This window comes from Anarhichas minor, unplaced genomic scaffold (assembly GCF_050575085.1).
Source record: "Anarhichas minor isolate MPS153535 unplaced genomic scaffold, ASM5057508v1 ptg000051l, whole genome shotgun sequence".
NCBI lineage: Eukaryota > Metazoa > Chordata > Actinopteri > Perciformes > Anarhichadidae > Anarhichas > Anarhichas minor.
In genome coordinates, this window is record NW_027466497.1 from 4840755 (window position 1) to 4912843 (window position 72089).

Consider the following 72089-nt stretch of genomic DNA (forward strand, 5'->3'; position numbering starts at 1 on the left):
TAGCATTAGCACACGTGGCGGAACACGTAACTAACTTCTGTTTTACGATCCGTAGAAGCACTAACCCGTTGGTGGATGATCAAACGTACCTTCATGCTGAACTTTGCCGACAAAAATCGTGGTTATGCGCCCAAGTTTTCTCAAAATATGGATAATAACGTCGCGGAATTTCCGTTCCAAAGCTGTAGTCATTGCTGCCAACTGCATACTGTTGACTTCCGACTTGTTTCCAGAATAAGAGCGGTCAAGGGGGCTTGGGCGAGTGGTCAGACTGCCTGCGACCGGAAATTTCCGCCGGGGTACACGCCTCACTTCTGGCAACTTTATTGTACGAAATCTTTTGTCGATCACCACCAAATTTGGCATGAGTCTTCCTAAGCCTGTGACGCGTCTAAGGAGGGGTTGTTTTTGGAAATCGACCGAGGATAGGCTGAGATCCAGCCACACACACACACATGAACTGAGAAAATCCTACAGATGACAGCCAAAACTGGCTCTGATGATGTTATGAATATGAATATGATTCCTATTATCTGTATTTGGATGTATTGAATCATATGAGTGATAAAGAAAGTGAAATATATAGTTATATAGTGTATAAAAGTACAATGTAAGCTGCAACAGCTGGTTCGAAAATGATGGCCTCGCCTGACTAAAACCTCTTATTCTTAACTTTATTCCACTTTATTCCACTTTAACCTTTTTTTAATAACTACTGATCAGTTATGCTATGACTTGGGAAAGAATCAGGGAGCTAGCTGCATTATTTCAATAACCTTTTATCACTGAAAGTGCATTTTTCCCAGGCGAGGCTGAATATTTTCACTTTCAGCTGTGTTATGTCTTATTTTCTATATTAACCAGCAACATATTCACAATATGACCAATGTAAACTATGTCACAGGTGTTGTGATCTGATTATATCAACAAAAATTATTAAAATCGACCTTGTAGTTACAGAGCTATGGTCAGTTTTGTAGGGCTATGCTTTTTCGCTCAGAGACCTCAAAAACGGCTCCGACATTAAGAGGTTAAAACACTTCCCGCTGGTTGCAACTCCAAGAACGACGTCTCTTCATTTCAGCCACAACTTAATGGTGGAATTCCGAAGGCTGCTGCACTGGCTTCAGTCGTTTATACAGGAGGTGATTTTCTTGCAGGAAAAACAGGTTGCTAATGTGACCATTATACGGCGTCTAATTGGACCATGAGGTAAAGTAGCACACCGGGTTTAAACAAGACCAAAACTCTTCAGTCATCCGAGCAATCTGTAATCGAGTCATCTGTAATGCTGATTACACTCTAGCAAACAAAGTCATTGGACGGAAGAAAAGTGCTTAAAATATCTATTACCGATAACGGGGCACAAAATGTAAAGTTGGATCTGAGGGTTATGTTTGAGAAACTTTATCCAGACCAGAGGCATTTATCTTCTGTATGTCAGACTTCAGAGTTCTCAACTTTTATTAATCTAACCTGTATTTTGTCAGCCTCAGCTATACATCTGATCTGTGGACTTCATGCTCATCATAGTTGTACATGCTAACAGTAGCAGGTTGATATCTACTGCCATGTAACATCAAAGCTCATATTTCCTTTAAAAGGTGGTGCAAGAAGAGACTAAAATAGCCACATTAGCATCCCTGTAAGCCTATTATGCTCAATTCATACCAGAAAACAAGATTTTTGTTTGTGTGGAAACTGCTTATTATATCATATAATAAGCTTATATCATCACCACTTTTGTTTCAAAGGTTGGAGCTAGAGGAAAGGCTGTGATTTGAATACACTGCATTCATCCCCCTTCTTTATTCTGTCATTATTTAATGTGCTTTTTCAGGCTTAGCTGTACTCGGGCTAAGCTGTGTTTTGAACTTAATGCTAATCATATTTACAATTTAACATGCTAAGATTTACATGCTCTAATTAATGTTTAGCATGTAACATTAATCGTCTTACTTTTAATTAAGGAGTGAGAAACAAGACTAATTTAGCAAACAAAGGCAGCCCTGTGAGGTTGCAATGATCATTACACACCAGCAAACTACATTTAATGGATGAAAAATGCTTGAATGAATACAAAAAGTGCAATGAACAATGTAGAGCTTTGTCTGAGGGTGGCTCTATAGGAAAGGCTATGATTCAAATCAACCGGGTTTTTCTTCTTTCTCTTGTGTTTCATTTGTTTTACGTGCTTTTTCAGGTTAAGCTGTAGGCAGCTGTGCTTTGAGCTAAATGCTAAACATTCTAATGTTAGCAGGTTAATATATGCAACTTTATTGAATATATTTATATATTAATATTAATGCTAACATTTTAGCCTATATTAAGCATATATAAGCATGTGACAGAGGAAGAGTAAAAGCCTATGCGCTTACAACCGCGTGAGGCTGTAATTACCCACTAGCAAAGAAAATGATTGGATGGATAAAAAACAACAACCTTCAATCATAACCACTATTACCACAAATATGAGGCAACAGTAGAGGATGCTCTGTTCTGTACGGTGTTCACCGTATGACACTTCAAGCTCGTCAGTTCAGGCAGCGCTGTGTTCACTGTGTCTTACGTGAATAGATATCGACAGCGATTCTGTTTGATGAAGAGATACTGAGACGATAACAGACCACCCAAAATGAGGTACATCACTTATGAAAAGACTCGAAGCTCAGTTGCATTACATGATACAGATCAGAGACATGGCATCCCCCTGCCACTGTAATTATGCACTGCAATGGTGCCAATGCATGTAAATCAGCCACATTATTACAACTGACAGTAGTCTCATCTCTTCATCACTTATTCAGTGCGAGGCAATTTTCCAAGACATCCCCAGATGGTTGTCAATTTAATGCAAAATGTAAAAGAGATTCAGTCCAGCCGAGCTCAAATTGATATCTCCAAGTCATAGTTTGGATAGTTATTTGAAAGCTTTGAAACAAAGTATGGGGTCTTGGTCTCATATCTATCTGACAAAAGTGACAAAGAAAAATACATGTTTCCCAGAGATATTTTTCATGAATGACGACAAAACATCCTAGCTGGCTTTTATGGAACCATTTATTCCACTTTAACATCACCCACACTTTTAAGGGTCACTTAGGTTTCCTTAAAAGTGGCCATTAGCACAGCTTTCAGAGACAGGGACCTCTTGTACGAGAAGCACCACTTGATACAAAGAGCTTTTGTCCTGTGATCTTTCTGTCTAAATGCAGAGCTGCAACACTAAAACAAACATATCACGCAGGCTTAAATTAGAATGTGTCCAGATAACATATCTCCCTTGTTTGAAATGAATAAACACCACAAGCAGCCTGTAATTATTAAATAGGACTTGCTCAGTGCAATGCTTGGTATCTATAAAAACATAGCACTAAGTCCTGCTGTGCCGTTCATTCGTGTCTTCCTCACAACTGTGATTTGTCTTGTTTCTCTCGCTCTTGTTTTTGTTACTTTCTGGTCGTTTTTGAGTCCATTTGTGTCACACTTTTGGTTAAAAGCCGATGATGAATTGGTTGGACTTGACCTGACTGAACTGCTGCTTCACAGAGTGTCAGCTGACTGACACCCACTGCTGTGAAATAAAAATGGACCACTGTAATGCAATTGCTTTCCTCAATAATGTTTGTTGTAACAAGATTACTTTTGTTATCACCCCTGTAAATTTCAAATGGTGAAAGGAATGATCCAAAGATACCGCATCCTCTTCTGTATTCATGAAGCATAGCACACATTAAACAGCAAGGCCATGTGAGAAATGGCAGCAAAATTGGCTTTCGAGGATCCCCGGGTGTCAATATTGACACATATATAATGTCGTTAAGTGAAATAGGACTTGGAATGTTTGGTCCCCTTGTTATTCACAGGACAGCAAGACGATTAATTCTCATTTTGCACCATAAAAGAGGTGAGATTTATCAGTTTTTGGGCAGTAGCATGATAGTGATACACTGTGAGTTACTGCTGCCAAAGACAAAACAAAACCAAAGTTTGTTCCCTTGCATTATATCCTTCCTATAACCATAAAAGTGTCGGCTAACTATGGACATAACCCTTTCTATTCTCTCTCCTTAAGATACAGTCGTCAATCAGTTGTGTGACTTTTCTACATAACAATAGTTTTCCAGAGGATTTTCAGCCAGGGCTTTGAGTGCATCATAGCAAAGAGACAGCACTTTAACATTTATTCAAAATGTGACATTTACAGAAGCCGGACCATGTCAGTGTCTTGATAACGGCTGATGACTTGGACGAGAATGCAAAAGGCTCACCTGCTAGTGTATGTGTATTTGTTTACTGCAGGAGAAAGCAAACTTATTTAGGACTTAGTAAGTATTAAATGGACTACAGTGAATTCCGCTCGTATCATAAGTATACATGTAATATTTTTGATGAGTTAATCACAATAATATCGGAATAAAACAATTACTATGAATGGATGCTTTTTAGACTAGCTAACAACTGGCTTATATCATATTGTATGTACTCTTTTCTTCTTATTTGTGTAATGTTGCATCTTCATATAGTCATTTTACTGATTCTATGGAGGAAAAACTGCTGTGTCAACACATTTTCACTCCCACCGTGTCAAATACGCTTGGTCAGTGGCTCTTAGCTTCCAACTCTGACGCTCTAGGTTCCCCTCTAGACTCAGTTTTGGGCGTGGCAGCAACGACGTGTTTCCACTCGTTACATGCAGAGTGTCTTTTCAAAATGAACTTCTGTTTTAATAGTTAGATTCAGGCAACAAAACCACTTAGTTAGGTTCAGAGAAAGAGCTTGGTTGATGAAAAATGACTAACAACTCATGCCACTACAGAGTTAAAAAAACGAATCAAATGACTAACGACTCACGTGACATAATGTCAACGTTTAATTTCAGTTTTACAAAGGACAAGAGCACAAGCCTACCGCCACTCCTATCAACCATGTGCGAACTTTCTCACTTTTTATGCTACGCCAGTAGTGACGGGTGCCTCGGTGCATCAATGCCAGACGCCGAGGGGCACTCACCAACCGGCAGTATTTGAAGATTTGAGAGTGAGACCGGGTTGTTTTTATAGATTTAAATCTTGTAAAGATTTTTTCCTTACCCTGATGACAATCATGAAAGGTCTTGTGTCCTTCAGCCGGAAGGTTTAAGTCTCACAATAAAGCTGTTTTTTATACTGACCTCTTCAGTCTGAGCTGTGATCAACAATAGAATTGTTGTTCATAGGAGTCATCCCACGTGATGGCCATACTAAAAAGGGTACAACAGAGTAAACAAGACAATCTTGTCCATGTACACCTGCACATGATATGCAGCTGGGGAGGACTGCTTTGTTTCCGTGGTGCTCCATGATGAAAGACTCTGCTGGAGACTGTGCTGAGAGCCGCAGAGGTTTATACTGATGCGATGACTGTAAAAGATGCCGTACCCTTTGCTTTGATTTATTAGCTACTGTTCGATGTAACTGTACCCACATTTGACAGATACATATTGGTCACAGCCCCCTATCGATTTTTCAACAGTTAAATGGATGACTTTGTTTAGTGGTGAAAAAGTGAGCAATTTCACCGGCACCAGCAAGCTGTTTAACAGTCCCAAATCTATATTTCATTAAAATGATGACACATCGCACCTCTAGCCCTCTCCTAAGTCTTGTTCTATTGATCTCAAGCAGTTTGGGCCTTGTAGTGAATAATAAATCGTCCCAGCACTCTTTTTAAACACTCACCTCCAATTATACACGTAATGAAGCACAGGAATTACACGGTGACATGAGGGAACCAACACGTCGTGAATCTTAATCATTCAAGATGTGTTAAAGAACAATCATGATGGCCATGCACAGCGGTTGGACAGTGAATACCATCTGGAATGTTCTCAGCTGATCTACTGTATGTTCTCTCACAGAAGAGGAGAATCCATCTCTCTTAGACGCTCATAGTTCCCATTTTTTTTTCTCTTTTTTAGAAGCACATAAAAATCAATAGTCTTTTCTCTATTTTTCTCTGCTCATACACACTCCTGCTCTCACGTGCCTTGAACGATCACAGGGAAAATCCCTGCTTCATCTGTCGCCACTCATGAAAAGATGACCTTTACTGCCCCTAAACACCACGAAGCGTCTGGGAAAGACAGACTTTTCCTGCATCTCTTTTGTTTCATTTTATTTTCGCGCAATTAAGGGGCCAGAACGGCTGAAACTAAGATGAGGGAATGTTTCTGTGATGGGAACCTGTTGTGTTTATGATGAATACTGGCCAATCTGTCTGCCTCTGAAGGGTAAACAAGTTTGACATTTGGTGTTGACCTTATCACTTCCATTAGGCGGCTTGTTTCTTTTTCTGACAGAGATGGATAAGGGTGTTTTTTTTCATTTCATCATATAGAATGATGCTGGTTAACAAGGCATCCTTGTTAGGTCAAAGCATATCCACATTTACATGTTTTACTGGGACTGTCATATTTCAGGCGACCTCATAATGAACAAGAGCCGCTCTAAACTACAGGTTTACTGAAACAATTTTTTCCAATTTGACATGTCAGTGTGTCATGATTGTAAGTAATCGTATGTGACATTTTCACATGAATGAATGCATCTATACTCCCTGTAGGCGGTTAACATGAAACATGGACCAATGTCCTGAAAGCGTTTATTATGGCTGGCTTTTTTCATTGGAAAATAGGTGAACAATAACAATATTGAAAAAGCCGGTTAGCCTGAGCAGCAGAGGCTACACAGTAAAATAAAAGAGTGCTGCTGCCTACACAAAGTCAAACAGTAAATCAAAGAGACTTCACAGTAAACCAAAACACACTGCTTGATTGACAAGTGACCTCTGGGAGGTGCAGTGCAGAAACGCCACAGCGAGATGCTAATCAGGTTTAGCACCTGGGGTCTGTGGTGTGCAGTGGCAGATAAAAGAATGGACGTTGACATTTGACCAAGACTGACCTAGACTTACTCTACACACCATATATGAAACAAAGTACAATAAAACCTTATTTAGATTGGAAATGTTCATACATCAATAAAACCACACTCAAGAAATTCAAGCATTTCTGCAGGTGCCCCAATTTCCAGTTCATGCTCAACACAACCAGTTTGTCATATCAGCATATGAAAGTTAAGGTGCATTATAAAAATGCACTCGGTAAAGGGCAGATTTCCACCAGGTGTGTCTGCAACAACCAACGCTGTAATGTTTGACTGCGTGAATAAGAGCCAAAATTATCCCCTTTCCCTCACACGTGTCACGCAACAGATACGCTCTCAATTTAATCTGCGTGCAGCTAAACTGCAGTTCACTGTGTAACGCTTCATGTCGACTGTTTAAGAGGCCGCTCGCATGCCACGTTTTTTGAGTTTGCGAGCAATGTTGTTGCGGCGCTTCCCAAGCGCCTATTTTTCAGGGCTGCGACGGCTGCACCTCGAGATAAAAGTAGTTCAACTTTTTGAATGCACTAAATGTCTTGAGGAGGAACAACCAATCACAACTGGCAGATACATTGAATCTCTTCCATAAATATATGTCTACAGTAAATGTATGGAGAAGTTAATCATTTTCAGTGCTACCCAGAGCTTTACGATATGTTCCACGGACTATTTTACCTGCTTCACCCTTTCCTTCCAAGTACGTCACAACCATTTATCTTTGTTTTGACTTTAGTCAGTTAGGTTTATTGCTGAATTACCACAATTTAGACGCATCATAAAAACGGCCCCTAATGCTTCCTCCAAACAGAAGGTTTCCTTCCTGCTGTGAGTTTAGTTCTGTTAGCTCTTAGCTCTGTTAGCCAAACACACCGTAGGACTCCCACAGGCCACCAACAGCTAATAGCTCTCCTCCTACCGACAAGAAAAGATGCCCACCGTTGTAGTCAGCGCTCAGTTCAGTTAGTCAAATGCTAAGCGATACTTTATTTAAAGACATTAAAGACAGTGAGCAAACATTTCCCTTTTAACACACTCACACCGTGCAACATTGGCATTTTTTTGAAAGTTTCTAGTCACCTGAGGAAATTTTTGTCAAATTGTCACTCTGCTTTTAGCTAGTTTTGTCTACTCCTGGGTTAAGAATGTGGCTCTTTGGCTGGTAAAGCTATGTTTACAAGCTAGCAGCTAACGCCACTGTTTAGCGCTGGACAGGTAGTGTACGGTGTTTGGGTTTATATTGCTAAAAAAGAGATGGCTGCTCAAGCAGGAAACAACATCAGTAACATGTGTGGATTAGTCGGGATGGAAAAGTGGGCATTTGCACATTATCACCCAGCATCCGGCCTTTTTTCTTGGTTTGATTGCTGGGTATGTGCGTATAGTAGCAACCGTATTGGCCAAGGTTAACGTTTCTGATTCTGTTGTACTTTTCCAGCTTCTTGAATCAAAAACATCTTTCTTTTGTCAATTCACAGACACTGGGCCCGATGAGAACACATTACAAGGCCTGTGCTTCCACCTGAACCCTGGCTTTGATTACGGAAAAGAGCAGGTGTGAATTAAACGAGTGCAACAGGATAGCTTCCTCTGAATAAATGCATTTTGATTATGGGAAAACATTGCCCTCCTTTGGCCCTCATTATGCAAATTAGGAATTGTATTTTAGGGGAAGGGAAGGGATGGAGGGCGAGGGTGATTTGTTTGCAAGAGGATTTTGTGCAGCCTGGCAGTCACATATTGTTGATTAACGGACTAATGGACAGGCAGCAGAGTGGGGTGAAGTAATTTCATACCAATCACTATTCATTACTTAATGAGAGATGATGACTTGGGGCACTCTTCGGCTCCAACGGCAGCAAAAGGCAAAGTTGATGAATCGTAATAAAAAAATCATATCATTATTTACCTCTTTAAATTCACCAGGGCCAAGGAACGTAATTAGGAGGCACATGGGAGAAAGATGGAACCGTTTTTTTCGCAGATAGACAATCATTTGTCATGACCTAATAAGAGTTTTGTTTACAGCTAGAGCCATCGGAAGAGCCATAGTCTTTACCTGTTGAACCAAAGCATAATCAAATCAAGTACAACGATCTGTAATATAGTTCACTTTTATAATGCAGCTCTAATGTGCGGCTTCCCATTGACTTTGGAGATGAATGAACCAGAAAGAGTCCTCTTGTTTAACAATTTTACTTAATTATATTTCACAGAAATGTTATTTTTAATGACATATTATTTCTGGAGTTTGTGCAGTGGGTAATGAAGTGCCTGTAATCTTAAAGCGATGACACATGGTTTAGCTCACATATTTATTTGAGCTATACTGAAACGGACAATTTTGTATTTTGGTTAATGGTTTGATAAATGTAGCGGAGCTAAATTTTAGGTCGTACAATAGTATATTCGTATAATGAAAACATGTTTGTCGTGCAGAGGATGTTGGCAAAGTTAAGTATACAGAACACTACAACATGTAAATCATAGGCTGTATTTATCTTATCTCTTAGCTCTACCCCACACTGCTGGAGGCCATCACTGTGTCTTATTTGATTTTTGATAAGTGATAATGAGGTGACTGATAATAACAATTTGTTTGAAAATACACACCAATAAACCTTTTTAATCGTGATGCCTTTGCCTTGTTTTAGGCCCATGTTTTAAGTTTTACATATTGCTACTATTGGGATGCAACAAGATTATTTTCATTATCAATTAATCCATGTGAAAGTAGGTTACAGCTAATGTAGGTCATTTTCAATATTTGTTTGTTTGTTGCTATAGTTCTTAAGATTACCAACCCCAGCTTAAGCTATAAAATGTCTTAATGTGCCATAACTCAGTTTGTGTTTTCTAAAAGTCTTCAGGCATGGAGTAGTTTAAAAACATTTCTGTTTTATGTCTCCATTTTCTTTTTATTCTTTTCTTTTTTTAAAGAAATGTGGGAGATTTTATGGGATTTGAAGCACCTTTCATGTCTTTCCTGCAGGTTTTTAAGAATTTCTTTGGAGAACTATGTGAAACTTCAGCAGCAACTGAGGTGCCCAGAGGAAGTGCAGAGGTGCATATGGTCCAATAATCTAATCCATATGGTTGAAGTTATCACTCATGTAAACATCCACTTGAATATGCTCTCTCATTCTCCTCACAGTGTTGATCTATCATTACTGAACAGGTGCTGTTTGAATAGTGAACTGTGTACATTTTTGAGCTTGCTGAATCGCTCTTCTCCCTTGATAGTTGGTGTGTGTGTGTGTGTGTGTGTGTGTATGTGTGTGTGTGTGTGTGTGTGTTGGTCCGAAAAAGAAAAAGAGGGAACAAAGTCATATTTCTGATCACTTCACCAATGTGCAATATTCCACAGTGGGAGGGAGACAGTACGCCCAGACCGGATTGATTTTGTTCACCGCAGTAGATCACATTGCAGCCTCAGTAAATCGTAATTATGCTGCCACAGTATTACTCTCCGAGGACTCCCAACTGTGTGGCCACCAGCTTTTATGTCCAAATGTAATAATGATCATCCCGCTTTCACAACTGTATACTTAAAAGTTAGCAAAATCAGTATCAGTAATGACATCAGAAATGATAGTGTAATAATTCAGTATATATGAGGTACAGTATTGATTAAGATACTTCATGTATACCTACAGTATAACGAAGACAATAGTATAAAGTGTAAAGCATTAACAATGGCAGCTATTCATCATTTTTCAGCTTCTGGGTTATAACCTGTGTTGTGCAGTCCACTGCACATGCAAATTAGCATTTCTCCCCCATGGCCCAAAGACTTTACATTAGAATGACATCAAGCATAATACAAATTACTTTTTTGAGCTCTGGAAAGACTTAACAAATCAAAACGAATCAAACCTTTGTGATTAAAAACATCTTCATAGAAATAGTAATAATTGGCCTTGTTTGCATTTGTCACCAGTTTTACAGGTGTGTCTTTTAGAATGGTGCTTGTTGGGCCACGGGGGATTTATTCATGGCAATACCACAAGTGGCCACTGCAATGAATTAGCAGTAATATCCATCCCTCTTAGTTAGAGTCTATTGTACGAAATCTGATTTGATAATAAAAGACAAATGGGCTTACTAATGAGTTATTAACCATGCAGCAACAACAGCATCCTCATACCCACAATGTAACACTCTTATCTTAAAGTAACAGGCCAATGAGGCTCTTCTTGACATTTACCATTTGAATTGTTACATGTTGGCTGAGAAGATTTCTGTAGTTGTCATCTTTTCGTGTGTACACAATGAAACACACACAGACTTTACTTGGTTGGGCCACCCAGTTATATTAGTGGCCGACTCAAGGAAATGTGGCGACCCATCTTAGCTTTTTTCTTTCTTTTTTTTCATCCGTCAGAGAGGAGGACGCCATTCGTGATTGATTAACTAGAGGACACTATCCCCTCCCTCTACCTCTCCCGAAGGGTCTAGTGATGAATCGCATATGCTCTGCAGAGAAAAAGATAGAGACGTTTTCTGGTAGTACGTTAGAAGACCCGTACGCGGTGGAGTGTTTCAAAATGGGTCAAATCGTTCGCTCTCCGAGGAGAATCTATAACCGTGGGAAACGCTGATAACCTTGTAAGTGACGGTCACAAAGTGACATTCCGCTGTCCATGCAAAATAAATGGGGTCAGAAGCCTGATGACGTAGTGACTACTCGCAGGGCTAGTTGGTGAACTGCTGTAGCTGGCGAGCCAAACGTCAACTCACTCAGTCCATTGCTTTTTTGTGGAGCAGTTAATGCTACGAAAAAGGAGGTTAAATAAAAGTGAATTGTGCAACACAGTAAACTACGATAGCGTCCTCCATTTAGGACTCTCCCGGTGCTCGTCCCCGAAGCATTGTCCAACATGCTATTTGGTCAACTGTGTGAAGTTGTTGAATTCCAATGGAATTAATTGATATCAACGCGTAAAGTTGCTGCTTAAATCTTTGTACTGCTTCTATTCTTCCAACCCACCGGTATGTAGCCAATAAGCAATCGGTTATTGTCATACACACAGGAATTTGCTCCCCATCATCTAGTTAAAAAAACAGTAGTTGATGGCATAAAAAACATCCAGAAAACAACACCTTTAAAATGTTTTGAACTGTTTAACTTTAAATGCTCTATATTGAGTTAGCAGCAACAGGTACCAGCCTGCAGGTACTCAGCCATCTTCACTGAAGTCCAGCTCTGCAGCAGTGCAACCTTCTGACATCCTCCCACTGTAAGATAATTAAAAATGCATCACCATTGATCTCCTCCCTGTTGCAAATCTTGCGTAACGTTGACTCTCTTGAACAAACCGTCCTCATTTATTTCTGTTATTCACTCTTTGTCCTACCTGGTCGCCATTAAAATGTAACGCTAACAGTTAGATACCACAGCATCAAAGCCGCTGGCACCGCTTCTACTCAAATGAGACGAGGCCTCCTTTCAATTAAAACCGACTCCTGACTGTTCTTTGTTGGGCATCCTGTGTTCGTGAATTCCCTTGTAACCCTTTCATCACCTGCTCCTCATTAATTCGCCTCACAGGCTTTTTACTGAATCTCTCCTTCTCTACAGCACTGTAGGTTAGAAATGCTAATGACACAGAGTGGTCACAACAGGCCGTTGTCCACATCCAATGCAAGAGCATATAATGTGGGCTCCGGCTCCCCCTCCACCAGCAATTCCAGCAGGTCACTTTGCTCTGCATGCACCTCCTTTCAAATTCATAAAGCGGACAATCTCTCCGTCTGAATCCTTGCTGGATGTCTCCACTGAGGGAGACGGAGGTTTCATGTTTAAAAATTAGCATTTTTCTGTCTTGATTCTTTTTGCAAGCATTTCTGCCAACACTGCAAACGGCTCTGTTCCGGATCAACATCATACGGCCACCGAAGAAGACATTTAAAAGTAATCCTTGGTCAAATCTTTTGTCTCGACTATCTTCACAGAGAATCCGCATCTGCTAGTGATTAAACGGCTCAGTAGCTTTAAAAATTAGCTCAGAATCACATTACTTTTCATTAATAGACTTCTCCCCTAGTCTGTATTGAGAAAACTGTATCTCTGTAAAATGAAAAGGATGAATAGCCAACTTCTCAATTCAATTCTGAAATTTAATCAAATTGCCAATTAACTGTATTAGCAGGAGAGGCTACAATTGATGGATCCTAGATGCTTCTCTTGTTCTTAATGAAACTGTAAGGCAATTGAAATGTTCTGAGGATGACCTTCGTCTACTAATCTGCCAATTAACTTTGAATGAGTCTTTGATGCTTAGTTATTTACCTGCAAGTGTACCGCTAAATATCCATAGATTATGGGAGGAGAGGTTCTGCAAAGATGAGCAAATTTGTGTACCGTGTCTTCTCTTATAAGAATTCCTGCAGAAACGAGCACCCCAGCACATCTACAGAAACCCAGGCAGCTATGACGCCCATCCTCCCCCATCTGTCTCTCCATCCATCTCAATCCACCCTTCCCCCACTTATCCCCATGCAAGCTCCTGTGTCAAAAGGAGCTGGACAAAAGCATTTAATGAAAATGAAGAAATGGTAAGTCGAGGCTGCACTGCAATGCTATTTCATGTATGGACACTCGCATGTAATCAGCCTCAATCACAAAGTCAAGACTGAAAAGAGAAGCTGTCTGTGATGGCCACACCAGCAGATGAAACATCTGATAATATCATGTCATCTCACACTCACATTTTCTTTTCAATTGACCTTTTCTCTCATTTTTGACATGCATCACTTTCTAGATGTAGAGGAGGGAACACTTTAGTCCGTGAAAATTGATGTTAATTTTGCAAATTTAGTTTAGATTTTCTAGTTGGTAGCAAACTGCTCGTGTTTATTCATAGTTAAATTGTTTTTCATTTTAGTTAATATTCTTTTTTTAAAGATTCTTTTCTCTTTAATAATTGTATTATCTAAAATCTCAGCCCTCGTCTCTGGCTTTTGCCATTTTATTCAAAAGAAAGTCTTGTGTTAACTATAGCTCCTTCTGAAATCCTTGTCAGCAACAAATCAAAACCTCAGCGAAAAAGAAACTATTATACAGCAGTGAGCAAGAACTGTATCCAGAGAAATAGCTGGACTCATCAATATGAGATCTGTCTTATCTCTAAAACCTTTTGTTACACTTTATGTATAAAATATATACAAAATAAAGTAGCCAGAGTTTTGTTCATGATGATTTTTGAAGTTTGATCTTTTCAATCACCTCCCTTGGAGCTCTCCTACAAGGTCCAATGTATGTAAATGTCTTGCTTATACTATTATGCAGTTATCAATTTATCAACTTAAATCCTCATTTTCAGTCTTCCAGCTTTATCTCTTCACCAGTGTCTGCAGCCGGAGGCTGGCCTTCAGGGCATGGGCGCTACAGCATCAACCCGTTCTCACTCCCGACTTGTCAAATACCAACACTGTGGACCTCTGCTCCATTAGCATCTGTATGAGAAGCATCCGTTTTCAAATTACTCCAACATAAATCCAACCCTGTCAGTATTAGACAGTCAAAGGCTGAGCAACTGACGTAGTGGAAAGAGAGGAGACAGAGACTCTTTTGAGAGAGGAGGTCTGAGATGGATGGTTAAAAAAACCTGGACTTTCACCCAGGAGACCTGTGTGAAACCAAGTCAGTGTTACTTACGTACGTATTTACACATGTACGTATGTACGCATGCGCATGTACGCATGTGCGTATTTACGCATGTAAGTTACACAACATGCGTTTTTATTTTATGCGACAAACCTATTTCATTTGTACAGAGTTCGTAGCTATACCTACAAAAATGAATGGGCTGTAATTTGTAGATATCCCACGGAATCAATTCTCATGTAATCCACGTAATCATCACCCAGGAATTATAAAGGCTGCAAAAGCCCAAAGCGGGCGGTGGGAGTGAAGGTGGATGGGTCGAACAAAAAAAAGGTCTTTCAGCCAGAAGACCTCTGTTCATGTTCTGTGTGAAACGAGTCGTCAACGTTGATTTATTTGCCAGGTAACTTACACACTAAAGTAATGCCACTTCCATAGTTTTTTCAACCCAACCTCTCGCCTCATACGTTAGTTGTGTAACAAGCACACTTATTTTATGTAACAAATATACTTATTTTAACCCAAACCCAGATATTTTCCTAAGCCTAACCAAGTACCTTTGTTGCCTAAATCTAACCAAGTAAACCTAAAAACTAAGTAAACCTACCTTGGAATTGTATTTTGAAAAGACACCTTATACATGTTCAATTCGGAGACTGACATGCCGTCCAAAATTGATGCCAGAGAGCGACATAGTTTGAAGCATAGGGACACTGACCAAGCACTGGTATCGCGAGTTGGGAGTGAGAATGCTGTGTCAAGTTAAGGAGTTTACACATTGTTTGCCTCCACACAAGAAAAAGGTTGAGACTACAGTGAGGAACACAAGTGAACAGGAATGAATCTGGAGGACAAATGTCGGGCGAGAAAAGAGTCTGATCCTCGGAAGAGTTGTGTAATGTTCAGAGGAGGATCACAGCGCCCCCCTGACATCTAAAGACGTGCGTGTGGTTGATTCCCGAGAGTCCTAGCATTGCTCCAGATCGGGAGGCAGATCCTGATGGGGGGGGGGGGGGGGGGGGGCTGGGATGTTGGATTTGGATGCATTTCAGAAAAGCACACCATATGCACTTGTCACAGAGTGGATAATCCCGAGATATGCAGGATCAAGGTTAATCTGTCGTTAAAAATGAAATGGATTCAGAACATATCAAGACACAATATCTCTCGCTCAGCATGTTTGGGATTTTGCCAATGCAGCACATTTTGTTGAAGGACGAAAGTCATGATGACTTACTTGAGAGTCCACTCGTAAAGCCGATATGGATATTTTCTCCGGCATAGTACATCCTCTTTCACCTTTCTGTCATCGTCTTTCTTTTGCATGAGAGAGTGGACCTTTGCAAGGATCATCTATCATTACATGGGATTACCATTTCTTTGCATGCAGGAATCTCTTGGGATTACAGGGAGATTAGTTCATATTTTTTTGTGCCAGATCTGCCTTTATCTTTTCCATCCGGCAGTTTTGGGTAAGATGCTGAATCTCCACCATCCTGAATACTTCTCGGACAATGCATTTCTACATCCTGTGATTTGTGAGCATCTTTTTTTTATCATTCCATTGATTTCAAAGAACTCCCAGCCTTTTTTACAAGACCAAATAAATGTCATATATATCGCATTCTTTCCATTTAAAAAAAAATAAATTGACCAAACAAGCTTTTAAATTCCCCCAAGACTCGAATGCTGTGGCTTGTTCTGTGTCCCTCAGGCTTTGAATAACATACAGTAGCCGTGCTGTGTAAGAAACACATCATTAACAATGCAGCGAGCTATAACGGGCAAATGGCAAGGTCATGTTCTCGTGACATTGTCATTGTGGAATCGACATATTACATCTAATAAGGAGGATGAAGGTGATGCATTAAAATCATGTCACCAAAATGTACGTGAAGCAAAAATAAAATAGAAACCAAATGAGATAATATATCATATGCTTCTTTAAGCAATATAAAACATTATTATGACTATTTGCATTTTCCCACAAAGTGAGAATAAAGACTGGCTGCAGGGGGGAAAAGCTAGTTTGGCTCTGTATGAAATGAAAAACCACATATCAACACCATTAAAGGATGAAGAACATATACTGGGCCACAATTATGAGAATGAGACCCAGGTTGAAAAAAAAAAGCAAACACAGAATTGCCCTTGTTTCTTGTGTTTGTTTCCTTTTGTTTGAATTGTTTTAATCCAAACCTGGAAACCACAGCAAGGCTTGGTGAGCTTTAGAGGTGTTGGTAGGCATACTTAAGCTCAAGTCGTTATGCTAAGCTAGGCTAATCATGTCCTCATCTTCTGCGAGTACCATCTCAGCCCCTTCTTTCCTACATGAGTACTTTAGTTTTGAACATATTATGAAGGTTTTTTGCACTATCCAGTCACACTAGAATGTCATGTGCCCTTTAGCATGGGTCATGAAAATATTGGATGACATTTACTGGCTAGCTAACTTTAGCTTAATAAGTGTCGAGTTTAAATAAGCCTCATGTGCAGAGCTCTTTGTAACATTAGTTTCTCCAATGGAGCTATAAAGAATGAACTCGCCTTTGTCTATTGTCATTGTTTAATTGATTAACCCTAATGTTAAATTATACAACCCGAATGTCCACTATTTGTCAACAATTGGGAAGTGAGTGTATGAGTTTTGACTTATGTGTCTGTGAGTGGGTCAAGTAAAATCACAGTGTGATCTGACAATACCTTAATCTTTGGGTAAACGTAAAGAAATGTCCCTGAAAATTTTAAAAACTGCAGGGAAGTCTACAGTAGTTGCAGTTTCAGCCGTGCCGGCAGGACAAGGAGCAAAAAAAGTGCGTCTTCGTAAATCAATGATCACAAAAAGAAAAACATCTCTGCTTGACGTTACAATCAGACAGGAGGTCTTAGTATTGGCGGTGACCAGACAACCCAGCGAGTCAACGAAAACGTGCATCGGGCACACAACTCTTCGGGTTAAATACCAACTATGTAGCTGGTCTCGTGTTTTTGTACTTCGGTGGGGCGACCTGTTTCCCCCTGATGTAGCTCTGTGCTCAATACGCGACAATGAAATTGACATCAATCTTCTCATCTTCTAGAAATAAGGCAAATAAGCATATTTCCCAAAATGCTGAAGCATTTCTTCGAAACTGCATTGTTCAACACAGCATCAACCATATCCTTTCCCTCTCTCTGCCTCTTAGCGTCTCTCTGTCTTGACAGCCTGTCATCCCCCACACAAAGATCTGGTTTCAGGATTCACTACAGTCACAGTACACACCAACAGAGCAATGATATGGATGTGGCTGGTGAAGTGTGTTCACCAGCAATGCTTCAAAATTGGTGGGTATTGTCTGAATCCCTTTTGGAAGTCGACTTGTTATTATCCAGCACCAGATACGGTTGGTCACCTTGAGGAAAGGTAAAAGCAAAAGTTCAGTTCATGGACTCTCACTGGCTTCTGAAGCCATGCGATGATTTTCTCATTTTTGTTCATCGGAAAGTTTTCCTTGATCTGTAACTATACTGGAGAGATGAGGAGGCATCTTGACACTTTACTGCCAGTGAGGATGCTACAGTAAATGTTAAATGCTTCTGGATCGATATCGTTACCTATAGCTCTTCACTGCACCGGGTGTCTCACACTGCTCTGCTCATTAGACATGTGTCTGACCTCTATAGGCTCCCTGGCAGCCAATAGAGACAGCTGGTAGCCTGCTTTCAGCACATCTACATCCACCTTCCTCTGCAGCTCACCAATCAGCTCTACAAGTGCAAAAAAAACAATCTACTTAAACACAATGCAATTAGACAATCTGTCACAATATATAGGGCATTGTGTGAATGTTTGTCACATATTGCTGACAAACTTATAGACAAAATGGCTTCATTACCAAACCTTTTGTTAGCAGCAGCCTGTGCCACATAACAGGTGAAAACAGAGAGTAGTAGCACCATCTGCTGGAGAGACTCCTCATATCAGATAGAGAAAGAAGAAATAATTATAATATCTATGTCCTAATATTGCAGTATATGTGAACTTACATATGGAGGATGCTCATTTACAAGGACTTTAGTCTGACTGATTCATGTTATAAATGATTGATAGAAGACATGACTTATCTGGCAATTAGAGCCCCTCATTAAATTATACTTCTCCATGAAGAAAGCACTGGTACATTTCCTGTTGGAGAATACATACAACGTTTGGAATAGACATGGACTTTTGTCTGAGAAGATCTCAAACTAATAGTAATAAGTGAATTTTTTATTTAAAGAAGATGGAAGTCCCCTCTAAAACAGGCTGGAGGAAAACGAGGTTTTCACTGCTGTAAGTAAGCGACAGGACATCTGGTTCAAAACAGGTGGAGGGATCTGTTGTGTTTTTTAAGTAAAAGAAGAAGAGTTTAATTCAAACTGAGTAGTCACTTCTCAGCCTGTATACACGTGTAAAATGTCTGAGGCTCTGAAAGAACTTCAATTCAAATCTGAGAGAATAACCCTCGTGATTTCAATAAAGTGATTAGAAAACATGCTCCACAAACTGGACATGTGGAGTTTGAACGATGTGGACATTAACCAGCCGGGGAAGGTATAACGTAAAGACGTCATCCAGATGCATTACGGGCATTAGAGGATCTGGTGGGTTATTTTTAGTTTGACCCATAGGGACTAAATGTCAGCAAATCTCGGCCTGTGCTGCACTGGTTTTGACCGTTCTCTCTAACCATTCTACCTGAGCGTCACCAGCGATGAATGCCCATTCCGTTGATCCGCAACTTTGATAGTCCAGACTAAAATGTAACTACGGAATGGCTTGCCATGGTAGTATGAACAGATCTTTATGATCCCCGAATAATGAATCCTAATGATTCTGGTGTGAGGTTCACCTTTGTGGATTTTGAGGGGAATGTTGCGACTATTGGATGGATTTGGTACAAAACATTCATGTTTCCCTCAGGAAGAATTGCGATGAGTCTGCTGATCATTTGACTGTCCATCTAATGCCATCGTCAGCTCAATTCATTTATCAAATACCTTGGTTTGTTAACAAATACTTGCAAAACATATGACATTCCCATTGTGGATCTTCTTTTCATTGTGTAGCAGTTGGAATAATGGTAATACATAATGGGCAACAACTAGGGCTAGCCAAAATGGTTGATTTCTAGGTAATATTCTCCATCTACAAACAACATCACACCCAGAGTTCTCTCCTTAGCATCATGACAGGTTCAATATTTCAGTCTTAAAACACTTTCTTTGAAATATAGTATGATATTCAAATGACACGACAGAATACAGTACAGAAAGTGAGTTGAGAAAGCCAAAAAAACAGTGAGAAAGGATTTACAGCCCTGCCACCCCCATTATGGTCCCTTTGTGTTATGGAGCAGTACCTTACATTAAAAATAAGTCTAGTCTTCACTGTCTGCTAGTCGTAATAATGAACTGCACTTGCTTTTGAAAGCATGAAGCCTACTTTGTGCCAGGGGGGTATTGTTCTCAGTCAAAAAAAAAACTCCTAACAAACTGCACAAACATGATTGTGCAGGAAGATCTGTGGCGCTTTGTTTACCTTTGTAGCATCCTTTACTCCTCCAGATGAAAAAAAACATCATCAAAACAGAAAGACTTTATTTCAGACAGCACTGAGAGTCCACTTCTGCTGTATTTGTGTCGCTTTATCTTCCTGATATTTAGGTGTGAAATCCTGCACATAAGCGTCATGGGAGATAATGAGACCATGTGAGATCTTATTACCTCCCAGCACCGACAGTTTCATGCAGCAATAATTACTCCCACTGGCGGCTTGCTTATTGACAATGCCTGCCCAAAGTATCACTCTGGGACTAATGGTTTCCCTCCTTCAAAAGGCAAACAATGGAATGAACACCACTTCAATCAACCCAGAGTGATGGATTTAATGACAAAATCATTTTCCCTCCACTTTATGGGCGAGGAGGAGCGACACATGCAGAATAAGATAGGTCTCGGAGGGGATGTGTTTGTGCGAAAGCCGAGCTGTAAACAAGAGCGCTGCTTTTATTTGCTGTGATTTCATTGCATTTGATGATAAGTGAATGTGACCAACCAATTGCTGTTAACTTGCAGCAAATGAAATGCATTACTATGTGTGAGCGCAGTTCCCTCATCCGTTTTTACTGACGGAGTGATGTCTTTAGGGTCGGGGTGGAAAAATGAGCTCTATTGATTTCAGGGAGGGAAGAGAAAGGGGGCAAAAAGGCAAGTGGAGGGACTCCAACTAGCCTCTGTTGGATGATGAGTTCAACATGCAGTGACAAATGGAGGGCGGAATGAGAAAGAACACCCTGAAATCAAATTGAGTATGGATTGTTGTGGCCTAGATTTATAGCTCTGGGGTATCCCAAACCTGGAAGTCATAAATTGATGCAGTTGAAATGGGGCATCAGTGCAATGGGGATTGCTGCTATGATTCGTTTACTGCGCGTGTTATCGACGGACAATACAAATGGTGAGTCATTGTTGTCCCACAACAGGGCTCGTTAATAGAATATACACAGACAGAAGTTAAAGGCCGTGACAAATCAGCCTCTGCGGACCCCGTGGCTCAGTGAGGCAGGAAACAACCACATACCTGCACGCAGCACAAAGCACCACTCAGGGACACCGACGCTGACAGGGTGACAGCCTGGGTGGGACCGGTACATCGGTCTGCAGGTAGCATTGTGGATCTATTGGTCTTTCAGGAAAAGTTACCAGTGTGTTGTGAGATGGAGCTGATAAAATGTGAGTAATTACATCGACTATCTGGTGCAAAATTGATTAATACGATACACTAAAAGATATTTGAACAGAACATAAAACTGTCATTTTATATTGTGCTTTTTTATTTTTGATGGACGGTGTTGGTATCCATCATTTTGTTCTGGCAATATGTTTCTAATATTCAACAAATCCCATACAATATTGCCTGTGTTTCCAAAACCTGATATATGTTCTTCCTCTGCGCCGTCATACACTCACTAGAGCACTAAATGTGTATTAATCCACGAATGTTCCCAACAGCGCACTATTTCACCCTGTTTGATTAACATTTACTAAAAACCACAGTGCTCAGCTGTTGGAACTTACTGAACCTTTTTTTTTTTTTTTTTTTTTTTTTTAATGAATATATATTTGTTTTTTAAGATTTACATCTTCATTAAGAATCAGTGAGCCGCAGACAGTCTGAGGAAGTTGGACAGTATTTATAGACAGACTAGTACATTGTTAGTCATGGCTTATTATAAGAGAGAAATTAAAATAAAATGTAACAGTTTTAACCAAACATCTTACATTTTTTCCATTCTTTAAAAAAAAGTAGGATGCAATAAAGGACATTTCTGTTTTTCCTTCACAGCGTGAGATCTATTTTTGTAGTTTCTGGCAACGTATCCCATTGATTATGATAACATCTTATCTCCTTGCTGCCACACTGGTAGACGAGGCTTACCAACTCAATCCAACAGGGCAGCATAGTCAAATCATCAGACAGATTGAAAACAAGTGCACATTTTTGGAAGTATCTTAAATGTTCATGGTTGTAAACGGCTTATGACAATAACCAAAAAACCCTGAAGCAATATAAAATAATACAGTATTATAGAATTGCATGGATTTTAACATCAATAGACCTTATGTCCATTGAAAAAATAAATCCTCTCCACAGTAGAGAAAATATCTCTGGCGGTTCCAAGGGGTGGCAGCTGTCCTCCTTTAAAAAAATGCCTTGCCAACCCAGTTGAACAATCCAATTTAAAATTCATAGCCTTTTATATAAAACGTTGTGGCTGATCGGAAATTTACAAGAGCAAAACTCTGATGTCCAAAATGTAAAAGAATGCAGCAAGAGATTGCTCCCCGCCCCTAGACTCCACAGGGAGAGAGGATTTGGGGTAAACCACCGATTTCACTTGCGCCACGCCGTGCTGCAGGTCCGCTTTATATAGCCTCTCCCTGTCCTAGCCCGACCTCAATGAATATATATTTTCATGCATTTTGTTTAGTAATCTTGACTCGTTTTTGATTGTGTGAGGGACGAATCGAACCTAGCTAAATACTTAACAGTGCTTACAGGTGTCTCTGTATTGCCTGCAGCTATCTCTGAAACTTCCACATTGTAGATCTGTTCAACATGCAAAAGGACCCAGTTTGAACAATCACTCGCTCCAAGCCCCAAATACAAAGCCATTCAGCAATGCAGTGATGGTTCATTCAAAGCTTACTACCTGAGAGGGTCAAATTGAACACATTAATCTCGATTTATTTTAGAAATAGCATGTTAGATAATGTAAAATAAAGCATCTAATTTAATGACCTGTTATGGTCACAATTTAGGCTGAATGTACAGCAAGAAAAGACATGTCTTTATTTCATTGAAAATATGTCTGTAAACTTGGAAATAAAACAATCTATTTATTACTGATGTCACCTTTTGGTATTTCTATATATAATGCTTCACAATAATGTAATGTTTCTTTGGTTAAAATGTTTTCATATGTGGACTTTCCCAAAGAAATATTGATATATGTGATATAATTGTAAATATATATAGATGATCCAGTCTCAATCAAGTTCCTTAGTCTCGAGATGAAATGCCACATTTTTTAAAAGTGCAATAAATATTTTATGTCTGAAAATGGAAACCACACATTTGTGGTGTGAGAGGGAAATGTCATAATTGATAGCAATACTGACCAATGTTAGAAAAGAGGAAATTAAAAGCAGGCAAAACCAACACAAAGAGTGAAGATAATTATGCAAAAGGTACATTTTTATTGTAACATCATATCTGTTTACAATAGTACTATACTATATATATATATATATATATATATATATATATATTTGTATTTATATTTTTACATAGAACACAAGCTACTAAGGAATACATACAGTACAGTCAGCAACATAGAAAAATATTAGTAGTATTGGCACAGATGTAGTATTTACTATACTGTACATTGTTGTACATTCAGCAAAAAAAAGTGCAGAATGAAATAAATACATGATCCTCACAGTGAAGTCAAACGTTTTTTAACATTCAGTTCAAATACATGAAAGATGTTCTAGCAATGAGCAGACAATGATCGCACGTATCCTTTCACTCGCCTCCTCCAGCCTTCACACACATACACACACACACACACTAAACAGGAACAGGACTCTCAGTAAAGGGTAATCAAATACAAAAAAGGTTCAAGTCAGCTAGTTTTGAAGGTTGACAGCACTTGCAAGGATCTATTGGATTTATGAATCACCTCTGAATTCACTCTCCGTAGCATGACAGCAGCATAAATGTACAGTTAACACTCTCAGACACATATTTTGTCACACGAAATAAAAACAAAAATACATTTTCTGAACAGAATGGAGTTCAGCTAAATGTCTATTCAATTCATTTTGATCTAATTCGGTGCCTTCGAGTGAAACCTTCTACACAGAGCCATCCATCTCGTGAAACAATTTCAAACCCGTATTTGCCCTTGAAGGGGCCAATCTCAATAACGCAAACACTTTTTTCCCTCCATCGATTCCAGCTGACCCCTTTGGGTAAACACGCATGGCCCTAAACGCAAACAAGCTAAAGCCTCATCCATATACAGTATGCGTTTGTCTTGTGGGGGAGGTTGAGAAATGATGCATGATGCATGGCAGCTCCCACAGATCGCTTACGCAGCTTTGCTTAGTGGCTTTTGGAGAACAATCTCTGCATCCTGAAGGAGCCAATTTGATTAGAGTCAATCATGGTGACATGCTGCTTACTGTGCAGCGCCACAGCAATGGCTCCGGAACGACAAAGATAATTCATCTTTTGTACTCTTTGAAGACGGTACAATGCTTGAATGGCCGAGACGGACAGCTCTGGTGTGTTTTTACAACAAGTGCAGGATGTGACCTTCAGATCTAAAGAATTAGGGCATGTATAAAACTAAATAAGCACATGAAACATAGCTGTTTTGACTTTTTAAAGCTAGTGGAGGTTGATTCAAGGTTGTCAATAAAGTGCACTTGCCATCAAACCAGTGCAAAGGTTAAATATAGCTCTCTGTATGTACATAACTACAAACGCAGCAGATGCGCTACCATCGCTGGATATGAGAGTCTGTGGCAGCACTATGATGACAGTTTTTCTAATGTCTAAATGTAAACAACATTTGATGGACAGCTCAGTGATTAGGGAAACAGTCCTCACCCAGTTTGCTGGAAAAACACAACTCTCGTGTCACGCTTGAATGTGACAGCAAATGTTGTGGAGAAAAATAATCATACATTTGCTTGATAGCTGATGAGATGATCAAGATATGGCATCGGATGTGTTTCGGGAACACGAGACGGTGTCTGCTACGACAGAGCCTCCCTGCTTTCATCATGCATCATATTGAAGTTGGTTTATAGAACATGACAGTGCGTGAGGGAGAATCTTGGCAGTGGGTCCGTATTACGCACAGGCATCCAGTTTTCAAGAAAACAAAAGCAATGACACCCTGATTTAAGCCATTTAAAAAAAATGAGTGCCTTATGAAATCTATCCTCGTGTAGACAATTTTAATCTTCAATTTTAAAAGGCTCATTAGGAAAGAGATGGTCATTAGACCGTAATATTGTACTGTATAGTCATGGATAATTAGTTTCACATTTTATGTACAGTAGATTTGCTGTTAATTATATCGGTAAGCCTGTCTCCCTGTCACATGATTTAAAAAACGAAATGGAAATCATCTTACTTAAATGTGTTAAAGTGGTATTTGCTTCAATACTGTCAGTTAGTTTATCAAGAAAATTGACCGTTTGCTAAACCCCACCCTTGAATAGCCATTGTAACTAAGCAATAAGACTGTAAAGCTTTGGATTTCAACACGTTAGATTGACGTACATGGTTAGTCGTTGGTGCTTTGTCTGTCAAAGCACTTTGTAAACTCTGTTTTTAAAGGTGCTATATAAATAAAGTTATTATTATTATGGCAGTATACAAAGAGAGAGAGTTAAATGTGATCCGCAAACATTAGCATGTCCAGCTAACTAGCTTTGTACCTCCAGTGGTAGGCTAACCAAGCATTATTCCAAAGTTGAGGAGCACATCGTCACCTAACTAGGTTGCATTACGTGGGTTACAGCTTACATTGCAAAAAGCTCTGCTTAGTATTTCTCTTTTTTGTGAAGCTGGTCCTGAATGCTATCAGAGTTTCGGCTAACGTTAGAAGCTCTTTATTGGAGAAAGAGAACACTAAGCCAATATGGTACATTTGCAAAACTCAGTTCTCATCCGACAAGCCTTTTTGTTTTTAACGTTAAGGTTAAAATACTGCTTGAAAATACAAACATGTATCGAATAATTTAGAACGAAATTACTGTCTGATCCTACATCTTTCTGTAATTTAGTGTAGTCAGCCTGAAAAAGTGTGTGTTCCACCAACTCATGTAGCTAACAATAGCTAGCTAGCTATAGCTGTTATAATCTACCAGCACAAGTTGTCATTTAAAACAACAGAACCAAGAGGAATAACTCTTGCTTTTGTCAACGAATTATTGTTCCAAAAATTACTATGAATTTTGAGTGGTAATCTTCCGTATTACTGGTCTGGTAAGCTTGACAGGCTTGGCAACAGTAACGTGCGGAGGGCGGGACTTGGCAAATGCTCATTTTCATGAACTTATTCAATCAACCCTTCAATCAATTAGTGCAAACAATCAATTAAGAAGTGAAGGCTAACACAGCAGCTAGAGCCACCTGGTATCAAAGATACTGTATTGCTCAGTTTTGCTGAAACCACTTAGCTAATCAGGATCAATGAGTTAGATCAAACTGATGCACGTGTGAAAAAACAGATATCCGCTATACTGAATTATTGGGGTTACATGGAGTAACACTTTTGCCTCCATTGTATACTTTCATTTGATAGATTTGATGATAACAACACACAAACAATCACATTTAGATGGACTACTTACACTGTAGATACATACATACAAAATAAATAATTATAAACAATATATTAATTTTTGTATAAAGGAACATATTTGTACAACAAAATACTTCATATACAATCAAGGGGATAAATGCTACCCATCTATTGCCTCGGCTCAAAGTACAGTTTAAGACTGTTCAGATCAAAGGTGTAACCCTTGAGGAAGAATTCAATCAACCAGCCATTCGGAAGCCTTGAAACCAACTATAAAGGGAAAGTAGTTAAATGCTTTGGACCACAATTAGTATCTGTTTTGGCTGACTCTGGTTATTAATAAGGCCATAAAACATCTACAATTAATCCTGTGATAAATGTCAGATGTTTTGTTTTGCATGGCTACATGTCAAACTCAGACTTCTGAGTTAGTATTTCAGTCACAATACACTGGTCTTTTTTACAACAGCTGCTAGCAAAGGGGATAAACAGGCCTTGCCACTTGGATACCGTTATATACATTTAAGATATTGTACAAAGTGAAGGTAGGACCTTATCCTCCAATCCAGCTCCATCAGCCACTGAAAGGTTCTTTCCTGTAAGCTTGCAGTACTAGCACCTTTACTTGAAGTAGTTGAGCCCTGCCACTAGGAAGAACTTCTCCAGGAAAAGCTCAGAGTCCAAGACAGCAATGTGGGCCGCGCGCCCAATCAAGGTGTTGGCTGTGTTGGGCAGAGCGTGGAACACATTCTGGCGGATCAGCCGGCACTCTTTAGCCTCCATAAGTGGCTGCAAAAGGTTGCTGATCATCTCAGTGTAAACGGGCCCTTCAGTGAAAAAATTAGGAAAGATACGGTTAGTCCTACTACTTAAAAACAATTTTGCATCCAAATCCCCCTGCTTCTAATCTTTAAACTAAGCTAAGCCAACCAGCTGCTGGCTGTAGTTTAGATAAACCTTGGAAAATATATATTTTTTGTTTTCAGAAGGCCATAAAGAAGTTTGGTGTACCCAACCGTCTTCATGGCTGTAGTGAAGAAGTGTTGTGCAGGTGTAGGAGCCATGATGCACTTTAAGACAACTGACAGCCAAATGATTTGGTAATATCAGCTAGACAGCAATATCGATCTGAAGCATGCTAATATTTGCTAACATTAGCCACCATAACCTACTGGTCATACCAGACAGAAAAGAGCTGGAGCAGCAATTCAATTTAATTCAATTCAATTAATTTGCATAGCCCAAAATCAGAAATTTGCTTCAGAGGTCTTTACAATGTGGACAGCAAACAACACCCTCTGTCTCAGGTCCCTCGCATCGGAACAGGAAAAACTCCCCTTTAACGGGGGAAAAAAGGGAGGAACCTTCGGGAGAACAAGAGAGTAGGGATCCCTCCCCAGGAAGAAGCAGTCAGAAGTGCAATAGATGATGGGAAAAAAATGAGGGTATTCAATTGTGCAAGGGTGCGTTTTATTAATTATGAATTTAACTTGTAATTTGAAAGAGGAAGGACATCTTAGTTCTTCTTTCAAAAATGACAGTGTCACTTTAAATAATACCAGTCAGTTTCACAGAGTGAACTTTACAGATACGATGGTAACATATTGGTACTCAATATTCTCATAGATTATACAAGAGAAAAATTAGATTGTTGTTCTGAAATATCAAAATATATTGTAAATATTGAAAGAGAAGAGAGTCCACTTGCATTAATACATGCACCTCTAACCTGTGGTCCTGTCTTTGAGAGCGGTTTTGCACATCTCTATTCTGGCAGAGTGGAAAGGAACATATCGGTCCTGTGGAGACGCCACCAACACCACGTTCTTGAAGAACTGGAGCCCTAAAGGGACACAAAACAAACGAGTAAATGAGACACCACAGTGTATGTCCATGTGGGTGTTCGAGAGAGAGAGAGAGAGAGGAAAAGAGTGAATTGGTTGTAAAACACAAAGTGCAATCACAAACTACAATGACAGGCTTGATACGATAAAACTGTGTATTTTCTCAAGTCTCCTGTCAGTGTGCTTTTAAGAGAGTGCGCTGGTGGGTTTCCAATGACAGGGTTTGGATCATTTTGTCAGCCTGCCACAGCTCTGGAGGGGTAAAATACTGTTTTCAGGCTTATCTTCTTCAAGCCTGTGTGACAAACGACTGCTTTGTTCTACTCAAACAGTGGGGAGGCCTCTCACAGGCCTCTCGCAGCTCGCTGGCAGGGGTTTGAGTGTTAGTGAGCTGACGCGTACAGAAATTTGACAAAAAGGACAAGATGACAACATTTTCATGAATATTTGAATAGACTGTCTTTCAAGTAATAGTTTGTAAAGTGAGGCAATCAATATGCTGTCTGTGTTTCAAATTCATCCGCTTTCAGACGGTACCTTGTTTCTGACTCAGGAGATAGAGGAATGTTTTCCGTGGATCAACGTGGTCTCTGAAGGTGAGCTGCAGCAAGGATCCTGATTTCTTCAGCTTCTGCATTAACCACAGACCTAAGCAGCACACACACACAAAGACAATCGGGACCCCTGCTTTTTCAACCCCCTGCACAGTAGCAGCACAGTATGGATGATATTCTTGGATAAAAGATGCTGCTGAGGAGCACAAAACATCGAAATGCATGGCTGTACAGCATTGTAAACACGGCACATCTGCAGTGTGCGTCTTTTTTCTTTCCCACTGCGGCGCAGTGGCCTCACCTGTGCTGACCAGTGTGCTGTTGTTGTACAGCGTTCCCAAGTGTGGGCCGGACAGCGAGAGGAAAGTGTGCAGTTTGGGCAAATAGCAGCGGAAGCGGGGCCTCGTCAGCACGGAGCGGATGATGATGTTCCCCAGAGAGTGGCCGATGAAGCTGTTGGTCGAAGACAAACAACTTTCAGGGAGATAAACTTGCAACTTGAGTGGGTGGCTGGAAAAACAGTGCCTCCAACACTGCTGACCTACGACACTGTGCGATATCTTATTATAGACTATTCTGTATGTAGGAACTAGTTCCAGCTGAGGATGTTTGGAGATTTCAGCTACAACATCGGTAATTACAGAAAATTCATTAACTTGTTTAAACATTCTCAAAGGCAATGACAACTTAATGATACTAACATAGAGGACGTGCCACACAAATGAACAGTCTTCCCAGCAGATCCACGGAGCTATATGTCTGTCACTTAGTTTAATTACTGTACTGTTAAAGCTTTACCCAAAATCCCTCATCGCCATGTGGGCTCCTTCTCATCTATCTTTTACCAAACTAAATATAGACGTAATGTAGAAAGAACCAGATGCTGTTGTGGCAGTCGGTTGCTTTTGTCTTTGATACTTCCTCTCTAGAGAATAAATACACAACAAAGAAAGTTAACAAACTTGGGGAGAATCTCTCTAAAAAAATTAATTGCCACATTGAGGGCAATTAGGCGGGAAGATGAATAGCTTAATTTGATGGGAACAAGGCGACACACTGCTGCATAAGGGACTACAGTCCATCATGGGAAAGTCAGGAACTTATTGGCACTGTATGATAAGAGCCTTTCATCCATTTGGTGCTATTTATCCATTTTGGACTCGTAAAGTCAATATATTATCCTGAAACTGTAATATACATGAGTAAAGCATTCCAAATAGCGATGTGCAGTCTCTGCTGCCATCTACTGTCCAAACAGAATGCTGCTGCTGATTGCCCCTGTTCTGACTCTGCCTCAAATGATCAATCAAAATCAATCAAAAGGTGAGTTGTCGGTAATGTGCATGTTGCACAGCATTAAAGTTGAGCGACTGACCTTATCCGGCCTATGGTGAGGTTGTACAGCTGGATATGCTGAATGATCTCATCCAGCAACCTGTCCGTCATGGTGTCGAAATCTGCAAACGTGTCGGTCTGCAGGGAAACGGCAGGGAAAAGCACGGTCGTCAGCGCTCTACAAAGTGCCTTAATGCACTTTCACAAAATGTGATTGTACATTCTAGCGATTGACTCCCATCTACAAATGTACCTGGTTCCTTTCAGACATGAGGAAGTCCAGTCTGGATCCTGGCAGTCCCAACTCAATAAAAGTCTTCACCAGCCGAAGGTCTGCGCTGTTTCCTGGAAGCAAAGAGGAAAAATTATACTCACTATTTCTGGCACATTAATCATTTAAGTGACACCTGGAATTAGTATTCACAGACTACATAGTGTGAAGTGATATTTTGTAGGACACACTCTCAGAGACTATATTACATTTACAATGCTAATAGGGCAGAAAACAGGATGTACAGTATGCGGGAGATGTGTCCGTTTAATAGCTATTACTTTCTTGCTGTGGAATTGAACAGCGGTGAACCATAACCTTCAGCTGTATGAGGACTTACCATCAAGCCCGTGGACACACACCACAAGGTGTATGCCGTCATCAAACTCCTCGTCATCCTCCTCGGGGGGGAAATAGGGCAGGTCTGATGCCAGGAGAGAGAGGTCGCTGTAAAGGCTGGCTTGAAAGCTCAACTCTTTGAGCAGCTCGTCTTTGGCTTTGTAGAAACTGGAGAAAAAGAAAATGACATTTGAAAAAAAAAAACAAGACATTGTATTTGGTATATTAGCAATAACTTGACAAAGACCTTTCCAGTAATGTGTATGCTATCTAAATCTAAGATTTTATTTTCTAGAGTAAGCTTCTATAAAACTAAAAGAGAATCACTCTGACAGTTCTCTGCCTTTTGTCTAAAATATCTTGGACAGCCTGCTTCGCATTTTTGTATAATATCAATTAACATTGCCCACTTCCGAGCAAATCAAGGATTTTAAGTCCCACAGATTTACAAGTAGCTCCTCTAAGTTGTATTACCCTTTCATCCTGCCAGGTTACAGATTTTAGCTGTGGAGGAGTCAAAACAAATCCGATTCCAGCTCCTGTACTTTCAGCTAATCATGATGGATTTGTCTGCACCCTTTGATGTGATTTAATGCATCAGGAGGCATTCCACCTCGTCTTGACTTCCTCGCTTCGTATTTGCACTCACTTCATTTTGTTATGCCTGGCTTTCCAAGCATGAGTAACTGCCAGCTACCGCACCAGATGTCAACAGCCGTCTCCACATAAAACCCATAAAACCTTGTCTTTTGGCCTTGTTTCCTGTAGTTGGTGTGGATTATGATCTCAATCCTACAAAGTTTTTCTTGGGAGATGGCCTGCATTTGCTGATACATTATTTACTGATACACACAAAAGTCAGAAAGGCATTATTTTCACCTGCCTGAACACAAATAACTAATGCAGCCTTCATGTCCAACTGAAATTACAGGGGCCAGCCCTTTTTGCGGTCATAAATCGGACTAAAAAGGGGCTTTTTCCAAATATTGGGGTTCATATTTTTGTATTATGGAAAGTCCAAACTGTCCAAAATGTTCCTTTAGCCTGCACATTTTAAGTGGACGGGCCAGTGGACGTGTTTGATTGAAAGCTGAGTGGACAAGGGCACTTAATGTAAATAAACTTGCACTAGTAAATATAGCTTATAAAGCTAATAACTCAATTGGTCCAATCCAACCAATTTTGACATGTGCAAGTAACTTGAAGATGTTGAAAGCGCTTGCAGAATTATTATTTGTTTGCTATCTAGTCTGTTAACATTAGCACTTTAACCCTCTCAGATGTTTGACTGGTAGCTTAGCAGCAAGCTCAGGTGTAACAAAAGACATGTGTCCGTGCTTGTAGATAAGCAGAGACATTAGCGAGGAAGCTGATGTGGTTTACAGTTCAGAGTGTGTGACTCTATTTGTTTTGTAGTAGGCTGCTGTCTGGTTGTTAGTCGGTGTCACAGAGATGTAGTTGTGCCTGTTCATGCACACACAAAAGGGAGACAATACATTTCTTCACTTTTTTCAAGGGACCACAGGAAATTAGATTTACATGGGAGTCGTGTGTGGTAAGCAGAAAATAACATGCTATGTAATTTGAATTGGGGTTTAACACACATTTACAGCACAATTTCTCCTAAACTAACACTAAGATTAGCTCCAACATAAACTCACTTTAGCATTCGTTCATTGGTCTCGTCGTCCATGTTCAAGGGATTGAGCGAAGACGAGGAGATGATACCAAAGGAGCCCAGGGGCTGATGGGTGATAGGTGAGGTAGTCTGGCGAGCGGACATTCCACTGATGGATGGAGAGTCTCTTAGCGCTGAAGAAAATGGCAGGCAGGTCGGGGCACAGGACACTGACATGTTCACCACCTCCACCATCTTCTTATTCACGAAGGCCAGCCCTGAATTGGGGATCTTAGAGGGCTTAGTTTGGCTGTCCAAAGGCTCTTTCTCACTGGCTGACATCCCACTGAGGTCAACGGGTGATGCAATATCGTTGGCAATCAGCCCTGTAAGATCACTCGGCCTCTGTGTGATGGTACTGCTGGGGAGGTCATTGGTGTGTTGAAGCCCTAGAGGTGATCGGGAGGGATCCAGACACTTCTGGCCCTCAACACTAAGCACTTCAGTCTGAAGGAAACTTTGGCAATGATCTACAGTGTTAATTATCTCCTGTGCCTCTGCACTTTTATGCTCACATGGTTTGTTCCCACAGCTGCAGGGCACTGCTTCTGTTTCAACGAGATGCACATCCTCCTCTGAAGCGCTTACTCCACTGATGTGTGTTTGATGGTTCATATTCTCCCCCTGGCTGCCAATAACATTGCTTTCCTTCACATGAGGGCTCTTTTCAGACTCTTGTAAAAGCAGCACTTCAGACACACCACTTAACGCTGACTTGGTTCTGTATGTCTTTGACAGGTTCTGTGGCGTGTTTGACTTTTCAGAGCTAATATTCTCTTTGAGGATATGGCCAAGATTTGACGTTGAAGTCAGATCTAACAAAGAGGATTCGGATTGCTCCAAATCCAGGTTGCTGTTCAAAGAAGAGCTGTTGATCTTCAATGAATCCTGGTTTTGCGCTAAACTCTTAGTATCTGTTTCCTGGTTGAGGAGCACATGGTCCTCCTCAGTGTCTTCAGGGCTGCTTATCTGTGGTGCCGAAACTGACTTAGTCAGTTTACTGAGCTTCCTCTGCTGCTGGTCCTCCTCGTAGGGCAGGGAGCTGATGGAAGTGAGTGAGGCCTGTATGCCTCCACTGCCGTTGCTCTCCATCTGCAGGCCTTCCAGAGAGCTGCGGTGGACCGGGTGGCGACACACTATTTGCTGTGGGATCTCCCGTTCGCTGGAAAAGTCTAGAGGAGGTCGGCCTCGCAGTGCGGCCTCCAGGGGCCAGGCCACCGAGCTGGGCTCGCTCTCAATACCTGAGTCCGAAATAACTGAGGACGAGCGCTTCATGATCTTGGAGCCGATCAGGCATCCGCGTTGAGTCACCTCTTTTCTGAGATCACCGGGAAAAGGAGGTATAACTGGATGCGCATAGGCAGAGATGAGAGGAAAATCCTCAATCTCATCATCCATGGAGTGATTTAATGGCATCGCAATATCAGACTCCTCTTCATTATTTTCACTCTCTGTTGCATTGCCGTCATTTGTGGCATCACAAAGTAGGATGGTATTTTCTGTTGCACGATGAGCAGGAGACTCATCACTGCTGTTATTAGAGTCAGTGAGGAGATTGTGGTTTGAGGAGAGAACCAGGACTGCTTCTTCTCTATATGGATCCACATCAGAAGGCATATCTGTGATGTATCCCAGGCCTGGATTACAGCTCTCTTTATCCTGGCCTTGTTTTTCTTCTGGTTCCTTCAAGTGCTCTGCCGCTGCTCGAGAGGGTTCATCAATGTCCTCGGTACGAATGAGGTTCTGGGTACTTCTGATATTGGTACTGGTCTTACTCTGCTCTGCCATGAGTGAGACATATGTGGGTAGGTCCATGCAATCATCACTGTCCAAGGGATCCTGGTGTACTGCTGGTGATCTGGCTCCCTGGTTGCTTTCAAAAATCCTATTGACATGAGAGGTGGTGGTATCTGAGTTGGTCTGGCCATCAGTGGTTGGCACATGTGATAGCCACTCTGGAAAAACAAGGGCATTGCAGTAAACCTTTTGTGATTTGGTGTATATAACTGAATATTTTCAGCCACTTTTTTATATTACCTGTTTGAGGAGACTCCACATATCTGTCCTCAAAGATGATGGGCAGGCTGTTCCAGTCTCCATCGATATCCAGGCACTCAACAGGTAAAGGAGGCATCTTGGTCAGGTAGTCTGAGCTCCGCACTTCTGTAGCTATCTGGCCATGTCTGTTGATTCTGAATCAGCAGAATAATATCATACACTTCTCTCCATTCATAGATTAAACCTCTTCTTTTCCTGAGAAGGCTAATACTTACAGTTCCTCTTGAAAAGTCAAAGATATCTCTTTGGAGTGTTCGGTGAAGAAGTATGCCTCTGAGAACCTCCTGACCTGGTGTTTGAAGAAACAGACAAAACTGTTTTCATCAGTCAGTCGAAATGAGTCAATCATTTCACTCATTGCGACTACAAAGAGAGAGAGACAGATTCATATCACTGCTTCCAGTCTGTGACACAAGCTTGATCCAAAAAGCTTTCTCCTTCTCCAGCTCCAATTAGAAATGCATCATCCTTGAAAGTCAGCCACTGTGACAAGCAAATCACCAGGAACACTATTTCTGGTGTATTTTCACCCCACAATAATTACAGAACAAGTGTTAATTGAAATCCAAACTCCACTGGTAGGTAGAGGCATGGAAGTATCCCCTTGGGGTAATCAAATACCAAAGACAACTGAGACCAAACAATGCCACATAAAAGGGCCTTGAGAGCTACTCCACTGTGAAGCACATTATTCATATTCAACAGCCCAGTGATTGGACAGAAATTGCACTGGAAATTACATTAACTTGCTCAGCTGGGTTTGAGCTACCGTCTAGAATGGCATTTTATTATTTTGTTAATTCCCTGTCCAGAGTTTGGTCAGTTTAACTCATAAATCTAACCATTTCCTGATCAAACATGGAGGTTTCTTCCTCATTACAGCTGATTACATTTTTATTTTTACATCATCTAAGTGTGGTAAGAGACGATTCTATTCAATAGCTTGTAAAACCTTTCAAGAAAATTGGTCACGACATGCCTTAAGGAGACGCTCACAGAGCTAACATGTCAATGGTTATGAAACCATTTTGATTGTTCTGTAAATATTTATTAATCATATTCAACAGCCCAGTGATTGGACAGAAATTGCACTGGAAATTACATTAACTTGCTCAGCTGGGTTTGAGCTACCGTCTAGAATGGCATTTTATTATTTTGTTAATTCCCTGTCCAGAGTTTGGTCAGTTTAACTCATAAATCTAACCATTTCCTGATCAAACATGGAGGTTTCTTCCTCATTACAGCTGATTACATTTTTATTTTTACATCATCTAAGTGTGGTAAGAGACGATTCTATTCAATAGCTTGTAAAACCTTTCAAGAAAATTGGTCACGACATGCCTTAAGGCAGTGGTTCCCAAAGTGGGGGTCGCGACCCCTAGGGGGGGCGCGGTGGTACTACAGGGGGGTCGCGGCTTCATCACCAACCCACACACACAGACACACACATACACCGGTAAAACAATATAAAATAACCGACGTGACATGCACTGTGTTCCAACCACGCCACCAGAGCGGCTCATGTCACAGACCGACTGTGGCAAAACCAGCGAGAGAGCGAGAGCGAGAGAGCGAGAGCGAGAGAGCGAGAGCGAGAGAGCGAGAGCGAGAGAGCGAGAGCGAGAGAGCGAGAGCGAGAGAGCGAGAGCGAGAGAGCGAGAGCGCGAGAGCGAGAGCGCGAGAGCGAGAGAGCGAGCGCGCGCCCGAGCGAGAGAGCGCGAACGAGCGAGGGAGAGAGAGAGTGAGGGAGCGCGAACGAGAGAGAGACACACAGCGACACAGAGCGAGAAAGATACGGAGCGACAGAGAAAGATAAAGATAAGAGAAGGAAGTATGTACAAAGATGGACAGATTTGTGACTGGTCTAAAGCGCAAATCCGATGGAACTTCTGTTACAGCCGCAACAGGCGACGCGACCACCTCGACAACGCCTCAAACTAAGGTACCTCAGTACCACAGAGGAAGAGCAGTACATTGACATGACATCTGACTCAACAAGGAGACTACAGTTCACATCCAATTCACTGGCTGTGTTTTGGATTGGAGTGGAGAAAGACTACCCACTACTAGGCCAAAGAGCTATGGGCATACTGTTGCCTTTTGCCACATCCTATTTATGTGAAACAGGGTTTTCTGCAGTTGCTGCAATGAAGACCAAATACAGATCAAAGTTGAACATTGAGAATGAACTGAGAGTAGCTATCTCCAACCAGCAACCCCGCTTTGACAAAATCTGTAAAGCAAAGCAAGCCCACACCAGTCACTGATTGATATATATGAATAGGAATATACATAGGAATATGATCACAAAATAATATGGTCCATGTAGACCTGCACACCTTGTTCATAATTGTGTTATTTTATTGTTTGAGAAAACCTGCTGTTCAATGTGAGGAAATACAGTATATGTTGTTTGCACTTTGTTTGAAATTAAGTTAATTGTATTTACAAATTATTTTATATATTTTTTATTTTATATATATTTTATTATTGCTATTTTTTTTCCCAGTTAAACAAACTGAAGAATAAACTGTGAAGTGATATGTACTTATTTTAGAAAGAAATAAAAATATTTTATACAGTTCATGCATTATAATGCAATTCATTAAAAACCAAGAAAAATTTGGGGTCGGGTTGCGGGGGGGGGGGGGGGGGGGTCGTCCAATGTTCCTATATCATCAAAGGGGGTCTTGACAGAAAAAGTTTGGGAACCACTGCCTTAAGGAGACGCTCACAGAGCTAACATGTCAATGGTTATGAAACCATTTTGATTGTTCTGTAAATATTTTTGTATTCTGGTTTGGGTGCTGATGATATAAATAGCTCAATTTAAAGATATCAGCACATATCGTCATCGTTGCACTCGAATATGGAGACTATCTGGCCTGCGGCTCAGAGAACACACAGGAAATGCTGGCGTTTGAGCATTATATGTGCCTTTGATGGAGTGCCACTCTCACCCTGAGTGTGTGATGCTCCTGGGCAAGATAGGAGAGGATGTGGGGGTTGAGAATAGCGGCCTCCAGGAAGTGGCTCCACAGAGCAGCCAGCTGGGAGCAGAGCTGGCTCACGTCCCTGCTGATCTGCTCCGCTACCCTCTCATGGCCTTCCTGGAGCTGATGGGGACAGAGAGGGGTCAGAGAAAAAAAGATCCCTAAAATACAGCATTCTATTCTAGGATCCTCGGTTTTCCTGCTGACATTTATATTTACCGACAATGTGTTTGTACATGACCTGTGTGTTTTTGGATCATTGTAGAAAATAAATCAATCAACCGATGCTGTTCTCTGTGTGAATGGCTGGTTATAGTAGCTGGCCCACCGTATCCGTCCACAAATAAATGTCACAATATATTCAGAGACTTGTTTTAACACTTGAAAGTCATGGTTGTTTAATGTCTCAATTATCCCCTTCACGACTTAACAGGACTTTAAGAATTTTAGTCACCAAATAAAATATTGTATTTATATCCATCGCTTTGAACTAATACCGTAAATTGAAATCCACTGCCCTACAGTATATAAAAAAAACAAATGCAGCATTACTTTATTTTTGTAATCCTTCAGCCCCAAACATCTAGATTAAGCCATTACATGTGTCTGTGCATATAATGAACTCCTTTGGTACAGCAGGAAGGACAACATAGTGATTTATTTTATACCCCTAAATCTGAAATAACAACAAACAAACAACATCAAAATATTAGGAAAAATTAGGAAACACAACTACAAAGAAATCATAACAATGTGAAAGTAACAATAGAGACAGAATCATAATCAGAGTAACTCCATCACAGGACAATGTAAACGTGGTTCTTTAACGTGTGGAATGAACATATACCTGTAACTCTGTTGTGAGCTGATTTAGAGTTTCGTCAACAGGCAGCACCTCTGTGGAAAGAAAAGTTATTTTGGAAAGTTATTTGCAGAGGTTCGTGCAAAGGATTTCACACAGTGTGTACCGAGCGATAACACAGGGTCACTACAGATTTAATACCAGAAAGTCGTATATTTTATTCAAAAAATGGTTTCAATTTGCCTGTTAAGAAGGCACATTTGATTCATATCTTTTGTCAAAGTGCATTTGAGTAATTGACTCCATATGAAGGGAAATTGATGCCACCTGGGGTTGAAGTGGCATTTATTCCAGAGATCAACCCTGATGCGCCACAGAGAGCAGCTGACAAGGTAGAAAAGCTTTTGAAAGCCGGCAGACTGGTTGGTCTGTTTTTCCCTCGGCAGGAAAAGGCCATGTGTTTGGTGTACGAGGGTTGTTCTCATAAATTGTCTGCAGAGGACCCTAAGTGATAAACCTAATGAAGTGGTTTATCTTTCCCCTTTTTGTTGCCGGCCTTAATAAATTTAGTTTCTCTGGAATATCCACGCCTGCATGCTGCTCCATTCTTCCCACTTACACTACCAACCTTCAAGTACAACACAAGTAACAACATTAAAATGTTGCTTAGTCAGTAGTAATAATTATTATTAATATTATTTAATATGTGATACTACTCTGAAAAGAGTCAATAGAAAAAGTGTATTTAGCTGGATTATCTCTCTCTCGTTTTATCACTTTAACTTGGAAAACAATGTGAATATTTCCTCCTCCACTGTTTCTCACCGTGTCCTGAATGAAATGTGAACATCAAGAACAAAGAAAAGGGTTGTTTGATGATGAAAACTACACTGCTCCCCAATGATTCCCAATAGACCGTGTCTTCTTTTCTAAATTTGAAGACCAGAAATAAAAGTTTGAATACTGAGCTTTGCATATGGTCACCTGAGTCTAGTGGAGTCTGCTGTAGCTGTGGGATTTCCTTCATCAGTGCGGAGTGGTAAGTGTGCAGGCCCTTGTGTGCGACCAGCAGGAGGCGACAGAGCCGCCGGTGCCACGTATGAGCTCTCTGCAGGCTGTTTTCACTGGGCAAATAAAAGCTCCCCTGCAGAGACACAGAGGAAATGTCAGATGCTATGTAGGTCACTAGTCACAGAAACCTCTCAGAAAACAGCCTGCCTTAATAATGGACATGTACACATACTTGACATTTATAGTTCAAGTATACAGCTGCAACAGTTGCACAGGCTTGTCTCTGACCTTGTGATAAAAGGAGTGTGTTTCTGAATGGGAATTACTTGGAAGATCAAATACAATGTTCGGGACAAATGGACCCTAAACACAGCTTGCTGCGAGCTATAAAAGCAGATCAATACCTGCACGTGGCCTTGGGCGGATGTAACGCATCCCTGTTATAACCTTTAAGATCACAAGTATAGGAAGTTGACACAGAATTCAAGGCGCCAATGTTCGTCCAGGGCTTGATATAAAAGAAACAAATAGCCTAGTGAATGTAAAGCATATAAAAACTGAAAACCATACAATAAAACATTCAATGAGGTACACAACTGAAGGAAGCAAGCAGCTTGATGAGTAACATTTAATGAAAAAGACAAGAAAAATAATTCTGTAGCTCAAGTACAACCCCCCCCTGCTTTTGAGTGCTGATATGAGCTGTAATAAGGACCGTGTTTCCAGTAGATGGCTCTCTAACAGCGCAGTAGAAGAATTAAGTGAATTTCAACATTGCAATTTTCAATATGCATTGAGTGTAACACTGGTCCAAACAGCTGCAAATCACCAAGGCCTTGATACTATAATCATATCTCTTATTTATCTTCCAAAAGATCTAATGGTCTGCTACCCAAACAGCTATCATTGCACACACCAGGCGTCAGAGTGTGGAGCCAGGGAGCCTTGGATGTGACCAGTGACTGCCCTTGTCTGCTGGTCCCTGCTCCAAGGTGACATCACCTCATGGCTGTGATGTTTCAGCCGCGCCAGTGCGGCTCAGAGCTTTGAAAGGCATGTGATGCATGAGTAACTGGGGATGTACTGCAATTTGCCCCTAGCGAGTAAAGTCTCCGGCCCTATCATCATACCTGTGTGCTCTCTGTAATTGCAGCAGTGCAGTACAGCCGAACCAGGAAGGAACATCTGTATGTTTACTTTCATAATTCTTCTTACCCTTTATAGAGGCCTGCCTGGATCAGTCTGCGAGCGAGGGGCAGTGAAAAATAGCTATTTTTCAGTATCAAACTAGTAATTATCCTAAAATCATAGTTTATCTGTGCGCTGTAAATGTCTCGGATGTGCTTTAGTTGTGTGTCACCTGACATGAGAATTTCTGCTTTTGTTTGCTGCTGTTGATGCAACTTTTCCAAGTTGCATCGAGTCAGTGTGTTTAGACGCATAGATACCAGTATCTATGTGTCGAATCACTGCTGCTGTCAAAGGCGTTTTGTACAGGTAGACAAAGGATAATATATGTTTGACATGATTTATGTGTGTTTATCTTCAGAAACATGATTTATTTACACTAACAAACCCAAGATTCTCAGCCGTCTCACTTCTAACAGCACCATGTTTCTCTTAAAATATCCTTTCCTACCACAGAGGGAACGTTGTCCTTCCTTTAGAGATGTAACAGCATATGTCAATGGATATCTACAACATGTGATTTTGTTTTTCAGAAATAACAACATAACACTTAAGGGAAATGCTGCGGTGTTAAGGGGGAAAGTGCTGAAAACGTTGTGTAGCCGCAGGTAAAGAGCTCTAAATAAATAAAGGTGAAGGAGGAGGCGGCATGCTGTGTAGATTTCACCTGCAGCTATGAAGTACGTGGCGCTTGCAAGCAGAACTCATTACTGTGATCAAACGAAGCCCCCCTGCTTGGCTAAACGCAGAGCTTATTAAAGTTCCCAGCTAGGGGTGGGAGTAAAAACCAGGAGGTGTGTGGGGGGAGGGGGCGGGGGCGCTCATTAAGATTTACAATGTAGACACAGGGACCTGAGAGATGCATGTTTAAAAGGACAGAAAAAATGGAACCGACTGTTTTACAACTGTACACGACTTGGAATAATTGGCAAGCATAAGAGAGAACTATAGAGATAATGGCGACATTTTTTCTCCACATAGATTTTTCTGTGAGAACAAAGTACATAAAGTATTCAAAGCTTGATTAGAATTGGTGTGCAGTATGGGTTTGGGACATGCCATATTTTCCTGCAACGCAATGCAGAAATGGAATGGAGGAGCTGCTCATAGCTGCAAAAACAAATAAATCAAACTGTGGATAGCTAAGTCAAACTATCCCAGAAAACTGTATTAAAAAAGGGTTAATACACAGAGCAGTTCTAAAGTCGCAGTTCAACATCTGATAGCACTTCTATGGAAGTAAGTAAGCAGTTTATTGTAAAAGAATAGTTTGATATTTTGAGATAATACCATGTCTGGCTCTGCCTTCATATCCAGCAAACAGACACGGTTAGTGTAGCTTAATATAACTGTATTTTCAGGTGCTGAAAGGGTCATGAAATAATTTAGTTCCTATAAAGTTAGACATATACTGTATTATCATGATTAATGATGACGATAACTAATTCCGTGATCAAGTATGTAAATGTAAATGGGCACAAAGGCATTTCTAGTGAGAGCTGCTAACACTTCCAGATGCTAAGCCTGGAGCCTGCATGCCTAGGCAGGTGGGTTAATCAGATATTATTAAAAGCCACGGTGCAGCGCAGTAATAATCCCTGTGTTGGCCTCTGGTCTGCACCAGACTGCACGGAGCCCCAACAAATGACAGAATCTGGGGGGACAGACAGGTTCAGGATTAGTAATCCAGATCAGAATGACTCCCCGCTCAGCTCTTGGGCTGAATCCTGTTGCTTCTGGGTGACATGCCAAACCAAATCACACCTAAATCCATCGGCTTCTGTCCCTAAACCGAGATCACGTCAATATTATATGATTACGTCATCGCTTGACATTCAGCTACTTGCTCACAAAAAAAAAGGGAACAACCAGCAGAACAGAGACTGGCTCATTATCGGGCTGTTTTCAGCTTTGTGAGACAGAACGGGTTTTGACTGTCTGTGACTTTCTATTTGAACGCAGCTGAACAGCTAAAGGTTAACATACCTCAGAGATGACAGGCTTGCAGTAGCCAGCTCCGAACACAAGGTTCTCTACCGACATGGCAGATGGGTCGCTCGGGCTCTCTGGCGAGCCCTTCCCCAGCCAAGAGCCCTTCCCTGTACGTGCAAAGCTGTAGAGAGAACAGGCAGGACACATGCAGGGACAAACCATGAGTGTGTGTGTGAATACAGATGAGCTGAGAGACGGGGGCTGCTACTGTTCCAATCAATCAGGTGCTGCAGTAATCTATGTAATGCATGGCTTGAGACTGAGTCTATGATATTGGCGGTTGAATTCATCAGATACGTGTTTGGAAATCTATTCCTTCAAGCAGCTAATGGATACACTTGTGAATGCCAAAACAAATAGGGAAGAGGAAAAATATGTTATAGCGGTTCATTCACTGGAGTTCTTCTTCTTCTTCAGTATGACCAGCTCTACAATTCAATATTGTATCGACAAGAAAGACTTATTTCCCATTGACCATTCACTGAAATGATGCAGTTGTCCAATCATTGCTTAGGAGCTATGCGTGGCAGGCCTGTCAAGCTTTAGATGTCTTTATTAGTTGAAGGCCTTTAAACAGTTTGGAAGGTTTTAGCTTTACCAAAAGTTATAATGCAAAAGTGTTAGGAATGGGTTTAACAGCATCTACCTGCTCTAACACGAGCGGCTATTATTAGGATGTCTGGGTAACTTACAACCTGACCGAGCATTACTTCCAAGGCCAACATGCTCGTCATTAACTAACTAGGATACTGCTACAGTTTACATTTGAAATAAACTCTTTTTTTCCAAGATTACACATGAACTAATAATAATACTTAATATTTTAGTAATATTACACTGTGTTTGAGACAGACCTGGTTTCTATCAGAGTTTAAATTAACGTTGGCGGCTCTTTCCAACGAATTCAGCTGTTTCACAAGCAACACAGCTGCTTTTGTCTACCTCTGTCTGAAATCGAGGACTCAATGTTTTAAAGATAACAACAAATTTAAAGTGGTAAATCTGTTACTGTCGTCACTCTAAACTGGATATGTGCCATGTCAGATTGGGAAGCTTGACAGGCATAGCAACAATGACTTAGGAGGACAGGATTTGACGGTTTGAGATCCTGAGATCAGATACCAGAAGGGTCTTTCTGCTCTGTGTGAATTCAAAGACCATTAAATGCAAATGTTTGCCCCTGTGAACTCTACCTGATTAGCGGCTGATGTAAGGCAACCAGTGAAGCATGTATGGAGACAGAAATGACGGACAAGTGGAAGTAGTCAAACATGACAGGGACGTGGTGGTGGAGGCCTCTCCGTGGGTGGAAGTGGAGGCTGAGGGTCCGACTGCTGATCAAGGGGACAGTCGCCATCTCTGCAAGCCTGAGGAATGGGAAGAGAGGGACACATGTTACACTCGCACACAAATGACAAATATTTTTGACATACCATTAAAAGGGGTAATCTGCAGAATTCTTGTTTTTGGTATTTTCCCCATCTTTAGTGCCCCCTCCAGTCCACCAATACTCTAACATTATTATTAAGGACCTGTAGCCTATATTGACCCTGCAGCTATAAAAGAAAGAGTTGGAGAGAAAGAGTCTGAATCTTGACTGGAATTGTAATAGAGACCTAGTAGACATTCTACAGTTATACAGACTCCAAAAAAAGCAGCTAGTGTTAATGCTATAACACAAGGGGCTCTATAACTCCTGTCCTGTGTAGTGTTGACAAGTACTACACTCACACAACTATGACAAAAACGCTGAATTAACAGTTCAAACACAAAACTTGACAATACTTATCACTAATATGCAGCTGCAGGCCAATGAAAAGGCCCAACAAAAATAGTGCCTTTAAATAAACTTACCATTTATTCTTTTATTTGTCCCAAGAAGATAAATCACAGTAATCGTGTATTGCTAGAACAGAAGTTGTGATCAGGTGCTTAAAGAGATGGCTATGAGCCAAAAGACATAATAGCCCTTATTCCTGCCTAGTTTGCATTCTTGCTCTTGCATAAAAGCTGCACAAGGGGAAAGTGTAGTTTTCTCTCCCTTTTAAAAACACACACACAAACACATATTTCCAAATTGCTTAAAAACCTACTGTTGCTCATTGTCGGTGAAGTGAAGGTCCAGCTTCAGCTGAAAGTCCACCTCACTTAAGGCCTCCTCCACCTGCAAAACATTGGTACAGTACGGTTGTTAATGCATGAACATTATCGGAACAAGGTGACATGGAGGGGGGGGTGACAAAATCATGAAAATACCACATGGAAACTTAAATTGTCAAGTAACCTCATGAAAACGAGACAAGCACTGCTACAAAGGTGTCCCGTATTAGCTTGAATGCAAGTTTATACATTCGTTATTTGTGAGTTTTTCGACAATAGACAACAAATTGAGGTGCAAAGGGAAGAGATCCTTTCTGCTCAAGAAATCTGCAAAATGCTTAATGGCATGGGAAACAGTCACAAAAAGTATGATTGCATAATAGAGGAAGGTCCAATGCTTGTTGACAATGATCCCCTCAAACATAGATTCGGATTGTCATTCAAACTAGGTGTTTTTTTGTTGTTGATATGATCAACACAATAATTGTTCATATTGCAATCTAAACCAGCAAGACAAGAATGCCAATATTGGATTCTGTGAAAACCTCTAGTATGTTCTTCCAATGCCAGTAAATAAAGTTCAACTATAGTGTTTTTATGGCTGGAGAAAGATTGTGCTGATGGCAATTATGATGGTGCATGTAGCAGCTGCGCCCGGTAGCTCCTGAAGTTTGCTAGAATTTGTTGTATTTTCTGGAGCTCATATATGACAGAATACACTCATCAAAGAGGCGAGAAGCAGACGTGGGTATTGGATTCCTTCGTGAGGAGCGCACAGTGAGAAGATCACCGTCCACGGCTAAACACCCAACCAGACCTGCAGGACCAAACGCCACCGAAAGCGGAGTGAAAAGTGAGGAGAGCTGAGATGGAAGCTAAGCTAACCCAGCTAGGACCAAAGGCTATTCCACCACCAGGCTCAAGCTGCACTTGACGGGGATCCCAGGAGAGCGCAGGACTCCGGGTGAGACTGATGAGACGGACTCCTCAGTTATGCATGGTGCTAAAACATAGTCAAAGTTGATGGATGGTGTTTCGTAAAATCTTGAATGTGAAGATGTTGGCAATATTGCCCAGAGAATTGTTTTGTTACATCTCCCATGTGTGGTACATTAGAAAAGGATCTGGTGACTGTGAAGGCCATAGCATATGATTCATACCATCTTTATATGCATCAAACAATCCAATGGGCCTTTGTAACCTGCATAGAAGCATCTGAATGTTTTGTTTCTAAACTCATTTACACAGATTTGTCCAACATGAGTCAATGAAGAGGACCAGTGATCAGAGGTGACCAATGAGGATACGATGGACATTTCCACTATACACAGTATGGTGAAGATGAATACTGCTATGTGGCTTAGAACCTAATGTGACCGGCCTTGTTTGCAATGCTGATTTAGTTCTTTTTGATGACGTTTTATGTTCTCTGTGTGATCTTCAACCTGATGTAAGTTGAACAGAATTGAATCGCTCTCATGATCAAAGAGCCATAGAATACCATGGTTTATGGAAATACAGAGAACCTATTTGAATTTGAAAAACAAAGTAGAGACATAAAGGGTATGAGCAAACTACAAAGGCGGTGCCATGAATGGAGTCTTTTTGAAGATTGAACAACTGCGTCGCTAATTATAATAACAGCACAGTTCTTCCTCTCGTTCTCCTTGCGTTTGTTTTTAAAAAGTACATGCACACTGCACAGCAAACATACGATTCTTTGCAGTCTCTTCCTTTATCGATGCTCTGATTAATCAAGTGTACATGCGGGTGTACACAGGGGAAATGAGGGGCTATTTTTGTCTGTGCTATCTGCAGCTGTGAGCGGCAGATAACCTCCGGAAGGTTAATGAGCCGTGAGCCTTCGGGAGAGCTTACAGCTGAAATCTGATATGCCTTAAAGCTCCGCCGTCTCCACACCTCCACGTGGAAGTCTATGTTTAATGAAATCTTCTAAAATTAGGATTGGGCAGTCATGTGAGACAGACTATCCACATTCTGACTGGAGCGGGGATCTTGCCACAGTAATCGAGGCATCCATACTGTAGACATGTCAGAGAGCAGCTGAGCGACGGTGCAGGGTAATGTCACGGTTTGAGCTACGGCTATCATATGGATGATTAGCTTCGAGCTGCGGGGCCATCTTAACTCCCTTCACATCCCGGCCTCCAGACTGTCACAGCTGATCAATTTGAGCTGCGGTGGCTCCCAACAACATAAAACAGGCAGAGTGGCTTTTCGGGGTCGTGCCCATGGTGAAACCGTAAAGGACAGTACATCAATAACTGTCTGGCAGGTTTACACGCCTGATCATTTCAACGGAACATGGGAGCAGTCTGGGGCAAAGGCAATTTACATTTGTCTGTCAATTAAAGCACATTATTTCCAAGAGGCAAGTTGTTGACCTCAATAATCCTCATACTGTTTCTGTGTCTGGAATGGTTAGCGCTGAATTATTTTCAAAAAGAAGATTAACTTTATCTAAACGTTGTAGCTTTAGAGACAGAGTTGGAGAATTAATACAATGTAATTTTGGTTGTCGGGGCCACACTTATCCCTCTTGGGGCCCTGAACACTATTTTGTATTAAGGGGTAAAAACTCAAGCCAATCATTTTACCATTTTTCCAAAACCACTGATATCTCTGGTTTAAAATAAAAATAAAAACTGCAACTGGATACGCCAGAGAAAGGATGGGCAGGTCCAGTCATTGCTCGGGCCTTTACACCCACCATGTTAGTAATTCATATTTCTTCCCTTCAAGGCCGGAGGGCTTCACTGGTGGGAAAGGCTCACCAACTGATCATCACTTTGCTTGCGCCTCTATTTAATACAGTTTCTGCCCTTTCCTAAGGGAGGAGCTATGCAGTGTTTGTGAGGCACAACAATCAATAGCTTCAGTCTGGGGGTCAGACTCTGAAACCCAGACTGAAGCTTGAAAGATAAATGAGAGGGGCTGCAAGACGATTAACGGGACAGAGGAGAGACAAGAACTTTTTTTTTACCTGGTAATCCCATATTTTCCAGACTTCTAAAATATTAAAAACCATGCCGAGGAAACATCACTCTTAGGTTGAACACAATCACTGTAGTTACACGTATTTATATTTATATATTTATACGCACATGAACGTAACCCCAAGCGTTATTAAGCCGCCTTCGTCAACAGCTGTATCGTGTAAAATTGATGTATCTGTTCTGCTAAATACATAGCAATGTACAAGAGATTCAGCAAGCTTGCAACAATGGAAGACTACTGATCAAAAGCAGTCACTTGCTGACATTTCATGCCACTTTTAGCAAATGACAGAGCATTATTACTATTCTATTATTCAGCATAATTATATGACTTCTTCATAACAAAGTTATGTTAGATTTCTGCTTTAATTAACATGCTTAAATATCTGTTGTTTGTGTCAGATGGTAGTGGAGACCAACAGTGGATGATAAAGCCCATTAATTAATGGCCATTTAATTCAACTATCATACAGCTGTTTTTACTGTAATTATCTGTTATGCATTTTAGAGCTACTGATAAAATGCTAGCAGCCAAATGCCATTCTCCATTCTATCTTTCTCAACAGGAAGTGTGTGTGTGTGTGTGTGTGTGTGTATGTATGTGTACAGAAAATGTCACCAGCATGACTCACCCTTTCTCCGTCTAATAGCAGATGGACTTTGAAGATCATACAGTCATTCACCGTAATCTCTTCATTCCTGTAAAGGATCTGAAATATCCGACTGAACACGGTGCCGTCGTAAACCCCCGCAGAGCTGAAGCTGCATTCTCCTGATGTGGGACACACCATCATGCACAATTAACACAAACAGCAATCAGTCTGTTGCTACAACAGTATTACTTGTTGAGATTTTACAATACAAAACAAACATGATTATTCTTTTTGTATCTTCCTACCCTAACTTATTTCTCTATTTCATTTCTCTATTTAGGTTTCACTCATTCATATTATGCAATATGCAAAACTGTATGAGAAATGATTTCACTGACATTAAAATGTTAAAAAATGGAATACACTGCTTTTCATAAACCAAAATAAATGTAGGCCTTTCGTTTGGCAAATGCTTCCCCTGATAGATGCAGTGTGTGCTCAGATTTGTGAATATGTACCCAGATTGCATAATGAGACTTGCGAATGTGTGACCTGACATTTTGCAAATGTTTACTGTGATTGGTGAGGGATCTGAGTGTGTATATTCAGATCTGGAAATGTGCTAAGATTTGTGAATATGTGTTTTAGCATTTCAGTCGTAGCTCACGATACTTCTAACTCAGATTCAATGTCCCTGCACCCTCAAGTTACTGAACCATCTAGACACCATAGCACCATATACATAGAACAAGTTATCACTGTTTGCTTACTAAATGTCCGTGCAAACAAGAAAGTGGGTAGTTATCAAACATGCATACATACACGTTCTACACATTGAACAATGATAAATCGAACCTATGATACACCTATCTGCTTGTGCATGGTCAGTCATGTTCCTCTCAAAGTCCTAGCAACCTGAACGTTTTGGGAAGTACACTTATTCTCTTTCTTGCTGGGAGTATATGAGGTGGTGGATACCAGTCTCATATGTGTCCGTCAAATAAAAAGCTACAGCCAGTGTCCTGTTAACTTAGCTTAGCATAAAGACGAAGCAGGGGGAAACAGATATGTGTTACAATTGCCAACATCTCCCGTGTTGCAGCCTGGCTCTCCTGCTGTCCAGCTGCGAGCAGTGACAAGTCTTTGAACTCCCCTGTTGAGGTTGTGCTCTTTTTCAGTCTCGGTCTTACTCTCCCTCTCTCTGCAGGCCTCCTCCAGATAATGCTGCTACTACTTGCAGCCCCAGCCAGGATGATGGATGTGTGGAAGCGTGACATGGTGAATGTGTGACAGAGACAGCGGCAGCCCTCTGGGTATGAAGGATGTGACTTTGATATTATTGTTTTTCACATGTCTTCCTTGTGTGTGTTTGGGTTTCCCACCCGCTGTCTACAGACACACAAGTTTGGTGGATTAGAGAACAGTAAACTTCGCAGGAATTAACATAAATTATTGACCAGTGAAGGACTTGTGATTTCCCCCCAGGTGCTCCTGTGCTGGGTGGCCCTTCAGTGTGGCCAAAGGGACTAAATCAATGAAGTGTAGCTGCTGCATTTGCCCTTGCTACTTTCACACACTCACACACACACTGTACTTCCTTTGAATGCCAGTTTGTTTTACGAGATTGATTAAACGTTAAATCATGTGCAGAGTGTGTAGAAGTGATAAGACCCTGATGAGAAAGCTGCAGTGCTGAGATCTCGGCTTTGACATTGATAGCAATGTTGTTGCATAGAAGGGGAGAGCAGCACCTGAGCTATACAAGGCAGTCCAATACAACAGCCATCCTTCGGGTCTACTTTTGTAAATATTACAATGTTAGAATTTAGTTGAGATGGAAATGTGGTAATTTAAACTTTTGAGACTGTTTGAGTTGATGTTTCATTGAATTACTTGAAAGGCCCGAAACAGTATGGAACCCTGTAGAAACTGAAGGAAGTATCTCAAATTCATTTGTGAGAGGCTATGCGTGCTACAAAAATAACGATACTTAGCACACACTTCAGAAGTGCCTAAAAATATATATCTGATATGGGTCCTGGCCTTGTGTATGGCAAATTGGCTCAGCCCTCCTAACAGTTTTCAAAGTAAAAGCCCCCACCTTTAAATTTCGTGAAGAAGTGTTAAATTTGGGAGGCATTTCTAACATGTCCAGACTTCTGAAAAGTGAAGCCAATGAGTAAGGTGCCTTCAATTGTTCTTCTCTCTAATAGTCAGGAGAGGGCAACTCCTCTGGTCGCCAAAAAAGTATGAGAAAATGACCCTACTTGATGTATTACCTCAGTTAACATTTTAAACACGAGTTCATGGTCTCAATTGCAAGTTTCATGGCAGATGTGTGATTGTCCATGAAACAGAAAGATGTTGTAACTCGACTGTACATTGTCCAATCTGCCCCAAATGTGCTTGATAAGAGCCGAGACCTGAGAACATCTACATGCCCATATTGACTCACAGTCAGAGCGTCACCTCTTGGCAACAGGAAGTCAACCCCATGTGACAAATATCATCTGATTAACATAACATTTACTGTGTGTGGTCTACACATATGCAGCATCATAATGTATAATTAGTGTATCTTCTAGTGCCATGGAAATATTTGCAATGTTTAATATTATGTCCACGCTCTTCTTGTTCTCATTGGACATCAATGTATTTAGAATTCATTTTAGTAATTCCATTCATGTTTACAGTGAATTAAAAACAACACATCAAACCACACAGTTCTGACATTTTATACCGCAGTTCTCACAGGTTTTGGGAAGTTATCACATCCCACACATTTAAACCGGCTGAAATTCCCTCAAGCATTAGCCACAGTGAGTCTGTGCAGAAAATAAATGTAGTTTTATAAACTTTGTTCAGGAACAGGGCCACGTCCAGAACACAGCTCATTTCCTCTGCACAGAGTATTTAAGCACAACGAACCCGTTCACTTCCTCTTCGACTCTTGTCTTCACATCCCTCCCCCCCAACCCCGTTTTGGTCCTCCTATATTTCTCTCTCCCTCTCTCTCTCTCTCTCTCTCTCTCTCTCTCTCTCTCTCTCTCTCGCAGGATTACAGGAACAACAGGGGACTCTGTACTGCCAGAGCTTCTGAAGAGACAAGCCCCACTCTACAGTCTCCGTTCCCGCCAGCCACCGGACATCAACGGTCCCCCTTCGATCGCCTAAACTCCTTCCTACAAACCCTCCTCTTCTTCTTCCTTACATCCCTTCATCTCTTCATCCCTACCCTACATCCCTTCATCCCTCTACCCTACATCCCTTCATTCCTCTACCCCTACCCCTACCCTACATCCCTCTACCTCGACCCCTACCCCTCATCCCTTCATCTCTGCATCCCTACCCCACATCCCATCATCCCTCTACCCTACTCCCTTTCATCCCTCTACCCTATATCCATTCATCCCTCGACCCCTTCCGCTTCTTGAATCTAACAATCATTCCACTATGCAATAAACCTCTCTAAACTCATACTGTTATTGGTGTGGTCCTTGTTAGTGAATAAGCTTACAGCCTCTGGTGCTCTACATCTGCTGTGTGTCTGCTCGTCACTCCCTATCCTATAAACCTAAAAACACAAAACTCTCAACGCAGGATTGCTCTTCATGATACTAATATGAGGAGGTATCTTAATCTCTTAGTCCGTGCGTAGGAGTCACCTTAAACAACAATCCAATTCTCCCTGTTCACACTGGCCATGTTTTTGTTGGTGAATCACAGTCATTAAATGCTTCAGTTGAGTGTGTGGCAGGATCCTTCTCACACAATGCATCTGTCTGAGGGGCAAAGACAATTGAAATGTCAAGCATACACTTTTACAGAGAACACAGTGAATGATGATTTCCTGTGTCTGTGTATGATAAATGTATTTCCTCTTGCCGGCCGGAGAGCTGGCTGGTGCATTGATGCTCAGGATTCAGTCTGTGAGGTGTACATGACCTTGTGGAAGGAGCTGCAGAGGGGAGGGCTGCAGCTCCTTCCAATTACCATAAGAATATGATGTTCCTGTAATGCACACATGCTGCAGTTTTCCTTATTTGCCAAATATACTTTTGCCTAGGAACATATAGGATTGCAGTCGGTGGATTAGATATAGGCTGCATTGCTTTGGAGCATATGTGACCTTGTTTATAGAGTTGACAAACAGCGGAAGATAGGATTATAAAATCTGCAAGAGGAATATAGTGATACATATTGTACATATATAATTATTGTACAAAACAATTTTACATTTCTGTTTATGTATGACATTTTAAAAAAGACATACAATGTCTTAATTAGTCAACGTTTGAGTAACATGTTGCCACATACAGTTGGGAGGTGTGTTTCTTCTACTTTCCACAGAGCCAGGCAAGCTGTTCCACCTGCTCCCAGTCTTTATGCTAAGCTAGGCTAAACATGCCCTGATTTCAGCGCAAATCTAAACCTGCATTAATTGATTCTTTAGCAGCAAAAAACAAACTGCAAACACACCACTGGAATATTATCATCTTTATGGGGAACCTTTTAGTAAACTGTTCCTTTTTTCACTTTGGCAATAAAAGATAAAGTTGATCAGTTTCTGCCCAGTCATGTATCGGGCCTCCTGATGAGTCCAATATGTATTCTCCTATTAGCTCTGTTTTGGTCTCCACCAACTTGCAATGGAAAAAAATTACTCTTGGCAGTTAAATGTTCCACTATGTTCACCGGCTACATGAGTTGTCTGGTAGTTTATTACTAATGGACCTTTATCCAGACATAAAGTCCCTGTTGCATCAGAGCACAAAGAAAGCCAATTAGTTTATTTCATGAAATATGTAATTACTTAGGTTATGTTTAGAAGAAGAGATAACATTACACATTACAAAGTGTTTATTAAATACCTTTATGCTAGATATTTGCTTGTGCTGCTGACTCACTCAAGGTTAGTTTCCTTCACATTAGGCTGGACAATTAAAAAAATCTGGTAAAATCAATAAATAGAGTATATTATGTTAACTGAAACCGGTTTGTCTGTTAATGTATTGATGCAATGTACAGTAAGAAAACTGAACAGTTTTACCGAAGCCTCTTCCAGCTGGACGATGCTCTCCGTTCTATTCCTCACCTGAAATCATGTTAGTCTGCACCTTCAGGATATAGACGCTAAAAATAGACTCCTGAGAGCAGGCTTGCTGAACTGCTATTTTTATCATTCCCATTGTAATCTATTCATATTTTGTATATTTAGGATTCCTCTCTATCCATTAACTACCTAATGAGGCAATGGAAATCCCTGTCACTGTGTTTCTGGAGAAACACTTCAAATTACATAAATCACTGGCACACCTCAGACTGGGACACATCGCCTTCACAATCAGCCATGTCCTTGCCACCACACACAAACACACAGACCACACGTTGGTTCTGATGTGAGAACATTTAAACGGACGCATTATCTCCCTTTACCTTAACCATAGGAGCTACATCTATCCTAAATGTCCTCAAAAGAATAGTAGTCTGTCAGGAATAGGTCCTCACAAGCACAGCCAGATCAAGCACACACACACACACACACACACGGCGCTCGAGTCATGACAAGCTAAAAATAGCCATTATTACTGCAAATCAGTATTGCCAGAGCACTGCGTCACAACCTATGAATACAAAAGAGGACACAACATGTGAGGAATCTTTTATGGTGGAAACCCTCCGCAAGTGATTGTATTTATGAATTAATGTATAATGCACAGAGCATTAAGTGAAGTGCTGTTTGTATTCCCATTTATCTTGTTGGTTGCATGTTTTGTCGCTGGTTAAGTACAGTATTTTAATTAAGAAACAAACCTTTGGCGGAGGATTTTGCAAATTATATTTAGTTACATGTAAATATTATTGCCATAAATGTACGTATTATGTTATTCATTTTCTTTGAAGAACAGCATTTTAAGATTAGCCGTTCTATTGTGTTTTATGTTGCAGTGAAAAGACCCTGCTTTTAGCCTCCTCTGTCAAAAATAAATAGTCTTTCCAACATTTGGTTTTGGAAGATATGAGCGACGCAAGAGTTTCTGCAGCGTGAGTCAGTCTTAACCCAAAAACAGCCAAATGTCTTAAAACACTGAGACAAGGTAGAGCCATACAGACACCACTCTCTGGTGAAGAGCTTCAGTAGCTGAGACAATGGCATAAACAGAGCTTCACTTACTGCTCACAGTTAATTGTAAAAAAATCGATTCGGTTATTTTTTTATTCTGGGCTTTTACCCACAATAAATATGAATTGGTGCATTTCAAGGTAAATTCGTTACGGCTCAATAAGCAGATGTTGAAATATGTGGTTGTTTTATTTTCCTCTGGCATCTGTGGATTGCCCTGTTTTAAGAAAAGCCTTATTTTGATTCCACAGATCTAAAAAACACAGCCAAGATATGAAGGCACGGATCTGTGAGATTACTATAATCCAGAGAAGGTAGAAAATGTCAATATTCCACATACTTTAAAACGATGCTCACTAGTTCCAAGAGCACTCCCTGTGCTACCATGTACTTTAACACAGAACACAGTGTTAACAACAACTGTTTTCACACACACTTCAAAGACAAGCATAGACAACACTATGTGTGTAATAATGCAGACGTAAACTGTGGTCATGAAAAGATTTCCTGTGTCAGGTGAGATTTTCTCACACTCCCCTTTGGATATGGATCACTGTGGCTGAAACACAGCCGGTTCAAACAGGATCTTAACTTTTAAGTCAAGCTAAGTCAAGCTATTTTGCCTTTATGACTTATACACAACTGTTTACATAAACAAATGACTGAATGAGCCGACAGGGCACAGGTCCAGGGCCCCAAGTGGTCATGGGGCCCTGGACCAGAGTCTCAGTATCAGGTGACACTTAACACTTCTTGTTGGAAAGTCAATCAAAACATTCAAAACAACTACTATATGACTCAAAATGACTGCAAAAAGACAATAAACAACCACAAAAAGATGCAAAACAACCTCAATAAAATGCAAAAATATGCTAAACAACCACAAAAAAAAGACAAAATGACTGCAACAAGATAAATATTTGGCCACAAAGAGATGCAAAATGACAAGAAAGATACACAAAATAACTACAAAGAGACAGAAAACGACTGCAAAAAGATGAAAATGTCCATAGAGGCAGGAAAACAAAATACAAACAGGGCAGCAAAGTTTGATTACTGAAAACTAATATAACAAATTGAGATCGTATCTGCAGACGAGAATAAGGATAGTGTAGTCTGACTGGTAAAATCGATGCGATACCTAGAAATGTAGTGTGTGTGATGTAAACTTCACTTCCCCTCACAGTACCTGTATTGTCTTGTGTTGTCACTATCAACCTGTGGGGCACTCGAGGTGAGACCTTCAGCCCGGCACGTACCTGGTAGAACCTGTGGTAGAGGATACAAACATAACAGTCAGCCTAAAACTGCACTAAATAAATGCACATACTGATGTCTCCACATGGCCTGGGGGTATCAAGAAAATATACAATGTGAGTAGTAAACAGTGTTCTCCATCATGTCTTATAGCATGGCAAGAGAGAGGGAAAAGGTTACTTGAGTCCAGTTTTTCTAATACCAGGGTATTTACACTCAATGCTATTTAACAAATGTTGTACATTTCAGATTGAAGATGAGTCACCTGCTGTGGGTGTATGAATTTCTCACTGATGAATTGAATGTGTGCCAGTGGGCTAGTGTTCCAGTAAATTCATTCTCAGGGTCGGAGGCTTGACTTAGAAAATGTTGAACTAGTAGTTCTTAAAATATTACACATTTAAACTTAAAGCCTGTTTTCAGATATGCTTTTCTTGTTAAACAAACTGTTTCAAAACACAGGGACTTATGTCTTGGTGAAAAATCTATTTGTTGGCTCGTTCAAATGTAAAAAGTGTCATCTCTAGATGGAATACAGGATGCTCTGTATTAGTTTGTTGCACTTATTGTATTCGTATTAGTTTGTTTCTGCGCTGTACTGTTGCTCTGGTTTGTGCTCTTAGATGCTTGTTTAAAAAAGGAGATGCACGTATGACTTCTGGTGACTAGCAGTTCTCTTGAATACTTACGTTGAATACACTTATTGTAAGTCGCTTTGGATAAAAGCGTCTGCTAAATGACTGTAATGTGATGTAATGTAAATGCTCTGTTTTATGTAAAACGTGCAGCTTTCAAGCTTCAGAAGTACTCGTCATGTCATGGACCAGAATTTAACAATGTCATGTTAAACAAAATCAGCCATGAATTGTACACGTGTTGCTGAATTACTAAAGGATTACGGGCAAAATGGTTATTAATAATGGAAAAGACATAATAATGTACCTCTATTTAAAAGCTGTAAGGTATTGTATCAGATGTTGTTAGAATTCTACAGTACCAGCAAACACTTAACGATAAGACAAAAATGTATTGATCCCAGGAAATTATGTTATGACAGCTTCAAAAGTAATTCTATTCATAAGAAAAACAAATATCAGCACAGAGCAATGCAATGAAAAACAGAATAGAACGGTCTCACTGGCTTATGTAAGGATTATTTACATGTCAGACCAGGCAGCGATGGCAAACATGTCTTTGAAAAGGTCCCTTTGACAGTTTAAGTCAAAGCAGCTTTGTGTAAAAGCACATCTCAGCTCTCCGGGGACACATTGGCAATCCGAGAGACCAGAGCGTGGCTGTGAACACAGTCATCACATCGGCGTGTTAGCGACAGCGCCCCTTAAGATGGAAGCTTGACAGAGAGGAGCACGGGAAAGGTTTTGAAGGTTGATAAATAAATAAATAAATAAGGGGTGTTTATGGAACGAAATAGGTCAACTCAGTGGCCAGTAACTGGTCAGAAACTAATCCGCTACCTCTTACAGCGGAGGGTTTAGACTTGTGTGCTCAACGTTGAATCTTCAATAAACTACTGTATTATTTACTTCAGAAGAAACAGATCTCAGATACTCTTGGTATACATATATTTATATATATATAAATATAGATGTTGGAGGACAATCAAACCTTTACATTTTGTTTGCAAAATAAAGTTAAATAGAATAAGAAAATGCAGCTGGTTTCGTACTTCAAGTATCTGAAGCAATCAAAGTCTCTAACTGTGCCTCCATTAGTGAAAACTGAAAGTGTCATTGGCTTCGTTTGAATCAAATTAAATCAGTTCTTTCAATGCAATCAGTGTACAACTGGGCCCATCAAAGTGTACAGCTGCATGGTGCCCCAGTCTGGTTCAGGAATTTGTATTGATTTCAGTAATGACATTGATGCGTGGTGAGATGCACAGGTCACTAAACCATTCTTATTGCGCAGTGCTTCATCTTTACAAAGGGATCCAATTCTTTCTAGCATCCACAGGTCTGTTTTCCAAATCCCATGCTATTTCTTTTTACTTTCACTGACGCTGCATACAGCTGAGATAGTAAATACTGTTGCATGCAGTATTCTATTAAGACAAACTACGTTGTGATAAGATTGCACCTTAAACCTTTGACCCTGTTGGTCATATATCAGCTGCACAGAGGATTGTGGGTCGGAGGAGCCAGAACAGTATGCTGGCTTACATACCGTAAAATGGGAACGGATGCAGTGGGTACTGCATACTGGAGTCGACATACTACATGGGGACATAATAAATATTTTTCTGGTATACTTTATGGTACGGCAACTGGTAAAAACAAAGCTTTTAGTGCACTCAGCTGAAGGGATTACCATGATTAAGCTTTAGCGCAACCCTTCTGGAAAATCATTTTGATAAAGCTGGCATCCGATGAGAGGTTTTAATCTTCCTGCAGAAGCATCAGCAGGATAAACATTGCCCTTTTTATAGTCAGAGAATATTAGAAAAAAACTTGACTGAAAAAGTACACATTTTAATTGTACTTATTTTATTTACACGTATTATTCATATTCTCATTGGTAGAGCTCATTAGATTTAGATTTGTTGTTTCTGTGTTGTAATTTTAATGTTTTTTTATTACCATCCTCAGGTGAGCACTAGCCTACAAAAGCAGATGGAAAAGTTGTAATGCCTCCAGTTTTGGGGGCTGATTATTTTACCCCAAATAATAATTAAAACCTGCATTGTGAGGAAAATGCCGATGCTCCAATGATGTTCAGGTTGTGTGAAGAAAACACACAACACACAGCAACAGAGTGTGTTCCTTTAGATAATTCGTTTATAAAATATATATCTATATTTTATAGAGATTAAATGTAGGCTGTCTCTCTTTTTCTTGGTGTCGTCTACTATTGTGTTTTTTTTTTCATTTCTCTATCATGATTGAATTTAGCTGCTGCCTCATGTGGAGTAACAAACAAATGGTTCACAGACAAACTGAATTACCAAGATCTGATTTTATACAAATTGCTATTTTTATTTATTACAGATAATAGCTAAGAAACATTTAGCAAGTCGTTTAGCTTTAGCTAACACTAGTCTATCTCACATTTCCCCTGCTAGCTTTAACTACAGTTGTCTGTTAATGCAAAATGTATGCTACATGCTATTTTTACAGAAATCATACATTTTGATGGTATAATATTTGTATATGGTCAGGTAGATTCCAAAAAAGATGATTCTTGTCCCAACTCAATGTTGACCAAATATACTGTGTTTTGCCTTTTACAGTAGGTTAATCTGTTGTCTGCATGTTAATGACAGGCACATTCAACCCATGCTGATTTGTAAACCCACATCTCATTAAACCCCATGGTGTCCTGACATACATTTGCAGGGGATTATGGGTACTTCTCAGACATGTCTGACAACATCCAGCTCGGATAAAAGTTGTGGTTATACAAGTTATACAAGTTGTGGCTGTAAAGAATAAAACATGTTTAAAAAACAGATGAATATATAAAAGGTGTCCTTTGTCAGCATTCAGCACTAATATGCTCTGTGAGTTTGCCGAGTTGGCAGCAGAGAAGCCGGGTAATTTAATAAACAAATATCATGACTCTGGAAAAAATAAAATAAAATAGCTTACCCCCTTTGAAAGAGATCCACATTGTGAAACTTGTGCAACTCTACAGAAAACTCCAGTGTTCCCTGTACTTCAGACATGATATAATCCCACGCATCACCTGTCAAAAGAGAAGAAACACAATAAGCATAAGACAGAAACCACAGTGGAAGATGAGACACATGATGACATCTCTAAAACTAGCTCACAGTGTTCCTTTCTGTTTGCTGAGGTGATGTGACTCACACAGTCCAGTGTGAAGAACGGACTCATACACTCTCAAGACAGACACCTTCTGAATATTATCACCATCACCGTTAAACGTTTGAAATAATTAAATCATAGGGTGATGTTCATTTCGCCGAATAAATGCAGGTGCAGCTGCTCTCTTTGTTGTATCAGTCCTAATAAGGGATGATTTGAGGTCAGCTGCTATTCCTGTCAATGTCAGCCCTTAGGTACATTGTTTATTATTACCTGTATAATTAGGATTATGACTATGCACTGAATAGTTCTGCTGCTTCAATATGTTTCCCCTTTATCAGATATCAAATACCTGCAAAAGTGCCGATGATGTGTAATCTGCTTGTACATTTAAACTATTAGTCAAAAGCCTAATGTATACCAGAGCATTGTCTGTGGCTCATGCACACACAATTTATGGTGCAGGTTCCCATTTACACATAAAAAAGAATGATTTGTCAAATACAAAGTCTTCTGCCCATTGCTGGTATATTTACTTGTTGTGTGCTTTCAGTTGGGTTTAACCGAAAACCCGTCATGTGATCACACAGCACTGAAGCCCTTGATCGTGTTCAAGGAAACTCCTGTTATACAGGTACCTATACATCTAAACACATGACAATGACCTAAACAGCTGAAGAAGGCACACATACAGTTCTTATTATCCCTTATGATTAAGGGTTCAGCTTAGAGTTTCATTCATTTAGCAATGACAGAAATGGCTTGTATAAAATTTGAATTATTTAGCTCACTGAGATAACTGCAGGTGAATACCCTATACCTCTAATGCATCAGACCATTGAACATGCATGTGTCTTAAAGAACCTGATCAACATATCCCAGGCAATTGACACCCAAGTGAGCGATGTTTTCCATTAGCAGCTCAGTGAATCCACAGCACGTCCAAACATGACCCGTCCACATTCGGTGAAAACAAAGACGTGGACTCTGCAGCCTTCAGAGAAAGTACAGTGGAAACTGAGACGCAGTACAGACTGAGCTGTCACCAAACAAAAGAAGATGAAACACTGACACGCTTTACAGTGAAGTGTCTCAAATAACCGCTCATTGAAACACAATCCCCACCATGTGTGCTGTATTGAGGTAGTGTTTCCGTAATTGTTGAGAGTCATCTCGAGAGAGGACAGTGCACACATTGCTGTGAAACACCTTTTTGAAGTGCAACTTCACTTGTGCATTGCGACCAGTCATCAGCTCAGCAGGCTAAAAGCACAATACTGTTTCAGTCCACTTTCTTTAAGCCGTGAAGATGTATCTAGACAGGCTGATGTTATTTCACCTGAGCTCAGACACTGGGGTATTGTGAGAAGTTAATTTGCTGCTACTAAAATGCAAAAGTTACTGCTAATTACAGTTAACTCCAGTTTGCAGATATTATGTAAGTAGGCCCACCACCAGTCTTCCAACTGTGGCCTTTAGCTAGCTAGCTGATTAAGGTAACATGAGTGCCATTAATTTGTCGAAAAACAATGTCTCCGGGGTGACCTTTCAATGTTTTCAGCTAACTCAATTTAAAACAAGAATCCTGTAAAAGGAGTGTCTATTGTTTTTAACGGCTACATATGACATTGTGTTTAAAAACTGAGGCCAAAGCCACAAGTTCTAGGCAAAATGTCAGCATCCTTGAAAGTGCATTATTTAGCACACAGGAATAAAGAAACAGCATTGTTCTTGCATTGCAATGTAAAGTTAGCCTTTATTTTAAAGGAATAAGAGTCACATTTTTCCTCACCATAGTCATAAGACTAAGTAACTGTTTAGCTTCCTCGCTTACAACTTCACTCAAACATTAAAAGAGCAGAGTCTGGTGTTCGTGTCGCAAAGTGTTTTTTAGTTCTTTTAAAATCACGTTTATGACGTGTTTACATATTTGTCTTGGTTTCTGTACTTATTTTAAGCCCAACCATGATGTTCTTCCTAAACCTAACTTTGTGGTTTTGTTGCCTTAATGTTGAATTCTTGCTGTGGTGACAAATTACGTGCCACCACCAATTAAATGCGCTGTTAAGAGGTCATGGTCATTTCCCATATATCTGTGAGAGCACGTTGTACATTCGTGAGAATTTGTTCAAATCTAAATCGTGCTGTTTATTGAGTTTCTTTAGTTGAGGCCCCTACACCTCATGCATGCATGAGGTGTAGGGGCCTCAATACATGCATGCATGCATGCACCTCATACATACATGCATGCATGCATGCATGTACAAAAACTGGGATAAGAGTGTAGACCCCACCATTTCTGTTGACTTGCTGTGTTGCACCTGAGGTGAGTTACCGGTAGCACCCCTGGGCACTCCTCGGTGTAGTCTGCCTCCCCACCAGTTGCCTCAAATGATATCCCACCTTTTTGCTTAGTTTATGTTGGATAGGATATTTTAAAATATTAAAGATTGTGATGTAGTTTTAGAGATTCATGTCAGCCCTTTTTAGCTTGTAGTAACATATTATCTTTAATCCCTTATTGGTTTCAGTCATTTTCATTGACTCCCGTCACTGCAAGTTTGATTATTTTTGATTCCTTAAATTAAACCGTTGGTTCATTTTACAAAACACATGTCTCCTATCGGTCACGGATCTGTGTGCCTTATCAATTCTCAAAACAATATATTGCGGTTCTTTAAGCTTATATTTCCTGGGGTGTAATTCCCCAGGGGGCATTGTTGGTTCCCTCTCATTTTCCCCTTATGCAACACAACGCAATGCCATCTTCAAATGCCAAGCAGCCTACTCCTCTTACCAGCCAACAGCACACAGCTGATCGAGGAAGAATCAATTGTTTGTGTCTCAAATGTTTAATTTTGCAACTACAACTGTTTATTTTGCTCTGAATCAGTTGTGTCAAGTGAAGGATTGGATTTCCTTTCGCAAAGGGTGTTAGTCATTTTTCTGTCTGAGCTTTATTTGCCACGTACTGTGAGCAGAGAAATGTATTCCAGTGTGTCTTTCCAGCACCACAATTTAATTTGTGCGTCAAAGGTGTCCTCTCAGTTGGCAGTGAAACACTCTCCTCCACCTTGATGACCCAAGATGTATGATGAGAATCTTGCCAAGAAGGGCCAGTAAATCTTCATCTGCCTTCCAAAACCAGCAGTGGAGAGGAGAATAAAAAGGTGACGCATGAACAAAAAAAAAAACAAGCAGTGAAGCAGTCTTGAGAAACGGTTACCTACTCTAACGTAGCACGTTAGCGAGCCACTGCTACAAAAAGCCTGAAGAGACTAGAAATTAAACTTTTTTTGCCCCTTCTTGCTGACTCTGCATGTCTTGTCACATTGACACACTTGCAGCTCAAGAGTGTTCGCTCTCTGTGTGTCAGGTTGACCACAGATGACGGCCATCGCCATAATGCCGTGAGCCAATTGCAAGTGATTTGATGTGAGACGGGGAGACACTGGAGTATGTACAGCTTGTGATTTCTTCAGCGTTGATTAAGCTAGCCGAAGCTGCATCACTGCTTCCCTAATGCTCTGGGTTGCAATCCAACGTCTTATCTGTTATCTGCTGTCTCGGAGGTTAAAAAAAAAAAAAGAGCTGCTAGCCTCTCCTGTGATGTGTTAGGTAGGCAGTAAGGAGGAGAATGAACACTGTGTATTTCATTAAGTGGAGGCTCACAGTCAGGGGAGTTGGAACTTAATATACTTTCGTTCGCACCAAAACAATCTACAGTATAAGGCTCGAGCACACAGGCACTGTACACATCAATAAGTTAATCAAATCAGCGAGAAACGGATCAAAACACCCACGCTGACAGCTTCAAAGGCATACAGCTGTCGTACATCTACGTAGGATTTACTGTTTCCATTAACGACAATGATGATCATGATAATGACAAAACTTGTCAACTGTAGCATAAGACAATGTCTTTAAAGGGCATTTTCATATTGTCAATAAATCCCATAAAAAGACCGAAACTGAATATGTTCCTCTCTATTTGAGGCCCGTCTGTAGCACTAACCCCCTCAGATAATTCTTTCCTTCTAAAGATGCACAGTAATATTTGATTAAGCAATATTTCAATGTGTACCGTTCTCTAGAGTAGTATCATTGCTATAGTGGCCTTTCCCTTGGGTTGAAATGACATGTTTACCTGTAACTGTTCGTTTGGCTGCGCTGTAAACACATACATCCGTTGCTCTTATGTATATCTGATAAAGTAGCTGTTCAATGAGTGTTTTGCTGCCCCCAGAATTCTGGAACCTGTAGTATTAAACTCCACTTGACGATGCCACCCCAAACTACAGGTAAAATAGTTGTTAATCTGAAATCTTAAAGACTTTAAATGAACTATAAAGGTGTTGAATACGAGATTGGGTCCATTTCTGTTGCCTCTTAACATGACGACTGCTGAGCCGACAGCCTGCAGCTAACGATGCTCACAGCGCTATCAGTGTAGACACGATATTTAACTGAGGGAGGAATCAGAGGGTGGGTGCGGCGCGACGACGCTGTCAATGCTGACAACAGCCATATGAGCGTAAGGCGGTTGACTCATTTTCTCAGGCTGTAGTTGGCATGAAAGACTGCTGAACAATCGGAGTTGAATAGAAAACATACTAAACATGTGCCTGTTAACACTTTTAATCAATCAATTGATCAATACAAGTCATTGTCCTACAATACCAATGGTTTACCTAACTAGGGATTTCTGGAGGCCGTTCACCTTTCTATTGTTTTACAAATCCCTGTTAAAATGCATGTTGTGCTCAGTTAGCTGGACAATGCTGCCGTCCCCCACACAGACGACCCGTAGCTGAGACAATTCTCAGAAGTTGCTGCTTTTGCATTTTCACAAACTCTCTCGTTCTGATTTTCTCCTTGCAGCAAATCATTAAACACTAATCATTACAAACCGGCCAGCTGCTGTCTGATTACTATTTAATGCAGGCCACAAACATGCACACATATGCACATGCTGGCTTACTTGGAGAGCTGGAGTTTGCAGTAAATCTTCATCCTTTTAGAAAAAGTAAAACTCCTGGCTGCCCTTAAACTGCCCTCCTCTTCCCGCCACACCTGGTGGTGTCAGCTCAGTTTGGAACGCTGACTGACATCTCCAATCTCAATTTGGGGAAAATATAGAGGCAACACGTTCATAGTGACTGAATGTGGAATGAGCAGATTTTGCAGGCTACGTAGGAGTGTGATTGTAAGACAGTCATTGTGTGCCTTGACTGGGAGTTGCTGTATGTGTGCACAGATCAAAGGGCCGGAAATTAATCTCCGATATTGTTCCATTCATTAACGTTTAACTCTCTCTGCAGAGTACAATGACAGAAACGGGGCTATCACCAAATGAAGGCTCATGTGACAGAGGGCCAATGGGTTGCAGCACCTCCTTAGCAATGAAATAAAAATAATGAATGCGTGTTGAATTTCTGTCCAGGTTTTGAAGTATTTTGAGGATATTAACAAACCAAAGTTACTGTAACAATGTTTTATAACTGTCTGATTTTTTTTTTAAGGAATAGCAATCTGCACACTGGAAATGTGGAGTGCCCTGCAGGAAATCACTGAGCCAGCAATCATGTGAGAGAATAATCCAGCATTTGTTTAAACCCTCCGTGATGCTGTATTTGGCTCTTTGTTTTCAAAATGGCAAAGCCAAAGCCCTGCAAAGGCAGACCAAAAAGAAACCAAGTGGAATTATCAAGTTAAATGAGTCAGAGTATGACTTTGGGAGGATGTGACCGGCATTCTTGCTATCTCCAAATGAGATTCTGTTATGATCAAAGAGCTGTTCTGCGAAAAAAAAAAGAAGAAGAAGGGGGGTAGATAAAGTAACCAACTGGAAATCCTACATCCACTATCTTAGAAGTCCTTTGTAGTGTTTTGGGGAGCTGTGGAGCATGCAATCTGCACTCCAGACCATAAGCTGTCTCTCTATTTCTATTCAATAAGTGCTGATCACTATGTGTATGTGTTTGTTATAGAAATGTGAAAAAGTAGGAAGGGGGACTACTTTGGTTAACTGCTTTGAAATGACCCAGTCTAGCACTTGTACATGGTCTTGTGGGTTTCTGCTCCAGTGAAATGTTTACATCAGTAACGCAAGGGCCTGAAGTCAATCTTTATTACGGTATGAACAACCTTATTAACTGTGATCTTTTCAACCCGTCGTTGTTTACTTCTACTCGTGTGTTGGCAGCGTGCTGGGACAACTCTGCATTGTTTCATGTTGAAGTGGGAGCCTTGCTTTGTTCATTTCAGACAGCGTGTGGGACCATTTCAGACTACAGCATCTGTGAACTGCTGATAATAAACGGCACGTACTGTACTGTGCAGCAGCGTTGCCAAACGTCCTCGCTTGAGCAGAACTGCAAAAGCACACGTTTGCCAGCGTAGTTTGTCAATCTAAATTCAACAATACTGCTTTCATTTAGATCATTCTGAGCACGAGGATGCTTGAATAAGTATTTTTTTATTTATACCTTTATTTTGAAAGGCTACTTTGATTTAAATTGTCCTTTTTGCTCTATTTACTGATCAGTGTGGAGTGTTATTTATATTTATTCAAGGACACAGCCTTCAATGTGTCAGACAAAGACCCTTAGCTGCCATATAGAAGTATAAAGTATAACAAATCCATCCCCATTCAGCCTGTCAGCACTCTAACCAACCAGCAGCATATAGTAGCTTTCTCTACTGTAATGCAAAACAACGAGCTCCTCTCATGTTCCACACACATTCAGACAACAGGCACCCCGCTAAAGCAGAAGGAGGGTGGCACATGTAGATGAAACAGCCTCACCTTAGCAGTGATGAAGCGTAATATCCGCAGAGGGTTTCGGGTCCAGCCTTGACTGAGTGATCCGCTGTTTGCGGAGGGATGCGCGCGGTTTGCAATGTTTATATCACCGCTTCCACTGCTGCTGCTGCTGTTGCCATGGTTATTCATCCAGAGCCTGTATGTTCTGCAGTCCCCTCTCGCTTCCTCCCTCCTTCTCTCTCTCTCTCTCTCTCTCTCTCTCTCTTTCTCTCTCTCTCTCTCTCTCTCTCTCTCAATTCCCTCCCAACGTCTGACGGGGATTTCAATTTGGGAAAGTGCGGCAGCGTCTGTCGCGGAATCTGCCTTTGTGTTTATCCCCCCGGTCTGCCCCTGCGTTTTGCAGACAATGCGTAGGGTAGTTTAATAAAGCCAAGCGAATATTAATACTCAGCAGCCAGTCGGTGTGTGTGTGTGTGTGTGTGTGTGTGTGTCCTGCTACTGCACTATAGCATACGTCCAGCTAGCGAGCTGACGTCACAGTCTGCCCCTTTTAAAAGCTGAAGTGAACCGTGCTGTCAGGAATTAACATGCTGAGAAACAAAGGATGAGTGTTGTGGAAAAAAACAACAACAACATACATTTAATATAAAGCATGCGGGTGTCATGCTTGGCAGGTTAGTAGAAGTAAATTAAACTTTCTCTGCAGAGAAAAAAATCAATATTAGTAAGCAACTAAATAACTGTGACCCCTTTTTTATCATGTTTTTTATAATTGGTTTATAGATGACCAACAGAAAACAAGCTCATTTCTGAGTTCCCAGCTTCAAAGTGTAGTAGCTGATATACAATTATTATGGCAACAATGGAACATTGGACCTCCATCTGAAAAGTTTGATTTTGCAAGTTACACTAAATGTAAATATCTACAAAATTACTAATATAGAATCAATGGCCTACCAGTGAAACTTTAAATCCGAAATGGCCTTGAAGTGGGCAACTGTCCTCGTAGCAGCGCTCCAGCGACCCTAAAAGCTCCAGACTTCTGCGTGTAAACTGGTTTGTACAAATTTTAAGCCATCTTGCGATGGGATCAGGCCAGGGGTGTAACGTGGGAGGGGCAATGACCCGTGAAATATTCTTTAGCTGTTTAGCAGCTAGTTATGTTTACCAGATAACGTCTTTTGGTGCTGGGTAGTTGGTATACTGGGTTTCTCTAGCTCTCTAGGGTTTAACTAGCTGCTAGAAACAATGAGAGCAGAGAGACTGAACCTGAACAGTAAAGTTGCCGGCCATAACACCAAAACAATCAGCTGAAAGAAGTTAAAGCGATCTGTAAAGCCGAAGGGATCTACAGAGTCAGCTGACAATTCTTTGTGAGTTTGTCACGACGAGCGACACCTTTCACATTGCACACGCATTTATTCCATCATCGAAATACAATCATTGAGTATTGCAGCTTCAATGTGCGCCCTGCTTTATCCCAACTCCATGTCTTAAAAAAATGGTGTCCGTGTCAAATCTAGTTCCAAGACTGAGATCATGAACTCATATCGTGATTATTTGTTGCATAATCTTAAATAATAGTGTTTAATCAATTCACCAAACTGCAAGTCTGGGGCCAGGTAGTATTCCAGTATATAAATTGTACATGTTGCACAGGGAAGACAGGGAGTTAATAGGGGCATTTTCGCCCAAGGGCCCTTTGGCAGGTTAATTTGACCATGCCAAAAGTGCAGTGAAATCTGCTGGTATGTTGCCCATGGTGAAAATGTATTTTTAGTAATATAGGATGAAGTCAACTATTTATTTTCTTGCAGACATTTAAAGGTAAATGTGCACAAAAGAGTTCTAGAGAAAGTGAATTACATGCCAACTGAACAGTTACAGAGTTTTATAAACACTGTACAGAGTGTGTAAGTCAGGAGCTAGTGGAAACTGTAAAAAACTAATCTTTAATTTGAAGAATCCCTTTTTGTTTCCCCATTTCAAGGATCTAAGGAGTGAAACTGGTATCTGATTGTATTCTTGGAGAAAACCGCATGTGAGCAAAGTTACAAAGGATAGACGACCACAAACCAGCGCTTTCTCGTTTGTTCCGGATAATCAGGTACTGCAATGAAAATGCCATCTGTCCTGGTTAAACAACTTTAAGATAAGGGGGAGGGGAGGATTATGTAACTGCAAATTAATAAAAATGTCCATTGCGCATAAGCTGTTGGTGACTGTGTGTTTGACAGTTGTCAACAATAGGAAATTACTTTTCTCTATTGTTTTCTTTGGGTGTTTTGTGTCTCTTATGCCCAAAGTGAAGCCATGCAGCATGGCTGTTTCCTCTCTTCTATTCCCAGCTTCACCTTCCTCTTTAAAAAAAATAAAAACCCAAAGTCAATTGCTGCTTTTCTCTCATGGCGTTCTGCCATAAGCTCCAAGCACTCTTGATTAAGAGAGAAGCTCTATCGATTTTTTTATTTTTTTTGTTTTTCGACCGTTGTCAGAGCCCAGATTACCATAGTCTGGGAATTTCAGAAAGGTTACACATCAAGGACTCTCATTTGTAAACAGTCCAATATATGATTATTTCTGGTTTACTAAAGGAAGACCATAGAGGATAACAGTGATTGCTTCCATTATACTCGATTATAGTGGAATTTTGCTTTTAATTTGATTTGGCAGAAAAGTGCCTTTCGGTGATGTAATGGAAAGAGTGGATGATCAAGCACACCAACCTTATCCTTAACTCAGTTAATTTAGTCAACTATGACAACGTAATGTAGTATATAGACGGGTGACAAATACCAGAAAACCCTGAGGAAATGAATGCAGTTGCTTCCATGCAGGGCACTGAATGGTTTGATAGCGAACTTTCTCTCCTCTGTCCTGATTCTCCTGGACCTGTCTGTGGCATTTGACACGGTGAACCACCAGATCCTCCTCTCCACCCTCGAGGGGATGGCGTCTCAGGCTCTGCACTCTCCTTGTTTGCATCATACCTGACAGGTCGATCCTACCAGGTCACATGGAGGGGGGCCGTGTCAGAACCACGCATGCTGACGGGGGTTCCACAAGGTTCAGTTCTGGGCCCCCTTCTCTTCTCCCTCTACACATCTCTGGGTTCTGTTATTCGCTCGCATAACTTCTCTTACCATGGTTATGCCGACGACACCCAGCTGATCTTGTCATTTCCCCCCGGTGACACTCAAGTGGAGGCACGCATCGCTGCGTGCTTGGCTGACATCTCAAAATGGATGGCGACACATCACCTGAAGCTGAACCTGGACAAAACCAAGCTACTGTTCCTCCCGGGGAAGGGTTGCCCACACCGAGACCTGTCCATCACCATTGATGACACCGTGGTGACGCCAACTCGGAAAGCGAAGAATCTGGGTGTGACCCTGGATGACCAACTGTCGTTCTCAGCAAACATTGCATCGGTTACACGCTCCTGCAGATTCCTGCTCTACAACATCAGGAGGATTCGCCCCTTCCTCACTGACGAGACGGCGCAGGTACTCATCCAGGCTCTTGTCATCTCCCGCCTGGACTACTGCAACTCACTACTTGCCGGAGCCCCGACGTCGGCCATCAGACCTCTGGAGCTTGTCCAGAAAGCTGCAACTCGTCTGGTGTTCAATCGCCCCAAGTTCTCCCACACAACTTCCCTTCTCCATTCTCTACTCTGGCTACCTGTAAGAGCTCGCATCCAGTTTAAGACTCTGGTGCTAGCCTACAGGGCAGTGAAAGGAACAGCTCCTTCCTATCTCCAGACCATGGTCAAGCCCTACACCCCTGCCCGACCACTTCGCTCTGCTGCCTCGGGGCGATTAGTTGCCCCGTCCCCCAGAGGTCCCTGTGGCCGATCGACCCGGTCGCGGCTGTTTTCTGTCCTGGCCCCACAGTGGTGGAATGAACTCCCCACTGATGTCAGGACAGGTCGCTGCCCATCTTTCGGCGCAGGGTGAAAACTCATCTCTTCAAGAAGTACTACCCAGAGCCTTCCACTTAGCACTTATTGTATTGTATTAGCATTTATTGTATCTGTATTAGTTTGTTGCACTTATTGTATTTGTATTAGTTTGTTTCTGCACTGTACTTTTGCTCTGGTTTTTGCTCTACTTTATGCTCTTAGATGCTTGTGTAAACAAGGAGATGCACTTATGACCTTTTACCAGGTGCAAAGGTATCACATCCACATCGCCTAAAGTGGACCACAGCTTGATATTGTGGCTTTGTAACAATAACACTCTTGTTTTTACATTTCCACAGCAGAATCACTATCACACTGCTGACTGGAGGGCCTTTAGCCCTCCAGTCAGCAGTGTGATAGTCATGGGGTCTGCCACGTGGATGGATAATCACATCTCTTTCCCTCTGCCCGCACTGTCTGTGTCTGCTCTCTCATGGAGAGCATGAGCTCTCAATTATTCGGACCGGAGACATGATCTCTCTGAAGAGGCCCAGTCACTGTATCATGTTTCCCTTACAGCTCTCTCAGACGACCATCGTGGTGAAGCTACGAAAACAATCAATTAATGCAATATGATACTGTAACAAATGTTTCATACTTAACCTTTTTATATTATTGGTTGTAGTAAATTGCTGAGTATCAGATGACTGTGAGGTTATTGATCCAAACTGCCAGGATCAATAAACCAATTATTCAAGATATACACACAGGAAAACAGTTTTTGGAATAAAGACATTGGAGAAATACTTAAGTTTGCACCCTCATACAAGTTAGTCCAAGTCAAAGTGGTCTTTATGTTCCTGGACAGCAGTGGTTATCACTTTTTTTAGATTACAATTGCCTTTCCTTTAACAGGTGTTACAAAAATCTGTAGCACATAAAGCACAAATGATATTTACTTCAGAGAGTTCCGTACCCACAGGCAAATTGGTTCCTGTCAGATCAAAAACGTTGTGTACCATCAGAGCTGAGAAATCTTTTTGGTGTGAGACAGAGTTACCTGTAAGAAATGTCAAAGTTAAATAAAGTCGTAGCAATGAAGAATGCCACAGTGTATTTTCCTATTTGGGTTAATGTGATATTCCCGCAATAAATCAGCCCGTCCCGGCTCCTTTTTGGGCTCTCAGATCTTCTAAAGTGCAGCAAAAAAATCACAGATCAAACACCATAGAATCAATTACATAACATGCAGGATACAACCAGCATGTCTGCCTGAAGCCCTTCTGTTAATAACAAGGCTTTCCTCACGTCGACACTGCAGGCTAACATGCATTCTTCACCTGTACTGATGAGTACACACGATTATGAAATCCACATTTCATCACGCGCTGGCTGCTTCTTCCCTATCGTGACGATAATTATTAAGATAATTGCATACAGGCATACGTGTCATTAGGAGGCACTGTAAAGAAAGGAAGCAGGGAAGGGGGGTTACACATAGAGGCCCGTGGGCTTCTCCATCTTTTTTAAGTGTTGGTAATAAAATGTAGCCACCACCTCCTGAAGAACTCCTGGCCAATGGGAACCCATTGAACTAACTTTTATGTGTCCTCAGAAAATGCTTGAGCTTCCCCTGCGCCAATTCTCTCCGTCAGTCCTTAACATGCGCAGGTAGAACAGACTCCTGGGATTTCATGTCCGTGGCTCCTTCTGCTCCTGCATCTCACCACTGTTCCTCGTTGCTGAGCCTGACTGTCTTCCCATCAAGGAGGGGAGTGAAACATGGCCTTTCCCAGCTCTGGTTTGAAGAGGTAAATATCACATGTTGAATATATGTCTTTGAGCTCTTTGTGTAATTTACATGATAAGGAAGACCCATTTCAGACTGGATGTTCACTAATTATCTGTTTCTAATCTAAATTTAGAATGAGGATGCATCAACATTTTCCCTCCTGACAACTGGAAAAGTTAAGATGTGTGGTTTAGCATTGATTGAAAAACATTGGACATTTGCATTTTAATCTGACCCACACACGA

General features: G+C 40.9%; 2 protein-coding genes across 2 annotated transcripts in view; one reads left to right on the plus strand and one right to left on the minus strand.

Annotated features, from left to right (window-relative positions):
- Positions 1 to 27062: 27062 nt before the first annotated feature.
- fam135b (family with sequence similarity 135 member B) lies at positions 27063 to 59279 on the minus strand. Its single transcript, XM_076075243.1, has 19 exons — positions 59203 to 59279; positions 55530 to 55609; positions 48256 to 48395; positions 44600 to 44670; positions 43700 to 43873; positions 42501 to 42627; positions 39300 to 39459; positions 38361 to 38410; positions 37481 to 37636; positions 34736 to 34809; positions 34500 to 34654; positions 32446 to 34417; positions 30786 to 30952; positions 30428 to 30519; positions 30215 to 30312; positions 29141 to 29292; positions 28823 to 28933; positions 28171 to 28284; positions 27063 to 27268 (listed from the first exon to the last, which is right to left on the minus strand). The coding sequence occupies exons 1-19, from the start codon at positions 59277 to 59279 to the stop codon at positions 27063 to 27065; spliced, it is 4176 nt and encodes a 1391-aa protein (XP_075931358.1).
- A 12555-nt stretch (positions 59280 to 71834) lies between these two features.
- Positions 71835 to 72089, plus strand: part of col9a1c (collagen, type IX, alpha 1c) — a 21247-nt gene continuing 20992 nt past the window's right edge. The window contains exon 1 of the mRNA XM_076112705.1: positions 71835 to 71863. Within this exon, the coding sequence (XP_075968820.1) occupies positions 71835 to 71863 (29 nt within the window). The remainder of the gene's footprint in view (positions 71864 to 72089) is intronic.

What these genes read in the sequence shown, in the direction of transcription:
- fam135b (XM_076075243.1), bottom strand. Translation starts at nt 59,279, where the DNA reads ATGTCTGAAGTACAGGGAACACTGGAGTTTTCTGTAGAGTTGCACAAG. An exon ending in ACCAATGAACGAATGCTAAA is followed by an intron (nt 30,953 to 32,445) that starts GTGAGTTTATGT and finishes CTTTTTCTCCAG; the next exon opens with TTTCTACAAAGCCAAAGACG. An exon ending in TCTCAAAGACAGGACCACAG is followed by an intron (nt 27,269 to 28,170) that starts GTTAGAGGTGCA and finishes TTTTCACTGAAG; the next exon opens with GGCCCGTTTACACTGAGATG.